General features: G+C 31.1%; 4 protein-coding genes across 4 annotated transcripts in view; 3 read left to right on the forward strand and 1 right to left on the reverse strand.

Moving 5' to 3' along the window:
• LOC139486402 (toll-like receptor 13) overlaps positions 1-5,135 on the forward strand; it is a 5,968-nt gene extending 833 nt beyond the window's left edge. The window contains exons 2-3 of the mRNA XM_071271275.1: positions 1,693-3,831; positions 4,538-5,135. Coding sequence (XP_071127376.1) covers positions 1,693-3,819 — 2,127 coding nt within the window. The 3' untranslated portion in view covers positions 3,820-3,831; positions 4,538-5,135. The remainder of the gene's footprint in view (positions 1-1,692; positions 3,832-4,537) is intronic.
• Positions 5,136-9,439: 4,304 nt separating this feature from the next.
• On the forward strand, positions 9,440-13,293 carry LOC139486403 (toll-like receptor 3). The gene is made up of 2 exons (XM_071271277.1): positions 9,440-9,601; positions 10,827-13,293. Exon 2 carries the CDS (start codon positions 11,098-11,100, stop codon positions 13,201-13,203), a length of 2,106 nt encoding a protein of 701 aa, XP_071127378.1. The 5' UTR covers positions 9,440-9,601; positions 10,827-11,097; the 3' UTR covers positions 13,204-13,293.
• Positions 13,294-15,538: 2,245 nt separating this feature from the next.
• Positions 15,539-22,748, forward strand: LOC139486404 (leucine-rich repeat-containing protein 15-like). Its single transcript, XM_071271278.1, has 2 exons — positions 15,539-15,846; positions 20,454-22,748. The coding sequence occupies exon 2, from the start codon at positions 20,460-20,462 to the stop codon at positions 22,560-22,562; it is 2,103 nt and encodes a 700-aa protein (XP_071127379.1). The 5' UTR covers positions 15,539-15,846; positions 20,454-20,459; the 3' UTR covers positions 22,563-22,748.
• A 4,461-nt stretch (positions 22,749-27,209) lies between these two features.
• On the reverse strand, positions 27,210-46,135 carry LOC139486405 (sorting nexin-5-like). The gene is made up of 14 exons (XM_071271279.1): positions 46,059-46,135; positions 43,974-44,135; positions 42,693-42,794; positions 41,042-41,172; positions 40,176-40,251; positions 38,925-39,008; positions 36,948-37,022; positions 35,787-35,817; positions 33,841-33,925; positions 31,701-31,740; positions 30,623-30,709; positions 30,071-30,160; positions 29,468-29,533; positions 27,210-27,536 (listed from the first exon to the last, which is right to left on the reverse strand). The coding sequence occupies exons 1-14, from the start codon at positions 46,062-46,064 to the stop codon at positions 27,399-27,401; spliced, it is 1,173 nt and encodes a 390-aa protein (XP_071127380.1). The 5' UTR covers positions 46,065-46,135; the 3' UTR covers positions 27,210-27,398.
• Between the last annotated feature and the right edge of the window lie 25,954 nt (positions 46,136-72,089).

Here is a 72,089-nt window from a genome sequence, read left to right on the forward strand (position 1 = left end):
AAGACTAAAGTATCATTCAGTATATTGGATGTTGGATGTGTAATGAATAATAATTTAGTCTTAAGTAAAAAGTATCAATCTTCAGTGATGTTTCCCTTCTTTTTCGTTTATAAATTTTAATGTTGACGGCAGATTTCAGACCGTTAGATATATATATTTAACTTATCTATACTCAGACCAAATTCGTTATTTGCTATAATATAGTATTATATAAACAAATTATCAAAAAGCAAGATCCAAACAAGGCAATCGGACCCGATGTGATTATTCTAAAGATTTCAAAATGTATCCGGTTAAGGTTCATATCCATGGAACTATCATGTATATGATAATGTTGTGTTTAACATTGACTATTTATATAGTCAGTATTAAACACAACATTAATATCATTATTATACTGACTGTTAAAATACTGTTACTTTTCATATACATATAAAATTTTTGGTTTTTATGTAGATTGCACCGCATTGGTTTTCCCGTTTGATTGGTTTAACACTAGTTATTGTTGGGTCCTTTATAACTTGCTGTTCGGTGTGAGGCAAAGCTCCGTGTTGAAGGCCTTACCTTGATCTTTAATTGGTTTACTGTAACTAGCATTTAGTCATTCAGCGACTTTATGGTTTATAAAATCGCCATTTCAAGCGCACATATGATCAGGCTTATAAGTGAAACCTACATGTCTGTACAAGCAACAACGATCCGCCTTTGTACGTTTAATCAAACAATGATTGACGTGAAAATCAATAGTCTTTCGCAACAGCAATGCATACTATGTTCGCAAAAGTGCAGTTAACGCTATATATCATTCTTATAAAAACTATGCAAAAAATAGAGCAATTTTACTCTAGAAGATCTTTCTTACAGGAAGAATAATAATTTGATAAAGCGCATTGGTAAACATATATATTCTCTAAACCTCTAAAAAAAAAAGGCTTGAATCATTAAGAAATAATGCATTGGGGATGGAATATATCGTGATTTTACCACGGGTTGGCCCCTTATGACAAATATTTTACCCTGAGCTATAGCGAGGGGTAAAATATCGTCATAAAGGGACAACCCGTGGTAAAATCACGACATATTCAAGCCACCATGAATTATTTCGATTCTAATAGGACAAATACGGCTATTGTTTTGGATCGAAGCGCTCTTGGTGGAGGCAAATATTTGCCGTTCTCATAAATAAACGCACTATTAAATTGGCGTTAACGAACGGATCAAACTGAATTAGTGACATGCTTAAAGTTTTTACAATAACGTATTTAGATAGTTTTGGGTGAATTTAAATTATAATTTACTTATAATTTACTTATAATGTTTTTAAAAAAATCGGCTTATACCACATTTAGCATCGTATGTTTACGTTTCCTTGTGATGATTTTGATTTGTCAACCGTGTATTTTCCCGTAAAATGCTCAAAGTCATATTCTTACGTCATTGTTCTATGACGTCGGGTATCTCATTCATAAAAAATCATATGACGTGGGAGTACGATTGGAACAGCCTGACAATATATTCATATTTGACCACGGGTGTGTACTCAAAGCGTTTGAAGGTCGTCATGTTAGAATCGCTTATAGTTTTTGTACATCAAACTATGATATCTCAGTAAATGTTTCTCTTTTGAAATTTGTAGTATCCATACAAGGTATAATACTGAACTTTGATTTATGTCATTTTGTCTACTTTCAGATATTATCCAATGCGATGATGGGCTGTTCAAAAATATCAGTAATACTTTTTATCATGTGTTTCGAATGTTTAATGTGTAAAAGATGCCCAAACCAGGTATGCACATGTGACCGCTCCACCCAATTAGCAACATGTTCATTGCTTACATATATACCAACATTTCCGCCTTATATTAAATCTATTCATTTACAAAACAACACGTTTCGTAAACTGACGAGACATTTTCTTTCGAATTTAACCCGAATCAGTACACATTCACTCTACCTAATTTCAAACTCAATTTGTCATATTGATAACGATGCATTTGGTAACTTAACGTTTTTGGAGACAATACAGATCTCAGGAGAAAAAAACTTGAATATCACATACTTTGAAAATGCATTTAGTGGAATGGAAAGAGGATTACAAAAAATTCGCTTAGAGGACAATGGTTGGACAGTTGTACCAGCTTTTATTTTCTCTTCATCAACGCTTATAAACACTTTAGAAATACATCTGGGCAGAAATAGTTTTTCGAATTTTTCATTGAAAGGAATAACCAGTCTCAAGAACTTGACGCTGCTTGACATGTCCGAAAATAAACTAATAACATTTATTATATCGATGATCGTGGATATAGAAACGTTGATTTTGCACAAGAATGATATCGTTCGACTTCCAAGTTTTTGCGTTAAAAATAGCAATGCAAGTTATGTTCCAAGACTTAAATCATTAAATTTAGGTGATAATGCCTTATCTAACATAGATAACAACATGTTCAGATGTTTGCCGTCTTTAGAAATCCTCCAACTTAATGAAAATAGGTTGAGTGTTTTGTTGCCTTCAACTTTTGATGTAATGCCTCAATTAAGAAAATTATTGATTGAAAAAAATAGGTTTATAAAAATATGCAGAGAAGCTTTTAAAAGCGTATCATTACAGAGTCTGCATATTGGTTCTAATTATTTTCACTTTAACAATCTAGAAAGATTCGATCCAGACGATATTTTTAGACACACTCCTAAGCTTGGATACCTCGACTTAACAAACAGCTACTTACCATCAAATTACAGCATCTTACATAAAATGTTCGGTCCACTATCAAATCTTACTGAATTGAATCTACACTCCTGTCATCTAAGATGGATACCACCTAAAGTTTTTCAATCACTGCGATCGCTAAAACGGCTGACTCTACAAGGAAACTCGTTGACCTCCTGGAATAACAAGCTTTTTGAAAAGATGACAAACTTACGGTACTTAAATCTTGAAGGTAACTATATCAGTCTTATAAACGAATCATCCTTTCCAGACGGAATGTTAAACAGACTTGAAACGCTTGATTTGTCAAATAATCATTTTGCATGTACATGTGATCTTATGTGGTTTCGAGATTGGATCAGAAATAAAAATCCTAATTTACCGGAACTCAAAAACTTTCCACAAAGATATGTATGCATTTATCCAGAAAAAATGCATAGAATACTTTTGAAAGACTATAATCCAACGAAAGAGAGTTGTACGCCCTGGAACCCGTTATTCACAATAGCAATAACGTTAGCATCATTTACTGTGTTTTGTCTTGTTCTAATACTAGCCGCATACAAATGTCATTCCAATATCAGAAACTACTGCTATCTGTTCCGACTGCACACACTTAAGCGCAAAGGCTATATAAGATTAAATAGCAGCGAGGATTACGAGTACCATGCATTTGTCGTATACTGTGATGCAGACAGAAAATGGGTACATAATATTTTCTTGCCTAAACTTGAAAACGAAGGTTTCAAGCTGTGTATACATTTCCGAGACTTTGATGTTGGAGTCTCAAAAACTGAAAACGTAGATACTTATCTAAAGAAATGTTGGAAAATTATAGTTATTATGAGCAATGAATTTGCAAAGAGTGAATGGTGTCAATGGCAGCTAGAATTTTCACAAGACCGCAGACGCAGGCAAGGAAGAAACGCATTTCTACCAATTATGCTGAAAACCATTAATTCAAAGCACATGATATGTCCAATCAGAACATTGCTGAAAACAACTCCATATGTTACACATCAAACTGGGGTAGGAGAGGATTTATTTTGGAAAGCTGTAATTGAAGGCATACAGAAACCTCTGAGCAATCCACCCGTTGCAGTTTGACAGACCAGGGGTGTGGAAATATTTGTTGAGAGCACTTGTCCCCGGGCAAGTGAAACCTAAAATTTTACTTGTCCGGAAAAAAATTTACTTGCCCTGATGATCCCAATAAATATTGAAGTATTTCTTGTTAGCTAATATATGATTCTTACTTAGCACTGTTGTGCATCACAAACAAATAAAATATATTTGTTTATATGTGTAAAAAAATAGGAAAGTAGGAAATGGGTTGACATCAATGGCCCGGGGACAGAAACCTAACAGAAACCTTACAGCAAACCAACCAATGAAATGACATGTAAAGGACAATTTTGCAGCAATTTTTGAATAAAAATTGTAGTATACTAAATTTGATGACAGTGATTGAAGAAATGTAAACTAAATAATAGATAAACTATTGATTTTATGGTGTTTCTCTGAACTGACACACTTGCTTTTTTTCTTGACTATTTATTATTGTCTTGATGGGCAATTAATGCATCCTTTTTATTTTCCACTTTGACAACAAATAATGTTGTCAATGACCTTTAATCTATAAATAAGACTTCATCTATAAATAAGACAAAAACTTAATTTATTTTCCGAATTTCCATATATAGCCAGGGGCAATCTGATATTTTTTTACTTGTCCACGGGCAACCAAGACAAAAATAATTACTTGTCCGGTTGTTCAAATGTACGAGTCGGGCGAGTCGGGCATAGCATTTCCACACCCCTGCAGACTATGTATGTTCTACATATAGAAAAAGTCAAATTGTCGGTTTTTTTACATTGTTATCATGACTAGATTTATTTCACTTGACTGGGCGGGGTTTAAGAAGTTCGCTTTGTAAAGACTAGTCCAGGACAGGAGTTTCGGGATAAATTCATCAATGAAGTGTCCAGTTATTAGTTCCGTATCATACTATCAGTTCTTTTGTATTTGCGTTTGATGAAACTGATAGGTAATTTGAATTCAATAATAATTATAACTGCTATCATCCTTATCACACATATCTTCAAATAGACTCACCTTATTCAAGTTAAAACATAAGCTCTGCCCGATCTGTTGAAATAACAGGGGTTATATTCTAATGCTGAAGTAAGATGATTAAACGTTTTATACCGAGTGGTTTATGGATATCGCTTGATGTCAAAAGGCTTGTTAATTATTATATTGAATTTGAATAATTCTATTTGATTTCAAGCGATAACAAACTTGCACGACTTATTAAATCTTTTTCTATCATGATAATAAATATCCTCTGAGAAGTGTTAGAAATTCAAACAGTATTCGTTTTAAACAACTTTTCAAAATGAATTAAATGTGACAAAGCGAATATTTTTAATCAAGAGTTTCTTTGTAAATTATTGAGGAAGTAATTTATCCCCGTAGACAAACAGAAAGACACTATTCCGTTGTATCACATTGAAACGAAATTATTTCAATTCGTATAATATATTCATATGAGATTATAATCTGTGTGATAAGGAAACGTTTTGTCTCCTGTTAACAGATAGATTTTCGACATCCTTTGTTTTTGTTATGTTATCGAGAAGATTAAAAGAAATGCATGTTTCACGGTAAAGGGAAACCTAAAATTCAAAGGCATACACATACTAGAAAATCTATTGTTCACGCTACAAGCTGACAAAGTATGTGTCTAGTGTATATGCTGTAAGTATTTGTCTAAACTAAACTAATTTCTATTTGTACTGCTTTGAAACATTCAAGACAAATAATCAAATCCGTTCAAAATATTTGCGATCCGACTATTTCATTTGAATATCTGTATGTGTGCATGTATAGAATATATGCAATGGAGACAACACATATTGAAAATCGTATGCTGGCATTTGTAGGTTGTAGCGCAAACCATTTAATACCGATCATATCTTCTGTGTAAGAGGTGGGATTTAGACGTGTTTATACAAAATATAAATGAAAAATAAACAAAAATGCTAAATTAGCATTTTAATCTGAAATTGGCGTCAGTGCATCAAATCTTGGTATGATATTTGTAAAAGCAAAATGCTTGTCTGGTTCACTTATTTTTTCAAGTGTTTAATGGGACTGTTAATAAGAATAGTAAATTTTAAATGGATAAAGCAGAATTCAATAGTGTTTCCCACTTTATCGCTTGTACCTGAAGCTTTGTAGTAAAAAAGAAAAAGAACGATATACCTAAAGTGGGTCTCATTGGGGTTTAAGCGTGACGCGGGATTGCCGATTGTTTTGAAAGCGTGACACGTGAAAGTCAAATTATTGTGTCGTGAAAAAGAGAAATGAAGTCTAGCGGGACACGGGAGATTATAAAAAAATGAAAATTTGCTAACGTACATTGTGTAAGCGGGATCCGGGATCAGAACCCCCATATGTGACCCCCCCCCCCCCCTAAATGATATGGTTTTTTTTTAATACTAGATCGCAACTTAATCATGTTATAAACATTTTCGAAACGCGACTTAATCATGTTAATGGTAAAAGGATTAAAAAGTGAAATAGTGTAAATATAAAGCCATCTATATGTAGACATGTGGAATATACATTAACAATCCAACTCCCATAAACCGTTATCAAATGTATTTAAAATTGAGAATGGAAATGGGGAATGTGTCAAAGAGACAACAACCCGACCAAATAAAAAACAACAGCAGAGGGTCACCAACAGGTCTTCAATGTAGCGAGAAATTCCCGCACCCGGAGGCGTCCTTCAGCTGGCCCCTAAACAAATATATACTAGTCCAGTGATAATGAACGCCATACTAATTTCCAAATTGTACACAAGAAACTAAAATCAAAATAATACAAGATCAACAAATGCCAGAGGCTCCTGACTTGGGACAGACTTAGTTAAAGAATTTCAAATTTTTTTGCTTGAGACATTCGTTGTTGAAAATCACCCGTGCATTGACATTTACAACTGCCATACATGTATAAAGTAATAAAGTAAAATACCAGATCGGAGGTTAAGCTAGTTATAAAACCAAGTTTAACACATCATGTTCTTCGAGAATCGCCTTTTTAAAAGAGATTCATTTTTTTTATAAACATGAAAAAGACACCATGTTATTCACATTATTTTATTTGATGTTGAGTATGTTTTCTGTAACACAGACCACAATTTTTAAAGTTACACCTATCTGTAAGACAAAAATGAGTTGGAGCATGCAAGGAGTAGGCCTGTTAATGTATTTTGTTGCAGTTAAACAACATTTTATTTTTATTACAGTGAATGTGAATTTATGTAGATATGAAGAACTGACCAATCTATTTAAGATACATTTATTTAAAATGTTCTGTCAGTGTTAGCTTACATTTGTATCTGTATGATTTTCTAAAGTATTACTCTGTCTTAGCTTTTCTGTATGTATATGGTTCTCTGGTATTTATATGCCAAGTGTGGAAGTATAAGTTACTACATATTTTTTGTACCTAATGTATACCTTTGATTTTAAATATCAAGCAGTATTTTAGCCATGTATACTACTTGTCTTTTCCCACTAAATAACTGAGCCAAGGTTAAGTCAGTTATTTGAAATCTATGAGCTGGAATAGCATACATTGATCTATAATGGTTTTCTTTTATAAATTGTTATTTTGATGGAGAGTTGTCTCATTTGCATTCATACCTCATCTTGTTACATCTATGAAGACATTTTTTGACATTTCAATAGATGTATTTGAACCCAAAACAAAGACCAGCTGGTTAAAGTTTAAGATACAAGGTCACACATCACTATCACTATTCAAGTTAGAATGTAAATACCAATAGGGAAGTTGTAGATATAAATTTGGTGTCTATTTCCTCAAAGATGAGATTGATATATTCGAGTTATACAAGCTGAAAGCAGATGATTATTTTTGTAAATATCATCTTATTAGCACGAAATAATCTTTTGAAATTAAACTGTTCTAGATGATCAAATACGAGATACGTTAGTATATATCTGTCGAAATGTTAATGAACATCCCAATACACAAACTTATAAATATATTTAAATATTGTATTTACCTATATATAAAATGTGATAAAGTATCAGATATACGATTGAATCTTAATCACTATTTCATTCACGTTTTTATTAATTTTAAAAAGTTCATAGATAAAAAAAATAAGGAAGTAAAATTAATTGTTTTCCTCAGTAATTCAGCTGATGTTATGCATGTTATGGTCAACAAAAATGTGTTCCTAATTATTTCAAGATTTTAAAAATCTACTGATTCAGCGTTTTAAAACGTGCGCTACATTGATAATGTACAAAGATAAATATGAGGTATAATTGCCAATGAGACAACTCTTCACATGACACATAAATTAACAACTATAGGTGACGATGTTTGTTTTTTTCTTCCAATTTTGAGTACAAAATCATTGGCTCAAAATATTGACACACTGGCGGATTAATGAAGGAAGCAATATTTAACCGCTGTTTAAATATAACAATTCGAGTAAGAAATAAATAATAAAAGTAACTGACAAAGTCTGAAAATCGCATACCCTGAATAGACCGGGTGCAACTTTTAGATAAATGTTTCCGGCTATGCATACATGATTCACCAGGAAAATCTACTCTCAGTCAAAATGTTATAATCGGGAACATTTATGATCAAACGTCCTCGTCGGCTTCAAAATATTTGACAGAGAAAACATGACTTGAGACACCGACAAATCCGACGGGTCAAACAGTTTATGACCTATGTACTGTTATTTAGTTTTGTTTATGTATTTATATTTGCATTTTTGAGAAATAAACAATGATGCGAGATAAATTAATGTGATTTAGTGACAATCTGGATACAAATACATGTTTAATGTATCAGATATCACAATGCGAATATTTATTATTGCGAAACTTACCCCGTCGCATTATTCACATTAATAAAAACATCGAAATGATAATTTCTGAATTTACAGATTAGGTTTAACTTATGTTATGTTTTATAAGTATCGGATAAAATGTCCATTTAATGTTAAGCTGGTTATCTTTTTAATATATAACGAACTCGTAATACAACGAAGAAGTCACTGAGTATAAGTTCAAAATAAGCTTGCATTGACAAGGAATCAAAGTTAAATTTGAACATAGATATAAATGTAGCAAGACGCTTCGGGGTTCATATCAAACAAATATTTTCATGTTTTGAGTTTGATTCCTTATCGCAGAATAGTGGATTTTTGTCTTTTCAAACTGTACGTGTGTGATATCTTTTATCGCATCTGTCTCAGCAAACTAAATGAAGAGAAAATGAAAATATTTTAAAGAAGCTCGCATTGACCAATATACGATGTTTACAGCTGTTAATAAATGAAATTAAAAAAGACTTACAAAAATTAAAAAAAGACTTACAAAAATTATTATGACAATTTTTTTAAATGTGTTTGTATTTACTTTTAGCTTTATGTAGAACTGTTATATTGTACAGATGAAACGTTTGTTACTTTTCAATTAACTAAAAATTTACGATTCCTTTTCTAACCATAAAAAACCCATGAAGATTTCCTCTCAGTATAACACAACATTATTGTGTGTTAATATTTACCTATTCAAATGTTCCTATTTATAACTGACAAGGTATGAAACGAACACAACAAAGTAGGTTAAATTTTCATATTTAAAACACCTTGAACCTTTTGAAAAACCATTTATATTTACTTGACAATATCTCCTATTTCCTCTACAAATTGTGAAGTGAACGATTATCAATATAGGATAACCTATTGCCTTTAGAATATATCAAGATCATTAAGGAAGTTATTTTGATGCATCTGTAGAAGTTGATATTTATACATGCAAGGTCGCAGTAAGTAAAATAATATAAACATGCCTTGAATTCTAAAACTTATTTCAGACTAAAGTGTGACTTCATAATATTTTTAATTCTTTTATGTAATTCTTATAATAAGATATTAATATAAAGTATAGTAGTCTTGGTATAATATGACAAGTCTGCCATTCAACATTTTAATCTAGGTATTTATGATGATAGATATAGGAAGATGTGGTATGAGTGTCAATGAGTGTCAATGAGACAACTCTCCATCCAAGTAACAATTTATAAAAGTAACGGTCAAGCTTCGGTCTTCAACACGGGTCCATTGTACATCAGATTCCTAACTCAGGACAGGTGCAAAACATTGCAGTGGGATTAAACGTTTTAATTGTACCACACTTTCTCCCTTTTCTGAGATAATAGTATAACATCACAACATAGAAAGACACACTATAAAATATTAGTTTATTCACGAACACTGGGGTATACTTAACTGCTGGTGGAGGGTATTTCGGAGGCATTACTAGCCAAGTTGTCACTATTATTGATATGTTCATGATAATAAATTAACTGTTTACAAACTTTGAATGTTTGAAAATATGTGGTTTTTTCTACTCCCAGGAATAGGAAAAGATAAAAGCTATTATAGAAAAAACCTATGAAGAAGAATATAACTTAAAAATATGTCAGGATTGTTTGGTACCATTGACGCGCGTTTCGTCTATATGAGACTCACCAGTGACGCTCCAATCAAAACAGTGGGTTGGCCATAAATTAATTTTCATGAATTCATCTCGGGAGTCCTTACAAATTTTCGACCTTTTTATGAGTGTTGTTATAGAACATGTTGAATTTGAGGAACATCGGTTACTGTCAAATTGAGCACTTTCAGGGCGACTACGATGCATACATTTCTAGATCTGTATATTGTATCTAGTGTGAAGTATTCATCCATAATACAGAAAATATACTAAATATTCTCCCAACATCTATATCAAAGGAAGAATGCAAAGATCGTATGTGTTATAAATTTTATGAATAAGCTTCTGAGGACAGATATTTTCCCTATAATGCATTTGATTTTAATATTGCATTTGACTATACCACCATACTCTTTAATATCAATACATGCACAACAAAAGACTTAAAAAAAGCAAAGAAACAGCACAATGAGACTTCATATGTTTATATTTGGTTCTATACAGTAGTATAATAAATCGACATTGTGGATAATTGAAAGGCTTCTATTTTGCAGATAAATGATAATGTGTCCAATCATTGTTCGCTGTTTCCTGTGGAATTTATATACTGAATATACGTTTAGTATTTTTTAAATGAAGTAGTAGAATTTGTGTCTAATACTACTAGGTGAACATGATTTTGATAGCTTATATCCCCTCAATAAACAGTTGAGATTCGCAGTCTTTCCTGATGAATGATAGAACAGTAATGAATAATTTCCGTACGTGTACTTTTTACTAGTTAAAGTATTTAGTATGTTTTTATCTTCATAATTACAGATTGAAATGCCTAATCAAATGACATATATCCTGTTTGTTTTCATGTGTATTTATTACGGCTGTTCATCTTGTGACCCAAAATGTAGATGTAATATAAAAACAAGATCAGCTTTTTGTTCTAAGCTCACATACATACCAATATTTCCAGAATATGTGAAATCTATCTCTTTAACCAACAACAAATTTCACTTTATCAACAGGGAATTTATGTCAAATTTAACGAAAAACGATATAACATCTCTAACGCTTACCTCGAATGCAATTCGAATTCTAGATGAGGACGCGTTTTCTGGTTTGCCAGTTTTGAAAAGTCTCATTTTATCAGGTGAGAAGGAATTGAATATTTCTGATGTCAAAAAGGCATTAAGTAAATTAATAGCTTCTCTGGAATACATTGGCTTAATGGAAAATGGTTGGACTTATATTCCTACTGGCATGTTCGATGCAAAGGCTTTTAAAAATATAAGGAAAATTCATCTTTCCAAGAATAAACTCCTAGAATTTACTTTTGCCGAAGTCGCAAATCTTACGAACTTGAATCGACTTGATCTCACAACAAATAAACTCATCACACTTAATGTGACACACTATATTAATGTGATAGACATGATTGTTGATGGAAACGATATTGTTCGTCTTTCGAGTTTTTGTAACAGCATTGACGGGACAAGTCTACTGCAAAAACTTCAATTACTACGCATAAACGACAACGCTCTTTCTGAACTAACACCGACCATGTTCAAATGTTTGCCGTCACTTAAAACCCTCCAGCTGAGTGGTAATAGATTGACTGTGTTGTTGAACGAAACATTTAGCAGTATACCTCAGCTGACCGATTTACATGTGCAATACAACAAATTGAAAAAGATTGAGCGAAATGCTTTTAAAAGTTTTTCGTTGCAAAGGCTTAGATTTGGATATAACGGATTTCATTTTGATGATGATCGACGATTTCATCCAAATTATATATTTAAAAATGTCCCGAAGTTAACAGAGTTAGATTTGAGGAATAACTTTTTACCATCGGAAAACGAACCTGTGTTACGTCAAATGTTTAGTCATTTACAAAACCTTACTTCACTGAATCTCGCTGCAACATATCTGCAGAAATTACCAACTAACGTTTTTCACTCAATGTCATCACTTCAACGCTTGATTCTTCAAGGGAATAACTTGCGTAATTGGAAAAAAGGAACATTTGAAAACATGACACATTTACAAAGCCTAAGTCTCCAAGGGAATTATATTCAGTTGATTAACTCGTCATCTTTTCCGAATGAACTGTTAATGAGACTGAAATCTCTCGACCTCTCGAACAATCATTTCTCGTGTACATGTGACCTGATGTGGTTTCGTGATTGGTTAAGAAATAAAGATAAAAACCGACCAATTTTGCCTAACTTTCCACACAGGTACAAATGCATTTCACCGGAGAATATGCATGGGAAATTTTTGTTAAGATATAACCCAACTTACGACATATGTACACCTTGGAATCAACTATATACTACGGCGATACTTTTGTCATTATTTGGCTTTATTATAATAACTCTTTTAGTAATGGCATACAGATGCCATGCAAATATCCGAAATTATTTTTATCTATTTAGAATACACAGACTAAAGCGACGGGGATATATTCGTCTAAACAGTAGCGATGATTACGAATATCATGCTTTTGTTGTTTACTGTGACGCTGATAGAGAATGGGTTCATAATATTTTCCTGAGAAAACTCGAAGATGATGGTCTCAAGCTGTGTGTTCATCATCGGGATTTCGATGTTGGTGCATCAATAACTAAAAACATAGACACTTACTTACAAAAATGCTGGAAAATTATAGTTATAATGAGCAATGATTTTGCTAAAAGCGAGTGGTGTCAGTGGGAAGTAGAGTTTTTGCAGGAACGTAGGCGTCAACAAGGAAAAGATGTATTTTTACTCATCATGTTGAAAACTATCAATTCTAATCATATGACGTGTCCTGTTAAAACTTTGATCAAGACAACTCCATACCTGACCTATAAAGGTGGAGTAGGGGAGGACTTATTTTGGAAAGCTGTCTTTGAGAGTATCCAAAAGCCACTTGGAGATCCACCCGTTGCAATGTGACATGTCTGTAGTTTGTACTTTTGAATTTTATTAATTTTACTTTCTACAGTTAAATTCTAACCACGAATAAATAATTTCCTAGAATTAGTACACTGCGTTTTAAAAAGTCATTGAAATTTTGTTATCTTGATGAAGATCAACGTTACTCTATAGACACATATTTTCACTTGTATGTAAATTTGTCCGCCATTGCGTAAAGTCACACGGGTTTCCGTAAACTTTGACATCACAATTTAAAACATTTGAAGACAATATTAAAAAGGAATTGTTGCTTGAAATCAGAAGTTTTTTATGAGGATATCTAAGATAATTTGGAAATAAATTTCAGAAAAATCCCGAAAGTGTAAATACGTACATTGTTCCGGGAAACGAACTCTCATTAGAAATAAGATTGAACAAGATTTCGCCAATCAATGTCTTTCTAGTGATGATCAACGCCAATTAAAATATCATAGAGTCAAACACTTTGTCAAACGTTGAATAGGTGATAAAAGAGGGACGAAAGATACCAAAGGGACAGTCAAACTCATAAATCCAAAACAAACTGACAACGCCATGGCTAAAAATAAAAAAGACAAACAGAAAAACAATAGTACACATGACACAACATAGAAAACTAAAGAATAAACAACACGAACCCCACCAAAAACTAGGGGTGATCTCAGGTGCTCCGGAAGGGTAAGCAGATCCTGCTCCACATGTGGCACTCGTCGTGTTGCTTATGTGATTACAAATCCGGTAAATAGTCTAATTCGGTAGGTCACATTCATGATAAACTACTGACCAATATTTAAACTAGAGGTTATAGTTAAAGAAACTGTTTTGATCAATAAGGTATTGCATCTTCAACAATCGACACTCTCAAACATTGTAGAAGGGAGGCGAACGATTTTCAAAAGATATTAAAGTTACAAAAAAAAAACTGACAACGCCATTTCAAAAACAAAAAGACTGCAATAATGAAAAACCGAAATACAATCAGTGGTACACAAAACACAACATATAAAACTATTGACATTGTAGACTAGAATATAATTTAGGGATAAAATCTCTTTTTGGTTGATCCTGTATAGTTCAATTGTTTTTTATTGTGTTATTGTTATTTATTTGATTTAGATATTGGAAAAAAATCCCCTTTAAAAAGGCCTCATATCTGGCGGAGAAAATATACAACACAATGAAATGTACACGTTACCTGTTGAAACCAATCAATGGTGAACGAATTCGTTTGAGAATTTACTAAAATATCAACAAGAATATGTCCCAAGTAAACGGATGCCCCATCCACACTATCATATTCTATGGTCAGTGGACCGTGAAAATGGGATAAAATCTCTAATTAATTCTGTCATTAAAATTAGAGACCATTTTATACTGCACTCGTTCTATTTAAGCAGTCAAAATGCGTTGACTGTATATATCTATGTCATATACAGTCACTGACCCGATATCACTTTTACTCATGAATATTTAAAGGGAAGTTGCCGAAATGTCCCTCTTTTCTAATTATTCATACGACCTCTTTAACCTGTTCTTGTTTCCAATGCATACAACGATGCATGGAACGACTCAACGTTGTTTCTTTTGCAATTATTGGAAAAACATATTTCATTTGTTAATATGTTTTGTTTGCAACCTATAAATCATTATGTTTTATGCTTATGGTTGATATTTTAGTCCATACTCAAACGATTTCGTTAACCATCGAGTGTGGATTTCAACAGGTAAATGTACATTTCATCGTGTTGTATATTTCTCTGCGAGCATGATATGAGGCCTTTTTAAAGGGGATTTCCCCCAATATTGAAATCAAATATATAACCTTAATGCATTTAAAAACAACAATTGAATTTTTTTGTTTAGATTGCAGTATAAAGACAATAATAGTGCATTGACTTGACATATCAACGATATAAGGATTTGGCCCGAAACGGGGAAATAGCTCGACACAGCCTCGCATTTCCCCGTTTCTAAGCCTCATCCTTATATCGTTGATATGTCAAGTCAATGCACTTTTATTGTCTATATAGAGTGAAAATGGTTACTAAGTTTCAAGTTGATTGGACCTCAATTTCTTCAAAAACTACCTCAACCAATAATTGTAAAAGAAATAAGTCTGAGTCTTTCCATGCTTCGTTGTATACATTGAAAACAGGGACAGGTTGAAGAGGTCGTCATGACACATATGGTTCCGTCAACTACTTTTGAAATATTCATGAAGAAAAATGAAGTAGGGTCAGAGACTGTATATAATGTAGAAATATACAATCAACGCATTTCGACTGCTCTTATAGAACGAATGCACTATAAGTCTGTTGTTTGATCGTTTAAAACATTTGTTGCCTGTTTAAGAGCATGTTGGCTTACTCTAAAAAGAAGATGTGGTATGATTTGCAATGAAGCAACTTTTCACAATGACACATAAATTAACAATATGTAATTAACCGTATGGCCTTCATCAATACATCAACAATCTACAGCAATAGAGGATCATAAAAATAGAGCTTTTGACTATATGAAACAACAATGAGGAAGTTAATGTATTACAAAAAGATATGTAGAGATGAAAGGTTACCAAAAAGTAAAAATATACTTGCATATGTGTGGATAAAGTTCTTTCTGTAACTTCGGACGATCATAATTGTAAGTTTTGAAATATCATAGATTATGATTGTTTATTAGCAAAACATGATGTTCTTTTTTTTTATTCTTTTCGAAATGGAAGCAGTGACGATCATATTTTAGAAACGAAGCGTGTTTTATAGAAAATTTAGCGATTGCTTGCTTTCATTTCGATTACCAAAATTAAAAAGAAAATGAAAATAAAAGAAACGAAGCAGCATTCAACATTTCAACATGCTATATATATATCGTTTACTAGCATACATGTATAATATGCTTTTACATTTTGAATTTGGCAAATTTTCAACTACAAGACCAAAAAGAGAACTACAATGAAAAATACTATATGATATAGAATAAAGGATTTATGCGATTCAACTGGTGGGAGTATGTTAGCTTTCAAATGAAATTAATTGTATGCTCATAATTTTGCATAATTGTGTTTATGAAACAAATAACAACTTATGAGTACAATATTCAATTGGATGTTTACATCTGCATGCGGTTTAAAATTAATCTTGGTAGATCTGTAGATATGTATTCCAAGAACTACACTTGCATATCAGTTTTGAATGATACGACTTAGTTTTTTGTCATCAAAATCAAAGTTTTAATTTTTCGCTGATATTTATTGACATTTCAAAAAGTTCGTAAGTCAGATTTTATGTCATTTCATGTCGTTGCGAGGGGGTAACACATTACACGTATGTTGCATATTCACGAACAATATATAAAACTGTTAATGAATTGGGGGATTGGGGGTTGGGGCGGAGATGATAAAGTAAGTAAGTAAGTAAATTATTTATTATAGTGACATGTGTAAATTATATACAGATTATAAACATATAATGTATGATAAATATATTCTAAGGGTTTTTTTTCAAATAAGATGACGTATAGTGTAATAACATGAGTAGTTTTGAAACCAAGAAAAGATCAAGTTCTATAATTACTGAAAATAAAATAAGACATTAAGGTGATACCCAACACCTTGACTAAAATTAATTTGACGCATTTAATTTGAATGAAATTTTGACAAAATATTAACTTTTTGAAAAAAAATATAAAAATTTCAAAAAACTTGAATCAATAACTTTCTTGGAAAAATTTGACTGGAGATGTAGCAGTTTGACAATCACTAAATTTGATCATCGAGAAGCTTAATATTTCTTAACAATACAACGTTATTAAAACGTTTAGCTGACTTTTCAGAGTTATCTCCTGTAGAGTACCACCTTGATATAGATATAACCTGTACGACCAATTTCATTTACACAGTCTATACATTTATAGTATAGTTGAAATCACCTATTGTTGTAAAGATAGCTATGGTCCATCTATTGTACATGTCAATTAAAAAAACTCACATATTACATAGTGAAACATCTAAAACATTTTTCAAACATTAGTTGATAAATTGATCTCTGCATCTTCTGTGGTAACCTGACAAAAAAACTCAAAATCAATAAAAACTTAAATTTGATAATTTAATTCCTGCCATGCCTGAAAACTTTACCAGGTGTACAGGTTCTATACTCAGATTAACATTTGCCGTAAAAATGAGCAATATTTACCAAAAACGTTATAACAAACCTTCAGAATTTTCTTTCTTTCATAAATCAATACTAAAAAAAAGGTGCTTCATACCTTGATCTTTTCCTCAATATTGACGTAGATGGACGACTTCACACGAAAATCTATGATAAACGGGACGATTTCAACTTCCCAATTACCAATTTCCCATTTCTCAGCAGTAACATACCCTCTGCCCCTTCGTATGGTGTTTACATATTACAATTGATACGTTATTCACGTGCTTGTTCACACTATACGGACTTCATATACAGGAGTGTGCTCCTTACGCAGAAACTGCTCCAACAAAGTTATGAGGAGGACAGATTAAAATTGACACTCCGTAAATTTTATGGACACCATCACGAATTGGTGGATCCATATGATGTCTCTTTAACCAAACTAGCTAAGGACATTTTTATCACATGGTAGATTGTGGTTTGTCATTATGTCGTCTAATCTTTTAATTACCAAACGTGACTTATTCCCGATTGTGACTGTTTTGCTGAATGTGAATTCGCATTACTATAAGACGTGTTTCTGTACTTGTTGATCCCAAATTCATGTATTTAGTTTACATGTTTAATGTTATATTTGTAATTCTCATCGGATTTTGTCAAATGTGTTGACGTCTTTTTATTATATTTAGGTGTTACGGATAGAAAAATTAATCACCGCCTTTATTAATTATATTAAATTTTGTACGATTATTTACGTTTGAAGTTGGATTCATAACAAACTGGACATATGTATATTACAGTTAATTGTTATTAATAAGTATTGCAATATGCATTTTGTTTAAATGAATTATCAGTATTTAGTTCTAATATAATCTTAAATCAATCCTAATTCTATCTCACTTTGATAGTTTTTCATATGTGACGTCATGCTGTTTCTAAATTTCATAAATTCAAATGTGGCATAACGTTTGTGCCTTTTCGCCATCGTATGTGACGTCACATTTTTTAAATTACGTTGACGCCTGGACTGATTCGAGTGTGTCTATTCTGTGTTAAACTTTAATAGCATTATGTATTCGGGTTTAGTTTTCTGTAATTAGTTAATACTTCAGTTTCATTATGTATATCTCTTTCATATTCATTTGTTAAAATTAACTGTTTGCAATAGCATGAATTGTTCTATATAATAAGAATGTTCTTATCCTGGGCATAAAAACAATGCCGTATTTGGCGAAACCTTTTCAACTTTTTATCTTCAGTGCTGTACAACTTTGTACTTTTTTCACTTTCGATCTTTTATATCTGGGCGTCACTTGTAAGTCTTGTGTGGACAAGGCGCGTTTTTGGCGTATTGAATTTTAAACCTGATTCTATTAATCATGTTTTTCTTTGTCTAATATGTTCTATTAATTTGTATTGTAGTCCTGTAATATTATGTTGTCATTTCAATGTTATATTTAACTTTGCCATTAAAGTGCGAGGTTTGGCATGCCACAAAACCAGGTTCAACCCACCACTTTTATTCCCCTTTAAAGGTGTCCTGTACCAAGTCAGGAAGATGGCCATTGTTATATTATTGTTCGTTTCTGTGTGTGTTGCATTTTAACGTTGAGTCTTTTGTGTTTTCTATTATTTTTGAGAAATTGAGATAAGACGTGGCACGGTACTTGTCTATCCCAAATTCATGTATTTGGTTTTCATGTTATATTTGTTATTCTCGTGGTGTTTTGTCTGATGCTTGGTCCGTTTCTGTGTGTGTGTTACGTTTCGGTGTTATGTCGTTGTTCTCCTCTTATATTTAATGCGTTTCCCTCGGTTTTAGTTTGTTACCCCGATTTTGTTTTTTGTCCATGGATTTATGAGTTTTGAACAGCGGTATACTACTGTTGCCTTTATATATCATTTGTCGTGTTTCTGTGTGAAACTAATCAAATACTCTCGAGATCGATGTGTCAACACAAAACTATATCAAACTTAGACAACAACTTAACCATGGCATATGGTCTAATGTGTCTAGCTAATTTCAGTTAATGAACAGCACACATATAAGAATAATAATAAGAATAAGAATAAGAATACTTTAATCATCCAATTATGGACACTTGCAGGTTTTAAATGTCATACAATAATTACAATGATTGATTTATAATAATACAATGAAATAAAAATAAAATAAAATACAATACAATATAACACTATAGAACACTTAACAGTTGTTGTTTTATGAATAAAAAGTCTAATCAACACAAATATAATGTTCCGGGTTATTCGCGTTTCATCTGATTCATAATGAAACGTATATTTCCTGGTGTTTGTCATAATCCTGTTACACTTAAAAGTTATGTCCTGTATTTTAAATCGATAGATATTCTCGGTGGAACTTGCTTTTGGTATATTTCAAAACTTTAATCGCTATGTCTAATGATATATTTATAACAGGCAATATACTGTACAACTATTTTGATAATGTTTTATTTGAAGCAACCTAATTGGAACAAAATATCAATTCTTAGATACATGAATAACACAAACATGTTTTTTTTTTCATTATGCACAATTTATATATCAAAAATAGTAATGCAAATAGTTATCAAAAGTACCAGGCTTAAAATCTAATATGCCAAACGCACGTTTCGTCTACATAAGATTCGTCAGTAACGCTCACATCAAAAAGATTGACGGGTCAATGTTGAGGTTGTATCGCAAACCATGGAAATTCATAAATAGAGTTTAAGAGAAGGAATTGTTACATCAGATCCGAGATGATGAGTGACCGTATAAATGATAGTTAAATATGATAAATGTATGGTGTGCATTTGTTTTTGTAATTTGGTAGGGTTTCCTTGTGAATGCATTTGACAGAAAATTTTGCTAGTATTTATTGTTTACTACCCCTTGTTAGTAGTAGCTACATATACTTAAGTTAAATTCGAATCAATATACATTATCTCATTCTGACTTATATGACACGAGTTACTGAGCATATCAATATAAAAGATAGAGATCACATGTTTATATTGATAAGGACATTTAAAATAGTTACCAATTATATTAATTCTACTGTAGTTCAAGTAATAGTTTATTTTTTGGTTGCAGATTGAAATGGCTTGTCCAAGAAGATTCATGCTGTTAGTTTTTATTTGTATCTATTACGATTGCTCATCATATGATAAAAGATGCAACTTTAATTTAAAAAAGGGATTAGCAACCTGTTCTTGGCTCACGTTCATACCGAGATTTCCGGAATATGTCACAGCTATTCATTTTACTAACAACACATTCTATGTTATGAACAAAGAATTTATGTCCAATTTAACAAAAAACAACGTAACATCTCTTGCTTTTATTTCTAATTCAATACGTAGGTTATACGATGACACCTTTTCAGTTTTGCCAATTTTAAAAACTCTCATCATCGCCAAAGAAAAGTCCTTAAATGTAACCGATGTCAGCATAGCCTTGGTTGAACTAAAGTCTAATTTAGAAAACGTATATTTGAACGACAACGATTGGACCTATATTCCGGTTGGTATGTTTGGTACAAAGGCGTTTAGAAATATAACGAAAATAATACTTTCCAAAAACAAGTTACTGGAATTTTCTTTCAAAGAAGTTGCAAATTGTGTTAACCTGCACACGCTTGATCTCTCAGGAAATAAGCTTACTACGTTTGATGTGCTGCAACCCGTTAATGTGAAAAAAATAATTGTCAATGGCAACAAAATTGTTCTTTTTCCTAGTTTTTGCAGCAAAACTAACAGGACAAGTAATCTTAGGAATCTAACAACTTTATTCATGAACAAAAACCTTCTCTTTGAACTAAAACCGTCTATGTTCGAATGTTTGCCGTCACTAAAGTATCTTCAGTTAAATAACAATAAGTTTAGTGTGCTGTTGAATAATACATTTAGCTTAATACCTCAGTTGAAAGAATTACATATTCAATCTAACGGAATTAAAGCAATTGAGCCAACAGCTTTGAAAAGTATGTCATTGCAAAAACTAAATTTTGGGCAAAACGGATTTCGCTTTGACGAGCATGGAAGATATAATCAAGTGAACATATTTAAACACATCCCAAAGTTAACACATTTAGATTTGACAGGTAACTTTTTACGAGGAGGATACATGCCTTGGAAACAAATGTTTAGTCCTTTACAGAACCTTATTTATCTGAATCTACATGCTACACACCTAAAGGAGTTACCAACTTACGTTTTTTGCTTGATGATGTCACTTCAACAGTTGATTCTTCAAGGAAATTCTTTGCTCGAACTGAAAGAAGGAACATTTGATAATATGTCTAATCTACAATACTTAAATCTCGAAGGGAATTCCATTCAGTCGATCAGCCCGAATACTTTTCCAATGGAAATGCTATTGAGGTTGAAAGGACTTGACCTTTCAAACAATCCCTTTTTGTGTACATGTGATATCATGTGGTTTCGTGATTGGCTAAGAAATAAAAATAAAACCCGTCCAATAATGACTAACTATCCACAGAGGTTTGTATGCATGTATCCAGAGAATATGCGTGGGAAACATTTGATAAAATATAATCCAACTAAAGAAATATGCACTCATTGGAATCAATTACACACCATTGCAATTATATTGTCGTCATTTGCATTTATAACAATTACTCTTTTAGTTATTGTATACAGATGTAATGCAAATATCAGAAACTATTTTTATCTGTTTAGAATACACAGACTTAAACGTCAGGGTTATATAAGCCTAAACAGTAGCGAGGATTACGAATATCATGCATTTGTTGTTTACTGTGACGCTGATAGGGAATGGGTTCATAAGATTCTACTTAGAAAACTCGAAGATGAAGGTCTAAACCTGTGTATACATGACCGAGATTTCGATGTTGGTGCATCAATAACAGAAAATATAGACACTTACTTGCAAAAATGTTGGAAAATCATAGTAATTATGAGCAATGAGTTTGCTAAAAGCGAGTGGTGCCAGTGGGAGGTAGATTTTGTGCAAGAACGCAGACGACAACAAGGAAAAGATGTTTTTCTACTCATCATGTTGAAAACTATAAATTCTAATCATATGACATGTCCGGTCAAAACATTGATAAAGACAACTCCATACCTGACCTATAAAGGCGGAGTTGGGGAGGACTTTTTTTGGAAAGCTGTCGTTGAGAGCATCCAAAAGCCTCTTGGAGACCCACCAGTTGCAATGTGACAAGATACGCGACACTGTCTTATAGTTTACTCCAGTTGTAAAAAGGCTCTCACCACTATTAAGACTAACAATTTCCAAGACATGTTACACTGCATTCAAAAATGTCATTAAATGGTAATTGTCTCTATTTAAGATCACGCTACTTTATTGTAATTGAAGATTCAATAAATAAAAGAATGGGTGCCATATGTGGAGTAGGAACTGCTTACCCTTCCGGATCCGCATCTCATGAGTAAACCCCCAGTGTACAGTGACATTCGTTTTGCTCAATAGTTACTTTTGAAGTGTTTTGTAGTTTCTTGTTTGTCGTTCGTTGTTTTTTTTAGCCTTGATTATGTGTGGTTTTTTTTTCAATTTTCTTCTACTTGTTTATCAATTTTGCCAGTTAGATTTGCACGGAACGTCTGAAATCCTTTCATTGTGAGGTGTTGATAAAATATTGGTTATCATCTTGGTCTTGAATGAAACATTTAACCAGTTCCTGACCAATTATAATGACATAATAAACAAGAGTTAAAACTATGTGAAATACGAATGGGTCATTAATAACAAGGATATAAAATTTCTAATTTATTGTAAGAAAAAAATTCCCAAAATCCTCAAAATGTTTTTTTCGCTTTTTTACACATCTGCTTATGCCGTTGACGTACAAAAATCGATTTTAGTTTTCTCATCAGCAGGATCAGATTTTTTAGCATAAATTTAGAAGCAGCAAGGTCTTTTCAATATGGCTCCTGTATTTTTTTTTTGCAATGACATCCTTGCATAAAGATGGCTTTGGTCATCAAGTACTGTTTTAAAAGAGCCTAATATGCATTGAAGTCATTATTCACCCAAGCATTGGTGGCTTCAAATTATTTATTTCAAAAGCTCTAATAAAATAAAATATCTCAAATAGTCACAAGAGAATGATTCAACTACAAATACTAGTATTATAAACTCACATGTATGTGAAAATAGCCAGAAGAATGGGAGTTGTAAGCCAAGAAACCATATAGGAGAAGAAAATTCCTACAAATTCCAAATGTTTATATGAGGCAGAAAGCTTATCAGGAACAAGCATACCTTAAGATAAAAATTCCGTATCTCTCTGGTTTGGATTGAGTGCAAGACCAGCTATCTCATCTTGTAAAAAATATAGTTATAGAAACATTGAGGCCCATTTCATTAATGGAGGCACCAAGGGTTTAAGTAAGTACGAAAATGTCTCAAAAATAAAATCACAGTTTATTAACTTTTGAATTGTTATAAAATACAATTTGATTGCACAATGTTTAAAACAAATATTATAGAATTGTATACAGTAACATGTTAAAGCAAAGGAATTATCAAAACTACATATGGAATGTCAAAGTTATCTCTGGAATGCTATTGGAATAGTGTAAACTATATTAATGAATTGATGAATTGCTATAAAGACATAGTTTTGGCAACACACATTATCTAAATGGTATAAAGATATCAATATGCTTTATGCATTATGAAACAGATACTTTCTGTAAATAATTAAACACAGATTATTTTCTGCTAAATGTAGGTTACAAAGAAAAATGCCTATTTTTGTTCTATATGCTTACTGTATAAAAATCTAAAAAGAACTTTCAATTACACTTCTTTCATACACTTTTATTTATTGACCAAATATAAAATACTATGGAAATTTTTTGTTCTGATTTTGAAATTAGTACAAAACAAAGTATCATTTCTTAATAATTTTGAGAAAACAATCATGATATAAAGCAGTCCTAACTTAATCTTTTTATATACAATTATTACTTGTCAGCAAGTAGATCGAAATGAGAATCCAATAATACAATAGATATAGGAAGATGTGGTATGAGTGCCAATGAGACAACTCTAGATCTCCATCCAAATAACAATTTATAAAAGTAAACCATTATAGGTCAAGGTATGGCCTTCAACATTGAGCCTTGGCTCACACCAAACAGCAAGCTATAAAAAGTACTTATGTAAAACCATTCAAACGGGAAACTTTCATTAACTGAAAACAAATAGCTTTGTCTAATTTCTCATTAAACATTGCACTTCCATCCTAAAGAAAATCCTTAAAATATTTAACATTAAAAAATGTTGTTTCTGTTAACAGAAGAAAAATTTTTTTAAACAAAATATATGTAAATAACCTGTAAAATCAGCTACAGTAGAAAAAATACTTTGTTGGTGTTTTCATTTCATGGTTAATATTTCTTAAAAAAATAAACAAATGAAAAAATATAATAAAAGTTTCTCCTTATTTGTATGTGGATATCTGTTCATATGTTAAGTGTTTAGGTAAATTAAGATGACATCAAATGAACACCATATACAGTGAAACCTGACTAAACCGAATCCTGTATAAACCGAAAACCTGTGTAAACCAAACATGTTCGTAAGCACCGTCATATCAAATAAAGTGCGTTGTGAACCTGATTAAACCGAACATTGGCCAAAACCGAACAAAATCTTAAGTCCAGAAGAGGTTCGGTTTTAACAGGTTTCACTGTAGATAAATAACTATTATATTAAATAAAAAAACAAATCTATTCTCAACAAAAACAATTGATCACTATTATATTAACAATCTATTAATGTAAAGCTTAATGAGTATCTTTAATAAGTATACAAAATTTGACTAGAATTAATTGCACTAAAATTAGTACTTTTAAATACCTACAAAGCATTCTGATAACATTTTAAATAGATATTCACTAATTTATTCATTAAAATATATAAAAATAAACAACCAATGGTATTAACCCATTCTTAGATGCCTCAATTCAGCTGAGGCAAATTGCCTTTTAAAAGGGATAGCTTTGTATTCATTTACTTTAGCTAGTGGTGACAATATATAAATATTATATAACCTGTAAAAGGCATTTTCATTCCCAGATAGCATATAGAAAATTTGATGTTTAACAACTATAATACATATCACAATCCCATTTGGTGTTATCTTCCTACTAAATATTAGTTTTCAGAAAATAAAACAATATTTAATAATTAATCACCTAAAAATAGAAAATTTACTTCAGTATTAAATAGCTTTTAAGCATAAGCAAATGTCAATTTAGATTTAATAGTATATATTCAAATTCTAAAATATTTTTCACAAATTTATGCTTTGTTTACAACACAATAGGCAAGCATAACAAATCCCCTTATCTTAACAAGTACAACCTTTTAGTGTAAAATATGCCATACTTTACATGCTAATTTACAAAATTAAAATAAATGTTTATCAGTCATATCTAAACTCTTTTACAAGTCTTAAGGTGGGTGCAAAAATTTCAGCAAAAAATTGAACCTTTATTTTTTCATTACAAATTTTATTTATTACACTATTAGTTATTACTTTATGATATGGTAAAAAAATCAACCCAAAAAATCGATTTGGTTTGGTCCCAGATGACTTTTAAAATGTTTATATCATTGAAAAAGCTCCAAATTATCTCCCTTTGGTGCAAAAATGTTTTAAATTTGATATATCTTTTTTAACTCATCGGTGACCTATATTTTTTATTATTGTTTTCATATAAGCTGTACATAAACTAAATAATTGTAAAATTCAAGCGATTTCTGTAATTAGGTTATTTTTTCATTTCGATATTACCTCTATTTCTCCTATTAGTTCAACAGAAAAAAAGGGCATTAACAAAAATGTATGCTTCTTCCGGAGGCAGATTGTGAGCTTAAATGAACGGTGACCCCATTTTTTTATTTCATTTTTCTTTTAAGTATATGATAAAGTTCATTTATAAAAAAATATAGCGAAATCCTATATTAGAAAAAAAATTTGATTTATACCCAGGAGCCCCTTTAATTTAGAAATACAAAGATCTAGTGCCATTTGAAACTGTCAAAAACAACCTAGTATGTTAAAATAAATTAATTCATTTGAAATTTAGAATCAACTTCAAAGTACTAGTATATATTTCATTTTTCATAATTGAATGTAGCATGATTAATCACAGAGGAATTTGAAATTTTAAGATATTAAAACCATTTCAGTTTAAAACTGCTTACAACAAACTAAAATCGATCTTCATCTTTTTTTTAGGAATAATATAAAGGAGTAGGTTCAGTAAGACCCCTTTTTGGCCCCAAAATTAAGCAGCTTTGCAAAATTGTGAAAATGTAATCTTTTAGCTATTTTTTGGAAAGTAGAATGCTTCTGCTACATAAATATGTGCTGTTTTTGACAATACAATGTACATATATCGTGTACTAGCATCATAAAGTCATGCTAAATTACTAAAATCTTCACAATTATAGCATTTTAGTTAAATTTTAGACGGTTTCCGTCTTAAATGAAAGTGGCCGCATTCGTGTTCATTCATAATATTGAAATGTAAGTTGTATTTGATGATAATACATAACATATATAAAGGTTGAGGATGAACACGGATGCGGCCACTTTCATTTTTGACGAAAACCATCTGAAAAGTGACGTTTTTTGGCATATTTGTTAGATTTTTCATATTTAAGCTTCAATCGGAGTGTTTTTAATGACTGAATCAGTTAAAATCTGTTACATAAACTAATCGAATCAATTGAAATAGACACTTAAGTGTTTAAAAAGTGTCCTAAATATCTCGTTAGATGAAACTGAAATTTGGGGCCAAAATCGGTCCTTACCGGACCTACTCCTTTCATTAAGTCTATATATGTGTTGTTTATGTTATGATTTCTGCTCTGAACTGAAGCTTGAGCTAAAATAAAAACGTCTTCCAAGTCCTCAAAATTGTGTAAAAAAAGTCCAGAGTCATAATCTTCGTATATCTTTTGCCTTTTGTTCGTAAATAAGTTATTTATAACAGTTTTTGCAGCAATAAGACATTAATCCATTTGTTTGATTTCTGTTAGTGATCTGACAAGTAGGGTATATGTATCTCTTGCCGTCTTTATTTGGGATTCTGCAAACTTTGACAAACAATCTTCAAAGGATATCAGCCTGTTTCGTAGGAATGTCTTCAACTGCAAAGGATAATTTTCAAATCTCAATTAACATAAATGCAATGAGAGCACACTGGCACTCGTCTCAGAAAAAACTTTAAAACTTGTTATGTCGTAAATCTAAATTGATTTATCTTTACAATGGTGTATAACATGCCTAATTTTGTTGATGGAATCATCGTTAGCAATCCTACCCAAGTATGTCAATCATAATTATTTTGTCTACAGACACAAAATTTTCAAAATACGTCTTGCAGTAAATGATTAGTTATAAAAATTGTTTCAGAAAAAAATGTTAGTTTTCTTATGAATAGAACTTATCATCAAGTTAGTAAAATTGTATAAGATACTGTGAAAAAATCTAACAAGTGTTATTTGTGGTATGTCTAATAAGTTACAAGTTTCCTTTTTTAGACATAAATTTTCCCATGATGTCAATGTCATTCAGACTCTCTTGACTTTACGTATGAAATGAAACAAGATCAGACAACTCTGAGAATCATTTAGACTTTCCCATAAAATTGACCAATAGGAAATCGAGATATATAAAGAGACGTGACGCATTTATTGCCAACCCATCGTGGGTAGACGAAATAATTACAATTGACATACTTGGGTAGGATTGCTACCGATGATTTCAACAACAAAAGTAGGCATGTTATACACCATTGTAAAGATAAATCAATTTAGATTTACTATATAACAAGTTTTAGAGGGGCTGACAGTTGAGAAATCAGCATATAACAGAATTTCATCACCACCTGACATTTTTCTAAATTGTGAGTTAAGTATCTTGTGTTGTATAAAGGTATATAGGAATTTTTTTTCTGAGATGAGTGCCTATGACACAGTCCCACAGAAAAACAAACTGTTATCACAGAGATATGTCTCGCCTTTTTGTAATTTTGATTATGCAAATGTTGAAATCAAAATAACAATACTTTAACAACTTACACAAGTTACGCAAATATTCAAAGTCAATGAACCATGACTGAGTTACATGGCTAATAATATTATTGACCTACAACTTGTTGTTCACCATAAACTGGACCTAATCACAAACTAATACATTGTTGACGCCGTCACCGGAAACAGCATACCTATGTCTTGCTTTTTAACTCTGTCAAGGTGAGATAAAAATCTGATTATTCAAAATGTACTGAGTAAGTTTATTTTAATTTACATTGTGGTCAACATAATAGAATTTTATGAAAATCTCATACAAGTGAGAGGTTTGGCTACCTATAAGGCCAGGTTTGGTCCACCATTTTAAACATAGAAAATGCCTGTACCACAAGTCAAAAATATGATAGTTTGTATCTAGTTGTTTGGTGTGTTTGAGCTTTTGATTTTGCAATTTGTTTAGAAATTTCTTCAAACTTTAGTATTTTTTTTAGTTATCTGATATGACACTGATTCAAAATTTTGTGCATAAGAATTCACAGATTTGAAATTTTTATTAATAAAAATTGGCAAAAAAAATTTATATATACTACAAAGTTAAAATACATAAACATTTCTAGAAACATCTTATTGACTTAATAATAAATTCCCCTTCCAAATAAATAGAAACATGATTATAATCTTAGAGAAATATATAAACCTATTATAGCAGAAGCTGGCATCCATGACTTTTGGTTTTTATGTGAATTGTTGTCTCATTGCATATAACACTTCTCCTATTTTTTTATACTGAGCAGGAAGCTGTGTTTGAATTTTACAATAATTCAACTGAAATATATTGCATGCAAACAAATATGAAGATTATGCAGATGGTTAAAATTATTTCAAAAAAAAATTTTGTAGCCATTTTCACAAAGAATCTTAAGTGTAAAATTTATCGTACGTCTTAAACATTCCTTAACAATTCAACTAAATATTTTTATCGTAAGATTAATTTCACACTTAAGATTTTTTGTGAAAAGGGCTACTGCAGATTTGTATAACTTTACCTCTTTTCTGGCATTTATGGTGCATTCTTCATACATTTTTTCTGCTTTCTCTTTGGTTTCTTCTGCCTTAAAGAAATCAAATGAAATAGAGTTACTTCCCTTTAGGAAATCAATATTGTAAACCAAGTAATATAGGTGAGCAGTTTATTTCCCGTATTTTAGAGAGAGAGAGAAAATAACATGTTGATAATTCATAGCAAATATGTTAAACTTGGATCTTTCCTTTTCAATACATCAAATAAATTTGAAAATCGCAATTTACAACGCTGAGAAATGGGTAAGGGCAAAATAAAATATCTACTAAATTAATTGAAGTTATAACTGTTAATAGTAAATAAAAGCAAACAAATAAGAGGACGTTTTCCAAAACAATTAAATAAAGAGCTTAATGTTTGCCTGAATCACACCAATCAGGACTAGTGAATTTATGATCAATTTTTCGGCTCCAGTAAGGATTGATTTGTTTGTAGGGGGAATTTGAAATGACACCCCCAAGCCTTCTACTACCCTTATTCAAATTCCATTAAATGTACATGTTAGGCATGTTTTGCTGCTACGTTTTATTATAAACTGCTATATACACAAAAGATTTAAAACACTTACTGCCTGTTTCTTGTTAGGTTTAGCCTTTTCTAAAGCTTTACATGCATCTTCATACTCCACCAGTAAACATGTTCTTCTAAACAACATTTCCTGTTTTAATAAATGTTAATTTTTACTTTTATATCATGTGTATAATTCAGAGTTTAGTATGACGTCCATTATCACTGTACTAGTATACATATTTGTTAGAGGACCAGCTGAAGGACACCTCCAGGTGAGAGAGTTTCTTGCTAAATTGAAGACCCATTGGTGGCATTTGGGTGTTGTCTACTCTAAATACGCTCACTCGCCAAAAAGGTTCACATTGTGGATCGCAGCTGATATTTTACGATATCAATGTGTAGAAAACCCGATAATCTATACTTACCAGGCAGTTTATAGCAATTTATAAATCTTGCATAAAATTTATGTTTTTTGTTTGTTTTGGAAACACCAGTGCAACTAATGTGGGCTGACAATGTGAAATGCTCAGATTTATAATAACAGATATCAAATGATTACAAAAGTCTATACTGGACCAGGTGTCAAAAAGTGTGTTTGTTCCTAAATTACCTTTACTGCATCCATGTACCTGGCAAACAGGTCTAATTGAAAGGCAACTGTCTTCTCATCATTGGCACTTAATACCTCTAAACCATGCTATATATAAAAATAAAACAAAACTATCAATAAAATAATGGAATAACTTAACATTTTAAAAGCATGTCACTCTGAAAATTCAAATCGTATAAAAAAACAAAACTATTACTAATAAATACAAAGTACAAAATTCTGATTACATTGTATTACAAAAATGTAACAATCTTTATGATCTTTTTCCAAATAAAAAAGGCATACGAAATTGATATTTGATATTTTAGGAGTCAAACATTAAATTCTGAAATAAAACACATGAAGCACTCATCCGAGATAAATAAATCATCAATTAATTCACATGTCTAAAACCTTCCATTCAAATGGCTATTCTTTGTGTGAAACTTAAAGCAAGTAAAATCTTATAAAAGCACAGGATAGTTACAGTCCAATGGTCCCTCATGACTCGAATAGTAAGTTATGCTCTTGTTAAATGCTCAATAGCTTGATTTTTTGTTTATGCAGACAAGAGTCTATATCAAATTATTCATAATAATACTGTATTAAGATAAATTCATCTTAGTTGAAAAAAAATACATTTTTCTCCTAAAAACAACTAATAAATTGCATTTTTTTTATCATTACATATATAATAACCATCAGAATTATTCTGTGTCCAGTTTTGGTATAAATTGGTCAACTAGCTTCAGCTAAGCAGTATTTCATAAAGAAGAACAAGTGGCAAAAGATTAAGAATAAAAGATGAGAGGGTCTTAAAGAAGGCCAATCAGGTAAAATATAGCTAGCAAATTGAGCATAAAAATCTGGAACTATGAAATCACATATTTTTCATTGCTGCTACATTTTGGCTATATGCATCTATTCTACTAGCAGTTACACATTCATATCTATTCTAAACTACACTTATGTGCTATTCATGATAAACTGGCCATGCAATATTATCTAATGTTTAAAACTGCTGTTTCCAGAACATAAAACTCACTGCATTATCAATGAAGCCTAGCAGAGGGTGTGAGCTCTTAGAAATAGTTTATACCTTAGCATTTTCTATGCCTTCACCAAGTTTTCCCAGATATCTAAAGAACAAAACTAAAGTTATAATACTGTACATTTACAATAACTGTGCATTGCATTGCTTTTTTTTTTGCATAATACCACAAAGAAAAGTAACCCATAACTGATGCTGTACTGGATTATCTGACTAAATGTGGATTCATTTATTCTTGAGAGTGCAATTTTTGTTGTCAGATTGGGGGAGAAAAATATTATTCATGAATATTTGCAATTATTCCATGGTTTGCCAAAGTAAAAACTAAATTCTATAGTAATTTTGCACCTTTTATTAAATTCAAATTTGAGATTCATCTTTTCCAACAAAGTAAAGAAAAAGTAAAAAATAAAATAATAAATCAAATGTGTTCTTCATTCATTTTTGTACCTATAAAGCATTTTGTAATTATTCATCATGTTTATATTATAATAAATATAAATAATTTCACGACTGCTATTTACTTGATGTAGTTTAATAATGAAAGATCCAAGCTTTTACATATATATCCCAACAATTTATATTCATGCTATTTTTCTACCCTCGAAAGTCACAAAATCAAAATCACTTGCAAAAATAAGTTGGTTTACAGTATTTGAATATATCAAATGAGTAGTGACAGTGAGTATAGTTCCTATCATAAAAATAATCCTGATTTCAATAAAAGAGTTGTATTTTGTCAATGCACATTTATTGTAAAATTCTATAAATAGTATACTGATAAAACAATAGTGAAAATTTGACAATTTGTGCATTCTGTGAGGCAGAACAAAAAACAAGATTATTTAAAAAAAATTTTAGACAAAATGTTTTACAGCAGATTAAAAACAGTGAAAATCCTACTACATGTAGTACTACTGATTACGACTTAAACAGATAATAATTTGAATGTAAACAATATTAGTTAATGAGCAGCATCCAGGTATGCAATCAGTGCATTTTCTGGTTTTAGAACTGTCAGTCGAAACCTCTGAATAATGCCTTTTAATTGAAAAAAAATTAACAAAAAGACAACATAATATCGACCAATATTGAAATGTTTCTCTGAGGGTGTGCCTTAATGAATCCAAATCAGTGTGAGAATAGTCTGTAGATAAATACAAATAAACTTATATGATTTTTTGGTATGCTATTTTAGTCCTTATTTTAAAATCATTTTTTTTCTATTTTTTTTTCATTTTTCACATTTATATATAACGATATTAATTGCATAAACTGTGTGAATTCAATATGCTGAACATTCTTCCATACATAACATGAAAAAAAAACTGAAACACACAAAAAAAATTAAAATAACCTTCGAAACATATACATTTAATTGTATAACCAAACTGTGAATGAACTCATAAAAGGATACCCCTTTCCCTGAAATAACACTCATATAATTATGAAGTTAATAAATTTTGATTATCTTCCCTTTACATGAAGTTGATACATTTTGATTATCTCCTCTTTATATGCTGATAATGGTTTGATTACCTCCACTTTGTATGAAGTTTATAAATCTAAATTATCTCCCCTTTCTATGAAGTTAATAAATTTTAAAAATCTCCCCTTTTAATATATGAAGTTAAAAAAATTTGATTATCTCCCCTTTAACATATTTGACTAGGATAACATCATCACTTAAGTGTCTTTGATATTCATTTAGTACCAGGCCAAGATTTAGGATTTTAAAAAGGAGTGTTATTCCAAATAATTGAATATATACCACCAAGTGGAGAGATGGAACTTATTACTGTAAACCAACTTATTTTCACAAATACTTTATTTTGCCTTAAGCTCTTTCTAACCTACTTCACAGCGATTCAATTTCATGATTTTCAAATTAACTTGTTGTAGCTAGATAAGGCAAGATCAAGTTTAAAATTTTCACAACGATTTATATTCACTTTATTTTCCTATTTGCGAAAACCACCAAAAATCAGTTGCTCAGGAATATAAGTTGGTTTTCAGTATGCAAATGCCAACAAACAGATACATATTTATGTTTCCATGGCTAAGTAAATTAAAGCAAAACTGCAATCAAGTTATATTCTGAATAAATTAAAACAAACATAGTGTAGAAAATAAACTAAAGTGTGTTAAAAACTCAAAAACATGCACAAATTAAGTTTCTGTAACCTACTTGTTAATCCTGACTGAAGTTTCATCTCTGTCTATAGTTCCTCCTGACAGACATGTTCCTAAATGAGTATAACAACTGGCTAGTCCTGAAAAACATTTTGATAATATTTAGGTTAAAATGTAAAGTATAGCAGAACATAAGGGAGACAGATTTATATACCGTAAGTTTTTCTTGTTTCAGAATCCCAGTATTTATATTATATAATTGTATTTCGTGCACTTTTTGAAAAAAAAAATATTGTTTAAACTAAACTATATTTTAATCATCTATTGTTTTTCTGTCTATTAAATCACATTTGATTCAATTTATCTGAGTTATTTACAGGAAACTAAAACAATTATGTATAAAAATATCTGAAAACATCCATTTTATTGTTTTCACCAAAACAGCATCTTCTTTTTCTACATATATTATTCTTGTTGATTTCCATATGAAATTTTCATAGACTAATAAGAGACAAAATAATTTGAACATTTCTGTTGATGTCTGCTAAGTAGCAGCAGTTATCTCATACTATCTTGCTGCCTATTCTGTTGTCAAGTAGGATAATACTATCAGATTATTACATGGTCTTTTCATATCGCATGTATAATCAGCGCTAGGTTCAATATCAGCCCAAGAGCTGCATGACTCGAGGGCTGATATTGACATAGGGCTGATATCAAATAACACATGTAATATGAAATATGACATGTTATGATCTTTTTATCATATGCCTCAACAGTGAAAAAAATAACAGATTAATATATTGATCCTTTAACATGGTTCTCAAATAGCAGTTCAAAGAGTGAAAAGTGAATGTCAGACCCCAATGTAGTACATTCAATATGAAATCTTTCTATCATAAAATTACCATCAACAGAGAAAAAGTCACTTTCTAAAATTATGCTTGAAACTTTTAAAAATGCATTTATTTTATCATTTGTTTGGTTTTTTTTTTTTTTTTTTTTTTTTTTCATTTTATAGAATATTTTTCAGTATCAAAATAATTGTTTTGTCCACTACTTTGTAATGTTTTTCTCTGAAAACGTATCATTGAGGTGAATTTTCCTGAATTGGCAGAGTATCACCGGAATGCCAAGCTATAACATTACAGAAAGGCTTGTGATAAATTTTTCATATCAGCCCGCTAAGCACCAATTAGAAAATATGGAATTTACGTAAATTTAATGTTATTATCCTACGGTAAAAATCATATGCTATTTAGTCTAAGACTAAGTATATGATAAATAGAGCTCAATACACGGCCTTTTCCATATTGGCCCGGCTATCATCCCGAAACCCTCATATCAGCCAGAGATGAAGGTCATGTACTTATCTCTTTATCATATACTTCCGACAATTGCTTAATGTAAGGCAAATAAACAAATGAAATAATTTAAACAGTCAAAAACTTTACAAAGAAGTCAAATTATGCATCCAACATAATATACACTATAATTGTCCAATAATAACATTACTATCTCCATATATATTTATGGTAACATAGATTCTGTAGATCCTGTAAATCCATGAAACTAGCATCATTTTAAAAATCTATATCATTAGATTTAGCCATGTTTACATCTTCTTTTTTCAAAAACAGCTTTTCTGTACAAACAGATTTACCACTGGATTCAATACACCTTACCGTTATTTTTCCGCCTTCAATGGACTTCACAAAAGTTCCTGTAAAACGTGACCTCATAATAAAAAAAATCTGACGCCACAATGGAAAAGTAAACAAATGATACTGGAAATACTGGAAGTAACTTGCATGAGAAGACTGATATGAGTTTTGTGCACAAGATGCCCCTGATATGGGTTATCAGCCCGGGTGGGAAGTTATGGCTTGTGTACTTCCATTCATTACACATATGCTAAAGCTACATGTATCATGTCATTGCTAAGTATATGAGAAAGTAAAATATATATTTTTCAGATAATATTACAATTAAAAAACTCACTCATCTGAGCATATACCATTTTGTTGAAATTCTGAAAAAAAAAGATGAGAAAAACTTATTGATATATTTTGTCCATTCATTCAGTAAGCCTTATAATAAACTGGACACAGTATCAAAGATCTTTATGTTAACATTATTGTGTTTTCAAGAATTTAATCTCTTATTGATAAAGTTATGTAATTATAGTGCCAAAGGTAGAGCAATTATTTCTTGGACCCTTAAAATCATTCCTGTTTCAATGTAGTTAGGGCTGTTCAAGAATAAATTGTATTGAGCAGTCGGAAGGCACTTTTATTAAATTTTGATGGGTGTTTTTTTTGCTACCATTCTCTTTAACTTTTTAGTGATAAATTTGATGAACTAATATTCTCATTTTGTCTTCAACATGGCAGTTCTTTTCTAATCTTATATTTCTATATATATATTTATGCAGAATGTGACAAATTTAAAAGGGTTATACCATATGTGTGGATATTGTACCTTTGATGTAGTATTATGATATTTATCACATATTTGTCATGAATACGTCAGGTTTTGCATATGTAATAACCTCAAAATTGCCTGGTTCAATAAAGAGGTTATTCGTTATTGTGCCCTGATTCTAAATGATGTATGTCATTGCATCCTTAACAACACTTTTGTGATCAAAATGTTTAGATTTTTACCTGTTATGTTTCATTAAATTGTTATAATTGGATTTGTTTTCCTCTTTTCTGCAGAACTTAAATATGTAATAAATAGATTATAATATGTCTTTTCCATATTGGCCCTGGTATCATCCTTTGACCCATATCCAACCTCGGCTAAAGCCTTGAGGCCGATACCAATATGGAAAAAGGCATGTTATAATCTATACGTATACTATGTACCTGTGATGTTTATTTACATGTGTATTTTATACATGTATGTGATATGTGTACTATGTACATGTGATGTTTATTTACATGTGTATTTTGTATATGTATGTGATATGTATACTATGTACATGTGATGTTTATTTACATGTGTATTTTGTATATGTATGTGATATGTATACTATGTACATGTGATGTTTATTTACATGTGTATTTTGTATATGTATGTGATATGTATACTATGTACATGTGATGTTTATTTACATGTGTATTTTGTATATGTATGTGATATATGTGTTTTACGTACCAGTGATGCATCTTTCATATACTTTCCATAATTGACAGCCCATTCTCTTTGTTTTTGAAAAAAATCATCAACATCCTGAAAACAGTTTAAAAATTTAAAGGTATTTATACATTTTAAGAATTATCCAAGAAAACAAAAACAAGGTAAACTAAATGTTGAAAACCTATTTAATACAAAATTCAAAATCAAGGTGTTTTTCAGAAGATATTAGATTTAAACTTCAAGTAGCAAATAGTTGGACACAACTTTAATGAATCAAAACACCAGTGATGATTTAACAAGAATGTGTCCCTAGTACACGGATGCCACATCAGCACTTTCATTTACAGTGAAAATTGAGGAAAAACTCTAACTTGGCATTAAAATTAGAAAGATCATATCATAGGGAACATGTATACTAAGTTTTAAGTTGATTGGACTTCAACTTCACCAAAACTACCTTGACCAAAAACTTAACCTGAAGCGGGACAGAAGGACGAACAGATGAATGGACAGAAGGACAGATAAAAACACAACCGGATACACAGACCAGAAAATTTAATGCCCATAAATAGGGCAAAAAACAATAACAACATGCCAATGAATTTAGTCACTAAAATAACAAATATTTCATACACTGTTATGTAGTGTTTATGTTACACATTTCCTTTGTAAATAGTGTAGGCGGAGAATCTTAAGAAAGATTTTCTGTAGAATGTAAATTTTTGTGATTATCTCCCCTTAATCTTAAATGAAAACATCAAATTAATCTGAACCTTGGCAGATATATTTTACAGTCAGAATTTTGGAGCCGAAAGGTATTGCTTTCTTTTGGTAGCCATTTTCAAGTTTTTCATCATTTACTTTTTTTAGGTATATATGTTTCTTGTGTAAAAGCTGAAAAGTCAACATAATGTATGTAATTGGTAGTTTTTCAAAATTTATTAAAGATTAAGACACAGCCATTGAATTTTACCTTCAAATTAAAAATTGTTCAAGTGCTGTCATTGGTCAAGAATGATGTAGTCAGAGAGGGTGTGACTTATATCTGTCTCTGGTAGGCACAAGTATGTTAATACACAAATGTGGTCTTAATCTGGGAATGGTACAGAGGAGTGGAAAGGATTGTTGCCCTTGGGCACCAAAGATGACTTATCATATCTATACTTGACTGTCCCAAGTCAGGAGCCTGTAATTCAGTGGTTGTCGTTTGTTTATGTGTAACATATTTGTTTGTCGTCCTTTTTTTTTTTTTTTTTTATATATATAAATTTAAGGCTGTTAGTTTTCTCATTTGAATTGTTATACATTGTCTTATCGGGGCCTTTTATAGCTGACTATGAAGTATGGGCTTTGCTCATTGTTGAAGGCCGTATGGTGACCTATAGTTTTTAATGTCTGTGTCATTTTGGTCTCTTGTGGACAGTTGTCTCATTGGCAATCATACCACATCTTCTTTTCTATATATTGAAACAACCAGTGTTGATGCAGTGTTTATAAATTTTGTCAATTAAAGTCAAATAGATGTATGTATGTGGTGTTTTTTTAACCTGCTCTTAAGCCCTCTATATAAGTTGAACTGATGGACCAACAAGAAAGATGTAAGACTTGAAATCAGATAACATGCAAGAAGACTGGATGGCGTATACAGAATAGGAAATAATAATGCAAGAGTGCAGCAAAATTGGCCAAAAAGTAAAATAAAAAAGAAAAATTGGGCCAAAAATAAAGAATTGAGTATATCGAGCTGCTAAAATATAAAGAATGGAGAATATTGGGCAAAGTGAATAAAAAATAAAGTTACAAGCTTTAACGGTAAAAAAAGTTTAAAAATAAACAATGAAGGACCCTAATCAAGTTTCTTGTGCTATGACAAGCATTAATATAAAAAAAAGTAATTTTTTAGATTGATTCCCCTTCTTATAATTTATCAGCAAAAATTCAATACATGTGGTCTGCCTCCAGTTTTGTGAATAAATTAAAGATGATTAATCATGCCTTATGCTGTCCTTTTCTGGCTTCATCTACCATATTTGACATTCTGTTGAAGAATCCTCTCTTAACTTTAGCTTTCACTGCTGCCTAAAAAATATATAATAAATGCAAAAATACAAGTCTGCATATTATTATAGTTACACAGTGTGCAATTGTCCTAATACGATAATTTATCGGGTTAATCAAATTCATATCGGGTGACCTCATAAATTCTGTATTAGGACAATTGAACACTGTGTGACAAATTTATCCTGATTTTGTTATATTACATATTATTATTTTCAAATTCAATATTAGAACAACATCAACCAAATGTATTTTAGTTATTTAGTCTAAAATTGTGAAAAATTAAAAAATATTAGCCTAAGGGCTATTAAGCGACTCAATTTTTTTTTTTCATGATTTTTTTTATTAGGTAATTGGTATAAAGGGAATAATTCCAATTGACGTAATAAATAAGGGAGATAATTCCAATTGAAGTAATACAAAATTGTACTGAAATTTATAAGGACAATATTAGCCAATCAAATTGTGAGAAATTACTCTAAATCAGGATAATTTGTTTTTCTGTTAACTAAACAATATTTCATATTTATAGAATATGTATCTAATTTTCAACGAATGTTTAACAGTACTCATAATGAAGCACCCTTAATCTTTAAAGTATCCATACAATAGTTGGCTAAGTTAAAATATTAATCCAACCGTAACAAAATCTTGAAAATTTCATTGCAAGATTTCAAGTAAAATTCATTACGCGATAATTTAATTTTGGATGTAACGCGTCTTCTGATTGGCTGACGTCGTGTTGTTTAAGATCCAACATATCATAGACACAATTTTGTCATGTGACCATGACGTCATCAAGGTTTTTTCATGATTTACGCTGATTTAAAAAGGAATTTAGAATAAAATTATAAGAAATAACTGTAATATTTCTTCATAGACAGAAAAAATATTACAGTCATTCCTTAATTGTTGCCATTTTCAATTTTAGATGAGCCAATTGAAAAATGATTTCAAAGGAAACAAACCAGGAACATGAGTTTACCTTATCTTGTTTATGTTGATCCTGCCAAACACATTAAAAAAACAATTTATAAATTGTTATATGGATGGAGAGTTGTCTCATTGGCACTCATACCACATCTTCTTATATAGATCTAGTTTAATTAGCTATAATAGATGTCACACTAAACTCTGAAACATATATCACTTCATTATCGACAATATAAAAATGAAAGAAAGTCTCACCTCTTTCTCTAACAGAAATTTTCGTAGATTTTCATCTTTTCCAAACACTTCATGATGAGTAACAAGTTTAAAATAGCTGGAATATAAAAATAATTCTAATATAAAAAAATCTATTTCATAAATAAAACACCATGTTTCTACTTCTAATGTTGTCATTAATGGTTTATTTTTAGGTTTGTGTGTGCATTGAGATTCAAAAAGGTCTCTTCTTAACGTATCATATAGTACCACATAGTTCAATACAAAATACTATGTCATTTCAATGTGGTACATTTTTTGTACTACATATCCTAGAGGATGTCACAGATGATAATATTGCTGAATGTTATAAATTTAAGATCAGTAATGTATATAAAATGTTTAAAACTAAAATAAGCCATTCATATTTATAACTTCATAATTTTTTTTTATTTTCCTGTCTACTTCTGAAAAAATTCTGCACACTTACTTTGCAGCACCCTACAGTCCCGAGTAAAATCATCTTAAACCATGGCCTTACTACCACTTCCAAACTGTTTTTAAGATTTGTAATCTGTGTTAAATGTTTATAACTTATGATTGATAAGCATGGTAAGTCATCTATACTATAACTAGTCCGTCGGAAGGGGACGATAAATGGCTGCATGACCCGTGTTAAGAGAAAGCCATATCTCTTCCACATTAAAGACACCCTTGCTTCGAAAAAGAACAGGCTAATGCCCCTACAAGGCCCCACTGGCAACCGTAAAGTGGAAAGGGATTAATATAAGTTGCAAAACTTGTTTCCCAATCCACTATAAATAAATATGTTTAAACTATAACTTGATATATTTTTATTTTCCTGTCCACTTCTTGAAATAAATCTGCAGAAGATACATCAAACTTACTTTTCAGCACTCCTACAGTCCCGAGTAAAATCATCCTGAACCATGACCTTACTACCACTTCCTAATTGTTTCTTTGATTTAGATTCTGCTGCCTTAGCATCTGTTTCTGGTCTGTTTGGTAAAGGTGGTACCTAATAATTAAAATGTAGCAAATTTGGTGATATGTTGATTTTCAGATTTATACAAAAGTTTGAAAGATAGATGGCATATATACATGTATACTGTAAATTCAGAAATTATTGCATGCAATTATTATTGCAATTTTGTCAATTTAGACTTAAATGCGATTTTAGTTTTTACAATTTTGAGAATTGTAAAAATTAAAATCGTATTTAAGTCTTTTTAATTCATATAAAATATTTCAAAATGCGAGTTTAAATTATTGCGTTTACAACCCTATCACATTTTTTGCAATAATAAAAACCTCGCAATAATTTCTGAATTTACAACCACTTATTCAAATTTTTTGGCATAAAACTTAAAGTATGACATTATCAATTTTATCCAAATCTATTATTACATATCAAGCCTGATCATCAACAATCTAGGCAATTGAAAATTAAGTCAAAGGAAAAAAAAACAAATTGCAGTGTAGTTTTAGCTCTAATCTTGTTCTTTTACTACAGTTACAAAGTTCACAATATATAAAAAAGAAGATGTGGTATGATTGCCAATGAGACAACTATCCACAAAAGACCAAAATGACACAGAATATGAATAGATATAACCATCATACGTCCACTTGTGTTTTTGTCAATCTGATGAGTTAAGCCTTTTTCAACTGATTTTTATAGTTCGTTCTTATGTTGTACTGTTATACCACTGTCCCAGGTTAGGGGGAGGGTTGGAATCCTGCTAACATGTTTAACCCCGCCACATTATTTATGTATGTGCCTGTCCCAAGTCAGGAGCCTGTAATTCAGTGGTTGTCGTTTGTTTATGTGTTACATATTTGTTTTTCGTTCATTTTTTTACATAAATAAGGCTGTTAGTTTTCTCGTTTGAATTGTTTTACATTGTCTTATCGGGACCTTTTATAGCTGACTATGCGGTATGGGCTTTGCTCATTGTTGAAGGCCGTACGGTGACCTATAGTTGTTAATGTCTGTGTCATTTTGGTCTTTTGTTGATAGTTGTCTCATTGGCAATCATACCACATCTTCTTTTTTATATAGTAGATATTGCAATGAAAATTGGTTGTAATTGAATAGAGAAATTAGCTTCAGAGAAAAATATAATATATATGTGTCCATTTGACACCGTGCCCATCTCATATTACATTTTAAAGTTTAGTAAACTGTATTATTTAATTAGAATATTTTTAATTAAGTTTATACCTCATACATTTATATTCATGATCCAATTTTAAAGATGATCAGCTTTATGGTGCACTACCTTAAACCAAAATCTTTAACCTGTTGGTTGATCGAACAAATGTACGGATGGAAAGACAAAAAAAGCACAATTATATGTTGACATGCACTGGTTTTATGGTTTGCTTTTAAGGTCCACAATTACAGGAGGTGATGAAATAAATGTAATGAGACTCCGAGAATTATACAAAACGAAACATCATATGATATGTCCCAATTTCTGTATCCTGTTGTATAATTTACATTCGAAGGTCTATCAATTTATTAAAGATACATACTATAATTCCTGATACACTGTTCTGTGTCATTAAACAATGCTGTAACCATTCTATATCGTCATAAATTCTGGTAACTGTACTAAGTTCTTCATCATTGTCTGGCTAATATATAAACATTAACAGAAATAATACAATCATCAGTAAAATATAATGTCAGATGTGTATAATATTTAACACTGCAATGCCGCCAGGATAAAGTATGATTTCTATGCCTGGTTTCTGTGTCATATACAGGCATCAGAATTTCGTACAGGAAGTTGTAATCAAATAAACTTTGAAAATTTTTAGACAAGGCATTTATCTGTCACTGTCAGAAGCATAATTGTCCAGTGCTTGTTGTTTGTTGATGTGGTTTATAGGTGGGTCTTGTTTTTTTTATATATAATTAGACTGTTGTTTTTCCTGTTAAAATTGTTTTGCACTTTAGTCTCGTCATTATTGGACCCTTTATAGTTGTTTGTGAATAGCTATAATTTACATGATTTATAAAGCTCCACATTGACGGTGGTACTTTGACCGATAATTTTTCACTTTTTGTAAGTTGTGACTTGGAGTTGTATCATTGGAACTCATATGACATCTTCGAAAAACTAGTAAACTCTTACCTTTGTGCAAGTTAATCTCTCAAAAGTTAGGGATATTCTCAGTGGTTGTAATTTGTTGTATATATACATAGTACATGATATATATATCTAAATTAATGTTGTTTTCTTAATAATTTCTTAAATTTGATGTTGATGACACCTCTTTATAAATTTCTGTTTTTAATTTATTTACATCTTTTAAAATTTCTTGTTTATTTCAAATTTTGTACTGTGCATGCATTTTAGTGAATTGTATTGTTGGTTTGCTGTCTCAATCATATACATGTACAACTCTCAGTGGCGGATCCAGAACTTTTCCTAAGGGGGGCCCGTTGACTGACCTAAGGGGGGGCCCGCTCCAGTCATGCTTCAATGATTCCCTATATAATCAACCAAATTTTTCCCACGAAAGCGGGGGGGCCCGGGCCCCCAGGCCCCCCCCCCCCTGGATCCGCCTATGAACTATTCATCTCATGTTACTATAATATGATATACTGTAAATTCAGAAACTATTGCATGCAGCCATAAAATTATTATCTATTATAGTGATTTCATGAAAAGCTGCTTACAGATATATAAAATAATAAACTTATTATTGTGATACTGACAGTGTCGCATTGAACTTATTAAAAAAAAACTGGCTATAATTTCAGAATTTACAGTAATGCACAATATTTCTTTCTATCCTAGATCTTACATCACAAACTGTAATGGTGAACTTTAAGTTATCTCCATCTTTTACTGCTGTAGGTACTTTAACATCATACAGGTGTTTAAAGGGACCAGAATTTACAAGAGGACTAGGTGATCTAATATCAATTTCCCCATCTGAGTCCTCATGTCCATTCTGATCAGATTCCTGAAAAAAATTGTAACATCAGAACTGCTCTGGAATTATCATTTAAATAAAATTTACAGAAATTGTATGTATACATGTATTATACATGAATACATACAATTTCTGTAAACAAACTGGTTTTTACTTGCAGATACTTTATTCTGTGTTTCACTTCACGGCTATCTTATTTCATGAATTTCTAATTTACTAATAGATCCAAAATATTTGTTACAAGTCGCGAAAATAATAGCCTGGGAAAATAAGTTGGTTTACAGAAATTAAGGTTACTTTGTTCATATAAAGTCCTTCAGACAGACACTTTTACCCTAGAGTCAAATACAACGAATAAAGCATAGAACAAAATCACCCTGATATATTTCAAAGCAAGAAAAATCATACAACATGCTTTTTTGTAAGATAGGAATGGAATTTAAAGCATTTTTCATGACAAAGTTTCCAGAGGATCAAATTTATTCATTCAGTGTTAATGTAAAGTTTCCTTTTACTGTCTTGTTTATGATAATATGTCTTTTGATTGACTTAACATTTCAATTGATATATATCTTATAGTGTGTCTTTTTTTATGCTGTGATGCTATACTTTTGTTTCTAGTTGGATGAAATTTGTGCACCGGCCGGCCCTAAATAAAGGCAACGTAGCAATAAATACCACTGTTTAAAACTGATATTCAGAGGTTTTTAAAATTGTTGATGTTGTTCATAAGTGTTTCTAATGTTTCTTTTTTATATAGATGATGGCTTTCAGTAAGTGTAGAAACAAAAAGTATATTGCATTGGTTTAAAAGGGGTTGCTCAATCGTTAGTTTATTCTTTAGTCTGCTTTTTCGGCAAGGAACAATAACTGTATTGTTCTTGTGGAAATAAGAATCTGGGTCTGTTGGACGTACGTACCCTTTCACTTTCACACCCTACATGTTCGCGCTTAATTTTCATTGCTCAGTTTTGTGTTTACTAATTTTGTATTCAAGTTTTGGTAAGTGTATTGCTATAAATACATTTTTTTTCTTTGTTTCTAAATAAATAGATTCTGACGTTTTTTTGGGTTGAATAAATCTGAATCGTGTTTTGGTTAGTGTATACATTTAATGCTTAAATTAATAATCATTTTTTCTTCTTCATTGTTTTTGTAAAATAAAGTGAGATTATGACAACGTGTTTTATTTTTGTGTTGAATGAATTCTAATCATGTTTTGGTTAGTGTATTGCTATAAATATATGTTTTTTTCATTGTTTCTAAATAAAGTGAGATTATGGCAACCTAAAGGAAATAGGTAGTTGCATGACAATGCTCCATCCACAAGGCCTGTATCTTCTGAGCACTATGTAACAGCAGATAACATCTAGCTCTAAGTTGTCAGAACGCACTCTAATGTCAACAACCTTGGCTTCTTTCATCAGGTCATGCAGGGACTAATTAGAGTGTAGAATGAAAATTGGGCCTGGACGTGTAGGGTGTAAACAGACCTTAGGGGTGATCTTGTGAGATGGGAACATGTAGGGTGTAAACGTGTATCTGGACCCAACGGACCTGTTACAAGGAAATAATGTCACAAAATCTTTCTTCCTCTTTAGACTTTATTAAAGTTTTAGGCACTTATAAGTTATAAATAGTATAAAGGAACTTCTAATTCTCTTCTAGGGTTCTGCCTCAGTTGTTTTTCATAAAAAAAAAAATCATTTTATTGCGGAGGACTGGTAAAATCACTGTTCTAAATGGAATGAAATGCTGTTTCATGAGCGAAAACATTATTTTTTTGGGGGCGTGTCAAAACTGTTAAAGAACATCTGGAGCTTGCTATGACTACTATGCTGAAATGTTCACGCTCTATCCTGAAGAAGATTGAAAGAACAACAGTTTTCTATTTCAGTAACAGTTTTAACACTTCCTTAAAGCATATAAGAAAAGAGAAACATCTAGCCAAACCTTCATCTTGGTGCTGCAGACGATGTAAAAGAAGATATACGTAGACACCCGAAATGTTCCGATAATTTATAAAATAAGTCTGACAAATCCGATCTAACAGGATAACTCGCAGGTGGAAGATAGGTCCGCTGCTGTATTCCCTGAGGTAATCAGTGCCCTCAGGTAATCGTGGTAATAGTGCCCATATGCGTAGTAATAACATGATATAAAAATAGAATAAACTAAAAATACATTATTCTACTTTCTATTTACACTGATAATACACAAGACTAGTTTAATAAAGGTTACCTCAGGTAATCAGTTGTGTTATGGAATCTGGTTCAGTAAAGTCCACACAAACATATGTATGAAAAATGAAAAGTCACTTTGATATTAAACATTTTATTTATTAAGATAAGAAAAGGATTGAGCAACAAACACATTGTATAAAAGCGCTCTCTTCATACTGCATGTATAAGATTTAATTCAATTATCAACAACTGTATTTAAAATAATGTAATATAATGAAACATGTATGCTACTTATGAGCACACACGAGCAAATATGACGTATTTGTACAAAAAGTATTGTCGTATAAGAACTAATAAAACAAATTAAAAATTAAGTTGGTAGCATTGTTTCTGAGTTCACAATGACTTTTATCAAGTATCCTTATCCCATACTGAGTTGGAAGGTTAAGATGTATCATCAGTCCAATACAACATTTCCCATCCACTTCTTAAAATACCCAAACTTGTGGTGGGGGTGGGGGGTTAGGGAGTGGAGGGGGTTGTTTACTCAAAGAAAGACTTACTCCAAAGTCTTACAGTGGAAGGAATGCAACTATTAAAAAAGAGCTAGTTCTAGCAAGATGCGGGTGAAAAGCGTACTTTGTATTCATAGTATTAGGGGTCTGTCTGGGTAGATATGACGACTAACTGATATAAATATGCAGGTGGTATCCCATTTAATATTTTATAGAATAGTATAAGGTTATGTTTATTACTTCTATTATTCAGAGCTTCTAAACCTAACGTACGTCTGGCGTATACAATGTTAATTTAACCTGGTACCTTTTTTGGCTATTATTCGTGTGTTTCTCTGTACTATTTATTTGTATTGTAGTCATGTCATGTAATGTTGTCATTTAAATTTTATAATTAACATGGCCATTAAAGCGGGAGGTTTGGCATTCCACAAACCAGGTTCAACCCACCATTTCTGTTTCCTAAAATTCCCTGTACCAAGTAAGGACAATGGCCATTGTTATATTATAGTTCGTTTCTGTGTGTGTTACATTTTAAAGTTGTGTTTCTGTTGTGCTGTAGTTCTCTTATATTTCATGCGTTTACCCCAGTTTTATTTTGTAACCTGGATTTTTTCTCTCTATTGACTTATGAATTTCGAACAGCGGTATACTACTGTTGCCTTTATTCAATATAAAGTTTTTGTCTTGATCGAGGAATTACATCGTAATCCTGTAATAGTTCTAGCAGCTTGGATAACTCGAATAATTCAAGCCCTTTCCGTGTCCGATTTTCTCCCACACGAGCCATCGTAGATCAGGGTGTCACGGAATAGAAGTTCCTTCATAATATAAGTTCCAAATGGAAAAACTATTCTGGAATATTATTTCCACAGGAATAAATATTACAGTAGATGTTCCTAACGGAATAAATAGTATAGAATAGTTGTTCCAACAGGTACAGGTATTATGACATTGTTTATAATAAAGTTTCCACTGGAACTTCTGTCAGGTGGAACAAATATACGTTGACAAGGGGAATATAACGACTGAATTATTCGGATTATCACAAGGAAAACGAGATGGTTATCGAAACATTTTATAATATTTATGTTTAAATAAAATAATTACAAATGAAAACTACAAAAGATGAAAAACAATAAATATGTAAAAAGAGGAATTCATTCTATCGACATAATATATTAATTTCAAACGATATAAGCGGGTTACACTAATGTCCTGACAATGTCCTGACAAAGTCCTGACAGAAATGTAAATGCCCAATACTTTTTTGTTATTGGAAGGATTTACTTGAAATTTGGAATCAAGCAAGATGAGAACTTATATTCAATAAATAAAATAAAAAAAATAAAAAAAAAATAATTTAAGACTTTGAAAACTTGACCTGACCAACTTGACCTCGAAAATACTATTGTCCTGACAATGTCCTGACAGAAATGTAAATGCCTAATACTTTTTTGTTATTGGAAGGATTTACTTGAAATTTGGAATCAAGTAAGATGAGAACTTATATTTAATAAATAAAATAAAAAAAATAAAAAAAAAATAATTTAAGACTTAGAAAACTTGACCTGACCAACTTGACCTCGAAAATACTATTGTCCTGACCGATATGAAACGGCTAAAAAATAATTTATTATTGACAGGATAGACAAATGATAGACTTCAAATTCGATACCAAGGAAGATTAAATCATTTATTACAAAAATATAAGAAAAAAAAAAGAAAAAAAATATTTTAAGAGTTAGAAAACTTGACCTGACCAACCACGTCCAACCGTGACAAATGTCCTGACCGATATAAAACTGGTAATTTATTTCTCAAACTCGGTCGGATTGACTTCAAATTTGACACAAGACAAGAAAGTAACATTGGAAACAAAATATTTCAAAGGAAATAAATACTTGACTTAACCCCTTAAACTTAATACACAAACAACAACATTGTTAGTTCTTACCTTATTAGGTCTTTCCACCTTTCCGTGGAAAGACCTATTGAATTTGTTCTGATTATTATTAGGTCTTTCCACCTTTCCGTGGAAAGACCTATTGAATTTGTTCTGATTATTATTAGGTCTTTCCACTTTTCCGTGGAAAGACCTATAGGTTTTGTTCTGATTATTATTATTATTAGGTCTTTCCACCTTTCCGTGGAAAGACCTATTGAATTTGTTCTGATTATTATTTTTTTTTTTTTTTTCTTCCGCCTTAATTTTTTTCTTGCGTAGTATTGATGTTTCAAAAGATGTCGTTGAGATATTTGGAATATGATGTCGTATAGTTTATACGCTTTAAAAATTTACAACTGCGTAACAAAATACTTTACGTTGTAAGAGTTATCTCCCCAAACACTGTTTTTCTTGTGGCCACTACTCCTTCGCAACCGTAAAAGATTATGACAAATTTATTATTTTATTTGAGGTCCTTGGTCGGTGACCTTGAAATTGAGGTCAAGGTCAAAGGGTAATAGGACGTTCTAGATTTTGACCTTTGCTTTAAATTCATTTTTATACATTATAAAGTCATAGGAACTGACATTTTAGATTGAATTTTAATATTTTGATAATAAAATAGATCTTTACTAGTGGAAAGACCTTCAATTGTTCATTGAACAATTGGTTTTTAATTAGGTCTTTCAACCTTTTCGGTTGAAAGACCTATAGGTTTTGTTCTGATTATTATTATTTTTTTTTTTTTTTTTCTTCCGCCTAACTTTTTTCTTGCGTATTATTGATGTTTCACAAGATGTCGCTTAAATATTTGGAATATGATATCGTAAAGTTTATACGCTTTAAAAATTGACAAAGGCGTAACTAAAAACTTTACGTTGTGAGAGTTATCTCCCCAAACACTGTTTTTCTTGTGGCCACTACTCCTTCGCAACCGTAAAAGATAACGACAAATTTATTTTACCAAATTGCTCATTACATCTTCAGGATTAGGATTTTAATTTTAACCGAAGCTATCCGGAAACTCCATATGAGAGTTATCCCCCCTTTTGTATATGATATAAGTGATATGCATTTCTAACTGGTAAACCATAAGTGATAGAGACCTAGGGTCTTTTGATTTAAGATCCTTGGTCCAAAAAAATGAAAATTAGGTCAAGGTCAAAGGTCAAGGTCAAATTCTAAATTTTGATTTTGGCTTATTTTCACTTATTTTCATTAACCTTATAAGATATCGACAAATTATTTTTACTAAATTGTTAGTTGCGACATGTCGTAACTTATAAATTTTGGTTGAAAGGGTGCGTAGACAAAAAATTGGAGTTTTCGCCCCTCTTATATTTAGAATTATGTGTAAAGTGATATTACTCATGAACCATACATATTAAGGAACTAGTGTCTTTTGATTTGAAATGTTTAGTCTATGACCTTGAAATTGAGGTCAAGATCATAGGTTAATTGGACGTTCTAGATTTTGACCTTTGCTCGAAATTCATATTTATACATCATTTAGCCATAGGAACTGACATTTTCAACTGAATTTTAATATTTTCATATCAAAATAGATCCTTATTGGTTGAAAGACCTTCAATTGTTCTCTGAACAATTGGTTTTTAATTATTATTATTATTATTTTTTTTTTTCTTCCGCCTAATTTTTTTTCTTGCGTAGTATTGTTGTTTAATAAGTTGTCGCTTAGATATTTGGAATATGATATTGTATAGTTTATACGCTTTAAAAATTTACAACCGCGTAACAAAATACTTTACATTGTATGAGTTATCTCCCCGAACACTGTTTTTCTTGTGGCCACTACTCCTTCGCAACCGTAAAAGATTACGACAAATTTATTTTACCAAATTGCTCGTTACTTCTTCAGGATTAGGATATTCATTGGACCGAAGCTATCCGGAGACTCCATATGAGAGTTATTTCCCCTTATGCATTTGATATAAGTGATATGCGTTTCTAACTGGTAAACCATCAGTGATATAGGCCTAGGGTCTTTGGATTTAAGTTCCTTGGTCCAAAAAAATGAAAATAAGGTCAAGGTCAAAGGTCAAGGTCATATTCTAAATTTTGATTTTGGCTTATTTTCTCTTATTTTCAACAACCGTGAAAGATATTGACAAATTATTTTTACTTAATTGTGAGTTTTGACATGTTGTAACTTATAAATTTTGGTTGGAAGGGTGCGTAAACAATAAATGAGAGTTTTCACCCATCTTATATTTAAAATCATGCCTAAAGTGATATAACTCATTAACCATACATATTAAAGACCTAGGGTCTTTTTATTTGAGGTCCTTGGTTGGTGACCTTGAAATTGAGGTCAAGGTCAAAGGTTAATAGGACGTTCTAGATTTTGACCTTTGCTTTAAATTCATATTTATACATTATAAAGTCATAGGAACTGACATTTTAGATTGATTTTTAATATTTTGATAATAAAATAGATTTGTACTTGTGGAAAGACCTTCAATTGTTCTTTGAACAATTGGTTTTTAATTATTATTATTTTTTTTTTTTTCTTCCGCCTAATTTTTTTCTTGCGTAGTATTGTTGTTTCATAAGATGTCGCTTAGATATTTGGAATATGATTTCGTATAGTTTATACGCTTTAAAAATTTACAACGACATAACAAAATACTTTACGTTGTAAGAGTTATCTCCCCAAACACTGTTTTTCTTGTGGCCACTACTCCTTCGCAACCGTTAAAGATTACGACAAATTTATTTTACCAAATCGCTCGTAATATCTTAAGGATTAGGCAATTCATTTGGACCGAAGCTTTCCAGAGACTCCATAAGAGAGCTATTTCCCCTTATGCATATGATATAAGTGATTTGCATTTCTAACTTGTAAACCATAAGTGATAGAGACCTAGGGTCTTTTGATTTAAGGTCCTTGGTCCAAAAAAATGAAAATGAGGTCAAGGTCAAAGGTCAAGGTCATATTCAAAATTTTGATTTTGGCTTATTTTCACCTATTTTCATATATTGTATGACATATCGACAAATAATTTTTCATAAATTGTTAGTTGCGACATGTCCTTACTTGTATATTTTGGTTGAAAGGGTGCGCAGACAATAAATGGGAGTTTTTGCCCATCTTACATTTAGAATTACGCGTCAAGTGATATTACTCTTTAACCAAAAATATTAAAGACCTAGGGTCTTTTGATTTAAGGTCCGTGGTTTGTGACCTTGAAATTGAGGTCAAGGTCATAGGTTAATAGGACGTTCTAGATTTTGGCCTTTGCTTTAAATTCATATAAATACATCATAAAGCCATAGGAAATAACACTTTAAACTGATTTTCATATTTCGATATCAAAATAGATCTTTACTAGTGGAAAGACCTTCAATTGTTCTCTGAACAATTGGTTTTTAATTATTATTATAATTTTTTTTTTTTTTCTTCCGCCTAATTTTTTTTCTTGCGTATTATTGATGTTTCAAAAGATGTCGCTTAGATATTTGGAATATGGTATCGTATAGTTTATACGCTTTCAATTCAAAAGAGAAAACTAACTCAACTGCCTAATTTATCCACAAAATAGTGAACGAGAAACTTAGTAACACAGTAACAAACTACAACTGAATCCAGGATCCTGACTTGGAAATAGGCACATACAGAATGTAACTGCGTCAACTTAAGCATGCTAGTTGGTGTCCAATCCTCCCCTAATCAGGGACAGCGGTGTAATAGTACAGCATAAAGATTAATACTATGTGGTCATTGAATAAAAAAAATCTATAGGGTGTACCAATGCTTTTTTTTTTATAACAAAATCCATACTATAAGTTATAAGTTATATATTGTACAAGTAATAAGTGAATTATAATTTGAACAAAATGCTACATGTTCACAGGCAACGGAATTTATTACAAAGGATAATAATAATATATACTGGAATGGTCCTGGGTCCAATTGATTTTAATATGTTTATGTGATGTATGTTACTGAAATTCTTCTGCAAATACAGGGCCACCCGATATTACCAGTAGAAAGACCCCCCAATATATATGCATTGTAAGAAGATGTGGTAAGCGTGCCAATGAGACTATTATCCATTCAAATCACAATTTTCAATTATCTTCAATTTCTACGGAAGATTGGCTGTCAAAATGCTAACATTCCAATTTTCAATAACAGTTAACATCAAATAGATTCTCACAATAACAGATAACAAAATAGATAATAGTCCTATAACAGCTAACAAAGAATAAGACAATAACAGCTAACAGTAAATATATTTTCAGAATAACAGATAACAAAGAATTAAAATGCCCGATAACAGCATAACAGTTAAACCCCTTGCCCCCCCCTCTTTAAAGATACATGCCTTTTTTCAGTGAATAGCCTATGTTGGTCAGGTCAAGTTTTTTGGTCTTTTCAACATTTTTTTTCTTTTTATTTCTTTTAATTTCTTTGTTAAATGTTGCAAACTTCTTTACTACTCAATTTGAATTCATTCATTACAATAACAAAATAGATAGAATCATTTTTATATCGATCCGAACAAAAGTCGCGGCAAATGTGTAGTTGGTCAGGTCAAGTTTTCTAACTCTTAAAATTATTTTTTTAATTTTTTTTTCTTATATTTTTGTAATAAATGTTTTAATCTTCCTTGGTATCGAATTTGAAGTCTATCCTGTCAATAATAAATTATTTTTTAGCCGTTTCATATCGGTCAGGACAATAGTATATTCGAGGTCAAGTTGGTCAGGTCAAGTTTTCTAAGTCTTAAATTATTTTTTTTTTATTTTTTTAATTTTATTTATTAAATATAAGGTCTCATCTTGCTTGATTCCAAATTTCAAGTAAATCCTTCCAATAACAAAACAGTATTAAGCATTTACATTTCTGTCAGGACTTTGTCAGGACATTGTCAGGACATTGTCAGGACATTAGTGTAACCCGATATAAGCTTATCTATACTATTAAACGAGAAGACCTCATTTTTGGTGTCGCTTCTCCTCTTTCCACAATAAATTAATCAACACGCCTCTGTGTCCTATAGGTACAGTGTATAGTCGCATTTGTCATCCATTCATATGATTATTCAGATTGAGTTATTTTGGGAGAAAAACGGGAAAAAAGACATCCGGATATTGTCCCGTCATTGGACAACATTTTAAGTCAGATTATACTTCCGGTTTGCGTTTTTCTGTATACTTTAAACATACACATACTACGAATAAAGTGTATTTTCAGAATTTTATCTGCTATCATTTTCAAGTTTACTATCCACGGCGGTCACAGAGTTTATTTAATAGAGGGTCTGTATACTATATCAATGACCACCATGGATCGATTAGTAAACTTAGAATTGAAAGAAAATACACTTTATTTATATAGTAATGAATGTTCATAATATACAGATGAGCGCTTAAATTATTCATGTGAACTTTTGATACCTTTTCTGACATTCTCCAGTCATTAATGTTTTTACAAAATTCATTGATTACAAAAGAAACAAGATGTGGTATGATTGCCATGTTGAGACAACTCTCCACAAGAGACCAAAATGACACAGAGATTAACAACTATAGGTCAACGTACGGCCTTCAAAAACGAGCAAAGCCCATACCGTATACTCAGCTTTAAAAGGCCCCGAAATGACAATGTAAACTTTTGATACCTTTTCTGACATTCTCCAGTCATTAATGTTTTTACAAAATTCATTGATTACAAAAGAAACAAGATGTGGTATGATTGCCATGTTGAGACAACTCTCCACAAGAGACCAAAATGACACAGAGATTAACAACTATAGGTCAACGTATGGCCTTCAAAAACGAGCAAAGCCCATACCGTATACTCAGCTTTAAAAGGCCCCGAAATGACAATGTAAAACAATTCAAACGAGAAAATTAGCGGCCTTATTTATGTACAAAAAAATGAACGAAAAACAAATATGTAACACATAAACAAACGACAACCACTGAATTACAGGCTCCTTACATAAATGTTCATAACATACTAAATGTATGTTCATATTGAAATTGATAGAAAACCAAAAATTGTGAACTTTGGAAATAAAGGTGGAGGGTTAAAAAAAATTTCCTGTCCCCAATAACTTATGATACTTTTGCTGAAATTCTCCAGTCATTCGGTATTTTACAAAATTCTTCTAACAACACATTACATACTTAAAACTACGCTCTAAATGCCCGCGATTTCGCGGGTGTGTTCTAGTATATATAACAAGTCTAAATTGAAAACTACGTTCAAACCTATGATTGTGTTGGATAAAAACCGCAATTTTTATACGTGTGCATGTAAAACATATTTCGTTGTATATATGTATATATATATATATATATTTATAAGTACGTCTGAGTCAGTGACAACCCTACAACAGATGTATCCATCGGATCGCCATCAATGATGGTGATACATGGCTGTGTACATAATGTATATACAACTCGTCTAAACATCAACCCAACAATGTTAGATCTGTAAATTTGCTTTCGCAAATTTTCGGTTCTTCCCTCGCCGGGATTCGAACCCATGCTACTGTGATATCGTGACACCAAATCGCCTGCACTGCAGCCGTCCCGCTAGACCACATGACCACCTGGGCTCTCAAAAAAAGAGCTTTCGGTGGGCATGTGTTACCTTTCCACGTCAGTTTTAATCTAGCGGCGTACTACAGTACATGATATATAAGGCATGAAGATGTTATTGTTACAGATCAGCTAAATTGAGATATGATTGGTATATATAAGGACTACACATGGTGACTATGTATATTTGATAAAGAATGTCATAAAATATATACCCAGGGTTGGTTAACATATGGGGTTAGTAAGGGAGCTACCATTTGATTTTTATGGGGGGGGGGGGGGCTAGGATGAAAAATTTTGTCCTGCATTTTTTTAGCTGTAATCTCTGTCCTGCCTTTTTATTTTTCACTCTGTTCGGTCCTGCCTTTTTTTTTAGTTTATCCTGACTTTTTTTTTTTGCAAGTGTCTCATCCTACCTTTTATTTTTACTCAAAACTCCTGTCCTGCCTTTTTTTTCAAATTTCATCCTAGCCCCCCCCCCCCCCTCCCCCCATAAAAATCAAATGGTAGCTCCCTAAGGAGTTATTTCCCTTTCAAAAAAAAAAAAGATGCCACAACCCTTTATAAAAACAACACGGTTTTGAGGAAAAATCTAAAAATATTCAACAGACGAAGAAATTGATGATGAAAGGTTGAAATAAGTTCATAAAACATAAAGCTAGCAAGTTGTTATTGTTGGCATAGCGGAGTTACTTCCCTTTAAAAAAAAATCAATCTGAAAAGATTCAACAGACGAAAAAAATTGATACATGTAATGAACGATTGAAATAAATTCATAAAATAAATTTGAAGCTTAAAAGTTGTTATTGTTGGTATTTGTTTTATGTATAGACAAATGGAAGTCAAGGATCTTAATTAATACTAAGAATCGAAGAATGGCCGCTAGTCAAAATAGCACATGAGAAGATATATATAGTCGGTAAGATATTTTCGTTACACGGTGTGCTAGTGACTTAATACTATATATAGATATAGGAAGATGTGGTGTGAGTGCCAATGAGACAACTCTCCATACAAATAACAATTATATATATTTGGTCAGTAAATTCCATATGGGGATTCGAGCCTTGCTGTCGTCCAATATGGATTTTACTGACATATATATCGTACTAGGTCACTTACACACAATGTAACTAATAATATATAACCACAAGATACAAAACACATATCATACATAATATATCATCACAATGGTCACCTGTGTATATATTATAAAAGAGAGCACTTAGATAGTTTTGTTCTGACAAATATGATTGATTGTTAAAAATGGAGGGTTGTCTGCTTTAAGTAAAAATTAATAGTTGGCTAATTATCTGGAGTTGTCAACATACGTGGTTTCCTTGTTAGATTTACCATTAACAAGCATTTTTGTTGACGTCTATGTTAGATTTATTTTTAGTCAGTTTTGTTTTATAAAGCCAGCTTAAACACATTATCGTCTTTTGAAAATGATGGTGCCAATTGAAGAATATATGTCAGTTATTATGTTTTCACTCCTACTGCTGGTTTATAACCGTTATGTTTCATTTTGTTAGTTTTTTGTATGGACTAAGGTAAATAAAGCTAACATCAATGCCTTTTGTGTGTATTAAAATATTACGGATGTCAAGTTGGTTCAATATTCAACATTCAACATTCAACATTCAAATTTTTTTTTTTTTTTTTTTTTTTTTTTTTTCTCGTATCCATTTTCAACAATCAACATTCGATTTCAACATTCAACATTCGATTTCAACATTCAACATTCGATTTCAACATTCAACATTCGATTTCAACATTCAACATTCGATTTCAATATTTAACATTCAACATTCAATTTTTTTTCTTTTTTTTTTCTCATTCAAATTTTTTTTTCTCATTCAAATTTTTTTTTTTTTTCTCATTCAAAATTTTCTTTTCCTTTTATTTTTTTTTCTCGTATCCATTTTCAACATTCAACATTTGATTTCAACATTCAACATTCGATTTCAATATTCAACATTCAACATTCAACATTCAACATTCAACATTCAATTTTCAACATTCAACATTCGATTTCAACATTCAACATTCGATTCCAACATTCAACATTCGATTTCAATATTCAACATTCAACATTCAAAATTTTTTTTCTTTTTTTTTTCTCATTCAAATTTTTTTTTTTTTTTTTTCTCATTCAAAATTTATTTTTTTTTCTTTTTTTTTCTTGTATCCATTTTCAACGATCAACATTTGATTTCAACATTCAACATTCGATTTCAATATTCAACATTCAACATTCAACATTCAATTTTCAACATTCAACATTCGATTTCAACATTCAACGTTCGATTTCAATATTCAACATTCAACATTCAAATTTTTTTTTTTTTTTTTTCTCGTATCTATTTTCAACATTCAACATTCGATTTCAACATTCAACATTCGATTTCAATATTCAACATTCAACATTCAAATTTTTTTTTTTTTTTTTTTTCTCATTGCAATTTTTTTTTCTTTTTTTTTCTCGTATCCATTTTTTTCAACATTCAACATTCGATTTTCAACTTTCAACATTTGTTTTCAACATTCAACATTCGTTTTCAACATTCGATTTTCAACTTTCAACATTCGTTTTCAACATTTGATTTTCAACTTTCAACATTCGATTTCAACATTCAACATTCATTTTCAACATTCAACATTCGTTTTCAACATTCAACATTCGTTTTCAACATTTAACATTCGTTTTCAACATTCGATTTTCAACTTTCAACATTCGATTTTCAACTTTCAACATTCGTTTTCAACATTCAACATTCGTTTTCAACATTCAACATTCGTTTTCAACATTCGATTTTCAACTTTCAACATTCGATTTCAACATTCAACATTCGTTTTCAACATTCGATTTTCAAATTTCAACATTCGTTTTCAACATTCAACATTCGTTTTCAACATTCGATTTTCAACTTTCAACATTCGTTTTCAACATTCAACATTCGTTTTCAACATTCGATTTTCAACTTTCAACATTCGTTTTCAACATTCAACATTCGTTTTCAACATTCAACATTCGTTTTCAACATTCGATTTTCATCTTTCAACATTCGTTTTCAATATTCAACATTCGTTTTCAACATTCAACATTTGTTTTCAACATTCGATTTTCAACTTTCAACATTCGATTTCAACATTCAACATTCGATTTCAACATTCAACATTCGTTTTCAACATTCGATTTTCAAATTTCAACATTCGTTTTCAACATTCAACATTCGTTTTCAATATTCAACATTCGTTTTCAACATTCAACACTCGTTTTCAACATTCGATTTTCAACTTTCAACATTCGTTTTTAACATTTGATTTTCAACTTTCAACATTTGATTTTCAACTTTCAACATTCGATTTCAACATTCAACATTCGTTTTCAATATTCAACATTCGTTTTCAACATTCAACACTCGTTTTCAACATTCGATTTTCAACTTTCAACATTCAACATTCAACATTCGTTTTCAACATTCGATTTTCAACTTATAACATTCATTTTCAACTTTCAACATTCGATTTCAACATTCAACATTCGTTTTCAACATTCAACATTCGTTTTCAAAATTCAACATTCATTTTCAACATTCGATTTTCAACTTTCAACATTCGTTTTCAACATTCAACATTCGTTTTCAACATTCAACATTCGTTTTCAACATTCAACATTCGTTTTCAACATTCGATTTTCAACTTTCAACATTTGTTTTCAACATTCAACATTCGTTTTCAACATTCGATTTTCAACTTTCAACATTCGTTTTTAACATTTGATTTTCAACTTTCAACATTTGATTTTCAACTTTCAACATTCGATTTCAACATTCAACATTCGATTTCAATATTCAACATTCAACATTCAAATTTTATTTTTTTTTCTCGTATCTATTTTCAACATTCAACATTCGATTTCAACATTCAACATTCGATTTCAATATTCAACATTCAACATTCAATTTTTTTTTTTTTTTTTTTTTCTCATTGCAATTTTTTTTTCTTTTTTTCTCGTATTCTTTTTTTTTCAACATTCAACATTCGATTTCAACATTCAACATTCGATTGCAATATTCAACATTCAAATTTTTTTTTTTTCTTTTTTTTTTTCGTATCCATTTTCAACATTCAACATTCGATTTCAACATTCAACATTCGTTTTCAATATTCAACATTCGTTTTCAACATTCAACATTCGTTTTCAAAATTCAACATTCGTTTTCAACATTCGATTTTCAACTTTCAACATTCGTTTTTAACATTCAACATTCGTTTTCAACATTCAACATTCGTTTTCAACATTCGATTTTCAACTTTCAACATTTGTTTTCAACATTCAACATTCGTTTTCAACATTCGATTTTCAACTTTCAACATTCGTTTTTAACATTTGATTTTCAACTTTCAACATTTGATTTTCAACTTTCAACAATCGATTTCAACATTCAACATTCGATTTCAATATTCAACATTCAACATTCAAATTTTTTTTTTTTTTTTTCTCGTATCTATTTTCAACATTCAACATTCGATTTCAACATTCAACATTCGATTTCAATATTCAACATTCAACATTCAATTTTTTTTTTTTTTTTTTCTCATTGCAATTTTTTTTTTCTTTTTTTTCTCGTATCCTTTTTTTTCAACATTCAACATTCGATTTCAACATTCAACATTCGATTGCAATATTCAACATCCAAATTTTTTTATTTATTTTTTTTTTTTTTTTCGTATCCATTTTCAAAATTCAACATTCGATTTCAACATTCAAAATTCGATTTCAATATTCAACATTCAACATTCAAAATTTTTTTTTTTTTTTCTCATTCAAATTTTTTTTTTTTTTTTTTTTTTTTTTCTCGTATCCATTTTCAACATTCAACATTTGATTTCAACATTCAACATTCGATTTCAATATTCAACATTCAACATTCAATTTTCAACATTCAACATTCGATTTCAACATTCAACATTCGTTTTCAACATTCGATTTTCAACTTTCAACATTTGTTTTCAACATTCAACATTCGTTTTCAACATTCAACATTCGTTTTCAACATTCGATTTTCAACTTTCAACATTTGTTTTCAACATTCAACATTCGTTTTCAACATTCGATTTTCAACTTTCAACATTCGTTTTCAACATTTGATTTTCAACTTTCAACATTCAACATTCGTTTTCAACATTCGATTTTCAACTTTTAACATTCGTTTTCAACATTCAACATTCGTTTTCAATATTCAACATTCGTTTTCAACATTCAACATTTGTTTTCAACATTCGATTTTCAACTTTCAACATTCGATTTCAACATTCAACATTCAACATTCGTTTTCAACATTCAACATTCGTTTTCAACATTCAACATTCGTTTTCAACATTCGATTTTCAACATTCAACATTCGTTTTCAACATTCGATTTTCAACTTTCAACATTCGTTTTCAGCATTCATCATTCATTTTCAACATTCAACATCCGATATCTGTGTATATTTGAGTCCATTTGTTTTTCATTTTGAAATATCAAAATAAAAAAATAAAAAACGAGAATGTTTCCATTGTTCGGTTTTGATTTCTCGAAAACCAAAATAAAAAACAAGTGTTTTCGTTTTTTGTGTTTTATTTTTCTAAAACCAAAACGGAAAACGAAAGTGTTTTCATTTTTTGTTTTTTATTTCACTAAAAACCAATTAAAAATGAAAATAAATTTTAAAGTGCAAGTTTCCATTTTTCGTTTTTACGCAAAAAGAGATTAGTATTCAATTTCAATTATTAACCGATTTATAATGGAAACAGTTTTCCTTTCTAGTTTCACATTCTTTGTAAATTCTGCCACAGGAGGGCATTGTAAACCCTCCCATGATGTTACAACATAATGTAGACAAAATAAACCGCATGACTTCTGAATTGACATACGGTGATAAAATAATCAAAGACTTTCAAATTACCTTGTTCATACCTTTGATAAATAATAAATTATCATATTTAAATATTAAACGAATCACAAATTTAAATTGTACAATATAATATTAAGATTCATAAAGATGGTACAAATAAATAGATTTGTTACAACATGACACTTATAAGGGAGGTAATTACTTTTTAAAACTGACAAGAAAACTAGCCTAGTCGTTAAAGTATACATGCACAGCGGTTGTCAGATCAAAAGTCTTTAATAACAATCAGGAACCGGGTGCGTGAACTTTACTTTTAAGTTTAGAAAGGTCGATCTAAGATTATTAGAATTGATGACCAACGTCCATCTGCCAGTATTGTCAGTACCGTGAACATCGAGGACGATAATATGTTTTGCTTGATAGATTGATTAAAAAAACAATTTTCCGCAATTTCACAATTCAAACCTGGACAAGCATTCAATTATTTTGGCATTCGGAGCCTATAGGGTTTTTGTTTTGCTTATTTGTGAAGGCTACATATATGGTGACCTGAACTAGAGGGCGTTGTTTGGGTATTATGTTATTGAGAATAGTTGACAAAAAATATAAATTATAGAGACAATGGACCAAGAAATAAATAAAAAAGCTAGAATAATAGTGTAAAATATAAAGAGAAGAGAATAATTGGCAAAAAGTATAACGAATAGAGAAAAATGGCCTAAAATATCAAAGAATACAGAAATTAAGAACCATGAATTCAGACCATCATACTAGTTCCCTTAATCAATGTTAGTTTGTTTCTGGGAGATTTGTATTGGTTATCATACGGTTTCTCTTTATTTCGATGTCTATTAATTAAGATACGAGCTTTCATTATTTGCCAACATATTACATATCACATTATAACAAAAAATACTTTTATTTTTTGCAAACTACTATAGATTTGCGGGTTACTGTTCTGCATAAAACCACATTGGAGGCCACTTTTTTTTCAAGTGGACTTCAGCTAACCACCCTACCCTGCCATTACCGAAAAGATTATAAAACACATTTCAACGGCCATACATTTGTCCGCACAATGTGTAAAGGGGAGCTGGGTAGGCTAGCTGATGTCTACTGGAGAAAAAAATCAAGGTTGTTATTTGGCTTATTTTATTTTCAAAAGATATGACCAAAGTCGGGGTCGGACACCCAACCCAACCCTTACCGAAAATATAATAAAAATTGTCCGCACTAGTAGTACTGCAACCACAGGTCATTTTTTAAAACTTTAATGGTCCGGAAGAACACACACCTAAATTATATAACGACGGAAAGAGGAAAACATATAAAATAAGAAAAATTGGGTCGTAAAAATCCAGAGTGGTCACAATTTTGTGAAATTGAGGTTAAAGGTCAGACCTAAAAATATTAATAATTCAACCACAAGGACAAAAAGGAGAAATATTCTGATATTTATTCAATAGAATGCTACAAAAACAATTCGATCATAAGCATATGCTATAAACGATGTTAAAATGACAAATTTGACAACTTATATGAAGAGCTGCCATTACAAAATAGCGTTGATTTGGAACCTTCTGATTTTTTCCATTTAAGGCATAGCAAAAGAAGAAGTGTCCTTGTCCTTTTCACATCCATAAACTTTCATATTGTGTATAGTGTTTCACTAAAGTATACATGTATTACAGAATTATTTTCTAAACTATAAAACACCAGTTTATTAAATTATTTCAAATTTTTTTCTATCTTTGAAAAAAAACAAAATTCAAGCGCTGAAACAGTGTTTTTAATTTTGCATCTTAAAGGTTGTGTATTTTGTAAAAAATAGTATCTAGTTAAAGATAAATACATATTGTGTATTTGTAAAGTCTAAACAGAGCAGTTATAACACAAAATATACTATAGTCATCCGAGGCGAATGCGAGGTTGAAAACAAATTGGGTGTAAAACAAAGTCAGTTTGGTGCATGAACATTTTTTAGTGGATTAATCCTGGTAAAAAAAGTTAACTCATTATTTTGTTAAGGGAAGGATGAAAAATTACACAATGCAATGCCAATTTTCTAATGTTGTAATTCAAAATCAGTCATGATCCTAATATAACTTTTGGGGACATGAATCAATCTCTCAGTCATCATATGCGGATTAAGTACGCGTATAAGCATAACAAGACACTTCCCTTTTTTTATAAGAACAAGTTAGGCGCAGGACAGAGTTTTTTCATAGCACAGTACAAATGCCATCTGGAGCGTAAATACCGTCAAGATTCTGTCAAACTCGTCAGATATAGTCTTACCTTTGCATAGGAAACATAAAAGCAATGCGAGTACAAAGTTTCGATCAATGTTCGTGACCCATATTCCCATATGCATATGCATGATATATCTGCACTGCCAATCCCAAATGTTATTGGGCGAATGTTGCTACAGAAACGATTGAATTTGTAATAGCCATACATTTAAGAATTTTTGTTAAATAAATTTTTAGGGACACTATACGGTTCAGAAGCGCCTTTGTGTTATTTTTCACAAATTAACTAACAAATGAACTTTTGAGCATAGGCTCCGTGTTGAAAACCGGACCGTGACCTATAATGGTTTACCTTAATAAATTGTGACTTGGATGGTGTGTTGTATCATTGACACTCATACCACATCTTCTTATATCTATTAAGAAGATATGCGGACATCATTTCCATAGAAATACCAAACCGAGGACAAAGCTCATAAGAGCACTGGTGCCAGGGTGAAGTAGTTGTTCTTCTTTTTTAATATACCCTTGATATTTTCAGACACACCTTGGTGTAATTCTGAAAGTCTTAACATAGACTTTGATTTTCCTGCAGCATATATGGCATCCCCTATATAGAGCTAAACTCTATATTTCATATCCCTTGGCCCCACTGTGTCTGAATTGTAAGGTGTCACAATATCTAGTTAGTTCTGGAGTTTGGCAGTTTGTTAAGCATCAGAGACAATCTTGGGTAAATGTGATCGGTATATGTATTTGGTCGTGCTACATGAGAAAGGCTTTTTCTTATGGAAGAACAAATCACATCACTAAGTGTCAAGTGTCAGGTTGTGAGGATACATGTCGATCAGTTTGATCACATACAGTATATGGATTTCTGTTGTTTCTATTTTAAAGTTCCCCAAGGGTGACTTGGGAAACGAAATATGATCACTTGGTCTTCTCTCGACCGGCAGTTAAACGAAGTGGGACTACCGTTTGGCTGTGCGGGATGTATCAAGTTCGCAGTCACGTCCGGTCAGAATGGGGACGTTTAATCCGATGCCTCGTGTAAAGGGAGTGCCACGTTCTCTGCACGTTAAAAACACTTGCAGCAACTCTTTGAGGGGTCCGTAGGTGGCCTGTTGCAACGGCAAATTCTGTCCCAATCCAATATACCATCATTTTCCAGTGGCAGTCTAAATTTTCCCGACCAATTCCCGAATGACCTCTATTATGACAAAACCTACCTATTGTTTTTATTATTAACTTGTTCTCGTCCTGAAGATGCACGAAATATTTGCCACTGGACGTTAAGCAACCAACAATCAATCAATCAATCTAATTTAAAGACGCACCAATTTTGCCTTCTTGTGCAAGTCTCATAACATCACTGATGATTCGCCCAAGGACAGCAGAATATCAAGAGAAGTTGGTTTTAGCATCACCTTGTCACACACCAAATCTCTGCGAAACTGCAATAGTACTTTTCCCCCGATCACTTGCATGCATATTTATTGCTCTGAGGTTAAACATTTACATACAATGCATTTTCACACAATATCAACTGTAGTCATCATCCTGAAAAACCCTTATCCGAAGGATTTGGTTAACTTTTATGAAAAGTCAAAATTTTATTAACACAAATATAACTTATTTACAGAAAATACACGAAAGAACTACTATATATATATTCAAATCACTCAAAAATAAATAAACTTATCCTACAAAATCTTCATAATCACATCGAAACTATCAAATTGATTGTGAAGGAAAAAATAAATTGTGGAGCTGATTGACGGATAGACAAGTTTCGTAATTAAAAAAGGTACAAATGATGTTTTTATTTTTGAGTTTTTGACAAAATTGTTTGGAATTTGCCCAACAAAATTTGCATGCAGTATCGCAATAATATGTTTTGTCCTCTAAAATGTCAAATACTGTTTTTGAATCATATGTTTTCTCGTTTTCAAAGAAAAGGAGCGTTACATTTCTATCTAAAAAACAGCCAACTTTAAGTCTGAAAGTTTTACTTGGGGATGGTATTATATTTATGTCTTTATCATTCCGATGATCCTTGATGATATGTGCATAGAAAATATTTACGAAAATAGCGGGAAATTTAACAAAAAAAAATATTTTTGGATTTTAAGGCAACTACTCAAAACCGTAAATTGAGGGGTACCCCCATTAAAGGGATAAAATACAAAAATGTGACCATGGAAACTTTTTACGACCCGACGGAAATTAAAATATAGATATTATTCTATCATTTAAAACAATTTACAGCTGTGTGTTATTTCGGACCATTAAACTCGTTAACTAAGCGTCTTTTTCGATGTCAGTTGCACGACTATAGGTGCAAAGGGAAGCTTGATAGCAGAGGTTTACAGTAGAAAAAATCCAGGGTGTTGTTCTGCTTAATTTTTTCTTCTAAAGTAGTTCTCAACTTGATGTCGGATACCAAACCCAACCATTACCGGATAGTTAATAAAAACAATTCTGCGGCAAAATACTTTTATCTGCACTAGGCAAAATTGAAGCTAGAGATATAGGGCCTACTTGATCAAAATTACAAGTTTGGATATAGCTAGGATTATTCTTTTTAAGCTAATGAATAATTTCCTTGCCCACCATACAAGTGATTACAAAATATAAACCTTTGGTCTAATCATAATCAAGCGAAATCCATTATTTCCGAGGTAGAATGTTTTGTAAAATCAGTTTTGTGTGGCCAAAAAAAAGTTAAAATCAAGAGTGCAACTTTCTTTTCTTTTAATGCAGAACAATTATTACTATTCATGAACTATTTTACAGGATGCCGAGAATATGGAATTTCCGAAAGCTATATATTTCATAGAATAGAGCAATTTGTCATCTTTTAAAAATAATCATAACTATTTACGATTCTGTAAACACACAAAATTGTTGACTCTTTAAAATATAAAGCGTGCTGCACGCTGTATAAAATACTGAAAGCGGTTTATATTACCTGTATATAACTAATGAACCATAAATGAACTTAAAAAAAAAAAATATTAAATGGTGTCTTTGACTACTTAACTGGTGATATAGTGGTTATTTATTAATAAAAACATTTGAAGTACGTTTGAGTCTTATGCAAAATTTGTGTTTATATATCTTTGAAAGCTGGATCCTGCTGACGGGCTGGTTAAGCCTAGTCTTACAAACTCCGCATTTTCATTGCAGCCGATTGCATTGAGTGTGTAGACAAAGGTAATATCATTGGTTACCTTTCTTGTTAAACCGTGAAGTCATTTTTTGGTAAGGTATACTACCCTTCTGTGGAAGTAGCCTAGTCCTACAGGCAGTTTAATTGGTTATATGTCGGAACAGTCTACTCTTAATGGAGGGTAGTTTGCCTAACCTAATAATGACTTCACCATACAGCAAGCAATCTAACCAATAATACCACATTTGCCTACACACTCACTGAATCGGCTGTAACGTCTTTACAATTACATGTTGCAACACCTTATAAAATTATTGGGCTACAATAAATGTTTGGAAAATTACGTCAATGTGCTTTCCCAAAGGGTTTTATGCAGAACATTTCCCGGAAATTTATAATGGTAGTTTGTAAAAACAATGTCAAATTCGAAATATAACTGAACAAAGAAGTTACATACATTCAAAAGGTTGAGATATTCAATAAGTTTTTATATTTCACATTCTTGCATGTCTTATATATAGTTACCAGACAGTCATTAATATAATTCTAAGGCAAAAGTAAATGTAGAGTTTCATTGGTTAAATGAAGACTACAATACAAATAAAGGATTCTCAAATGATCATTACTTTTGTTTGTTACAGTAGTACAATGAGCAAATCCCGCAATCAATCAATCAATCAAGCAATCAACTTATCAATTATTCAATTAATACAATTGAGAATGGAAATAAAGAATGTGGCAAAGAGACAACAGCCAAACCAAAGAGCAGAAAACAGAAAACAACAGAAAGCCACCAATAGGTCTACACTAAACTAAAATAAAATTAAAAAAACACCATAAAACAACTAACAAAGGCCAGAGTCTCCTGACTTGGGACATGCGCAAAAATTGCGGCGGGGTTAAACATACTTTGTGAGATCTAAATCCTCCTACTATACAACTATACAACTATAGCTAGCCAATGTAGAATAAACAAACACACAACAATTTGCACAGTAACACTCAGTTTAAAAGAAATCCTAGTCCGATGTCGGAATAGGTACCAACAAAAAAACTACGCAAAATGAAACTAATTCATAAATTAAACTACTAGCAGTAACTGACATGCCAGCTCAAGACCCCAATTAAACCGATCAAAAGATTATATAGATATAAGAAGGTGTGTTATGAGTGCCAATGAGACAACTCTCCATCCAAGTCACAATTTGTAATATGGAATATGTGTACTGTGTTTCAAATTGATTAGACTGCAACTTCATCAAAAACTACCTTTACCAAAAAACTTTAACCTGAAGCCAAACAGGCCGATGAACGGAAGAACGAACGGACGCACAGAACGAACAGCATAAAGTCCATAAATGGAACGTAAAAAATGTGCTGAAATTGAATGAAGGTCTGGTAAATCTCAATGAGACCATAATCGGCATATCCAAATAAATTTCCCTAAGGTCACAAACAATATCTTTCACTTAAAGATATATTGCCACTTCTTCTGCAATGTAGTATTTATCAATAATAATGTAAAAGAAACTGAATGCATGTAAATTAAAAATTATCAGGGCAGCAAACTTAGAAGTCCTTTCAATACCAATCAAACACTATAAAAATATTTTTTGAATATTGTTCTCATTGGTATAAATAGTAATTTTGTTATCAGTAACTTAAAACCATATCAAATATCATTGTTTTACACATCAAGGTACTACAATATGTTGTTACCTATGCTTCTCTTATTGTTAACAACGTCTTTATACTAAATCCACTGGATGTGGATTTGCACTGATTGACATATTTGTCTTAGATACATGATTTTTGTATTAGTTTTTATTGGCTTTGAACTAGCTGTCAGTAACTGCGATTACTCTCGGATCTGTATTTTTTTGTCCCTTTTACAGCGGATGATCGTAAAGTCATTCCGGTCTATTGTTGCGAGTCAGAGAGCTTTCCTTTACGTAACTTGCGTGTTGGACTTGTAACCGATCTATAATCTATAAATACGCGGAAACCAGAGCTCACACCGTGTTGGTGGGTAGGTGATGACTATATGATAAGCTAAGGATGTCTTTTTAAATGTTGCATACGGTGACTTGGTGATGTCTTCATTCCATGTATTGTCCCATTACTTTATATAGACAGCTTATCAGTCAACCTGATCTATCAAAGTAGCTCTACTGTAAAGTAAGACGAGAAACAAGATATACACTAACTTAGATTGGTATATACATGTACATGTATATGTATTATACTCATATAAATTCCAGTCAAATTTATATTCTAAAACAACATAAAAATAAAAAAGTGTAAAAAAAATTGCTTTTAATATATTTTGTTTGTGAGTGGCTATGTTTAAAGGCATGTTTTCTAGTCTGGGTTAAGAATAAACTATTGGCTATGATTATGTGTTTTATTATGATAATTTGCGCGGGAAAGGCGGGGGATAGACAGGTTCTAAAAATGAAAAGTCTTACCTGATGTATAGAAAACAAAACACGCACAAGGAAATAGTTCCGCTAAAGTACCAATAGGTGAAATATACTGTTGTTTTACCCGCCCGAAAAATGCTTCGGACGCAATGAATATCTATGATGAGTTTATTAATAAACTTTATACATTTTGTAACAAGGACGCAAAAGAACTTCAGTAACCATATGTTAACATATTATGAAAGCTCACGTACTTATTTATAATAGAGATAAATAAAGAAAAAAACGTATGAAAACCAATAACAATCTACCAGGGACAAAATAACGAGGACGTTACGCACGGTATTGGTGCCACTTAGCGTTACACGACGTTTCTAATAAAACAACGATTTTGACGTTGTTTCACGGAAAATTTCAAACGTTGATCTTATATTTTACTCATGTGAAATGCCGCTTTAAGTACAGAGATTTTCGAAGTTGCTTCTTTATATGGTTTTATTTTTTCAAGCCGGTGCAAATACAAAATTCCATTGAATGTGAACTGAAAATTTTTTAATTGTTTGAGAAGAATTATAGATGCAAGAATAACACAAAATAACAATTTGATGTCTTGTTAAATGATTGAAATATATAAAAAGGAGATGTGGTATGATTGTCAATGAGACATCTCTCTACAAGAGACCAAAATGACACAGAAATTAATAACTATAGGTCACTGTACGGCCTTCAAAAGCAAAGCCCATATCGCATAGTCTGCTATAACAGGCCCCGAAATGACAACGTATAACAGTTCAGACGAGAAAACTAACTGCCTAATTTTTGTAAAAGAAATGAACGAAAGAGTCTGTTTTGTACATATTTTTTGGCGTTTTTGTATCTTCAAAATGTTTTAAAACATTAAAACTTAGTTTGATACTATGAGTGAAACAAATGCAGGACAAGTCTGAGGCGAATCTCTTTACTCTTAGGACGAGCGTGCTTACAACATATCACATTGGCTGTCTTTGCTTATAACCTTTTAAAAACAGTGACTTATACTTACATTATAATGCATATTATTCATTTTAACGTATTTATATAAGTAAGACCACAATCTTAATATCAACCACGATTTTATACAATTATTTTCATTTTACTAGATGTGTATTTTTAAGTAATTGCTATATGTGCATGTTTACATGGATCAAGTTTTTTTCTCAAGCTAACAACTATGGACCAAGAATACATTCCATGCACTTTTTATATACTATTGGTTATTTTTGGTTCAGCTAGCGCTTCCATTTTCAACATATAACAGAGTAAATCGGTTTACACTAAATCTTCTTTGACTTAAAAAAAAAAAAACGTTTCCGAACTGATTATTTTTTATGTTTTCGGTTTCAATCTCTTTGGTTTCTATATTCGTATTTACATTGTTTTACAAGTAGTATCAACGTACTGAAGTACTGAACATCGGATGACCGCAAGTTTTTGTTGATGGTCACAAGCAGTTGTCTCAGAAAAAAATCACATTTCTATATTTATGTACAGATATATATGTTTTTATAAGACAAGTTCGTGCGTGGATGATGAATAAAATTAATGACAGGGAATTCAACCTCAATGCTTAAATATCTATTACATTGTGGTGATACAAATCAGTATAATCTGATGTGTTGTTTATACTTATATTACATTAATATTTGTATATAGCAGTTACATGTATGTATAATTTTCATGGTATAACATTCTATTCTACGATTCTAATAAAAGTGCAGTACACATGCATGGTGGACACTCTTCTATCACAATTCGATTTTTCCAATATATTGGATTTGAGAAGACATTCATAATTTCCAACAAAACTTTCTTGTGATATTCTTCCGCATGCGTTAACACATTTCTTTTGTACGTGTGCATAGATTTTAATGCATATAAATATTTCTAACGACACAATATGTTTGTATTATTAATTTCCGTTCTTATTAGTATATTCATTGCAGATATGAATTTATAACAAGCGATAAGATAATTATTATGTTATTTTGTACTCGATGATATATATCAGCGTATTTATACGATCGGTTACCAGTCAAAAACGAAATTATGGTTAAACTTCATTCTGTCACACTACTACTAAATGTAATTACCTTTTTTTTTTCATACACATATTGCTAGGTACATTTGTAGATGTACTCACAGTAGGTAAAAAAAAATAATCGTTAGCTATACTGAAATTTTATGACATACGAGTATTTCTCTGATAAAACTTTTTGTTAAATGAGTCAATGTGACACAAAAAAATGATTGCACATTTTACTGAAATTTTCACGACTAAGGAGTACTTTTTCTCAAAAGATTTATTGTGAGAATTTTCATTCATGTGTAAAGCTTCGAATCTTTTAATACCAAAGTTTTTTACGGGTTGAGCAGCAAATTGGGACATTTTTTCTCTTTTTTATTTATTTTTTCTGACGATCTTCCTCCTCTTATAGTTAAAAACGTCTATTACTTCATTTAAGGTTAAATGTATACAATATAGTTGTAAAATTTTAAACCATTCTACTTACTAATGAATCCGCGCTTGAATTTCAAAGACGCGCATAAAACAAAATTGTAACAGCGGGACACCCTTAAAATGACGTTATAGGCATCGAAATGAGCATTTTTTTTCATTAGAAAATAGACAAAGCACAAATTCATCTATTTCATTGATTTCTATGGTTTATTTCCTTTCGAATGATATGCATAACATGGCTATTTATTGTAAAGGATAAGAGCTTGAATTTTAATAACAGCCATCTAACCCATATTTCCAAAGTGACACCAATATCGTGCGCAACGTCGTTGCTTTAGACAACTAGTATAATTGTCTCAAAGTGGGGGTTTTCGTTTCTGTATTCTGTAATACTAGAACCATAGTTTTACTTTAGGCCTTTTATGTCGAGCCTTCGACTTTAGTCGAAAAAGCGAGTCATAGCGATCCTACATTCCGTCTGCGTCTGCGTCGGTGTCGTCGGCGGCGTCCAC

Source organism: Mytilus edulis, chromosome 8 (assembly GCF_963676685.1).
Source record: "Mytilus edulis chromosome 8, xbMytEdul2.2, whole genome shotgun sequence".
NCBI classification, from domain to species: Eukaryota; Metazoa; Mollusca; class Bivalvia; order Mytilida; family Mytilidae; genus Mytilus; species Mytilus edulis.

Bases quoted from the DNA above. Each gene is read 5' to 3' on its own strand.
- LOC139486403 (XM_071271277.1), top strand. From the start codon at position 11,098: ATGCCTAATCAAATGACATATATCCTGTTTGTTTTCATGTGTATTTAT.
- LOC139486404 (XM_071271278.1), top strand. From the start codon at position 20,460: ATGGCTTGTCCAAGAAGATTCATGCTGTTAGTTTTTATTTGTATCTAT.
- LOC139486405 (XM_071271279.1), bottom strand. The intron at 39,009-40,175 runs GTGAGACTTTCT...TATATTTTTTAG, and splicing joins AATTTCTGTTAGAGAAAGAG to GCAGCAGTGAAAGCTAAAGT. The intron at 27,537-29,467 runs GTAAAGTTATAC...TATCCTTTGCAG, and splicing joins CCATAAATGCCAGAAAAGAG to TTGAAGACATTCCTACGAAA.